Below are 72089 nucleotides of genomic sequence, written 5' to 3'. Positions count from 1 at the left end.
AATATGCCAGCAAATTTGGAAAACTCAGCAGTGGCCACGGGACTGGAAAAGGTCAGTATTGATTCCAATCCCAAAGAAAGGCAATGCAAAAGAATGCTCAAACTACTGCACAGTTGCACTCATCTCACATACTAGTAAAGTAATGCTCAAAATTCTCCAAGCCAGGCTTCAGCAATATGTGAATCATGAACTCCCAGATGTTTAAGCTGGTTTTAGAAAAGGCAGAGCTACAAGAGATCAAATTGCCAACATCTCCTGGATCATGGAAAAAGCAAGAGAGTTCCAGAAAAACATCTATTTCTGCTTTATGGACTATGCCAAAGCTTTTGACTGTGTGGATCACAATAAACTGTGGAAAATTCTGAAAGAGATGGGAATACCAGACCACCTGACCTGCCTCTTGAGAAACCTATATGCAGGTCAGGAAGCAACATTTAGAACTGGACATGGGACAACAGACTGGTTCCAAATAGGAAAAGGAGTATGTCAAAGCTGTATATTGTCACCCTGCTTATTTAACTTCTATGCAGAGTACATCATGAGAAATGCTGGGCTGGAAGAAGCACAAGCTGGAATCAAGATTGCTGGGAGAAATCTCAATAACCTCAGATATGCAGATGACACCACCCTTATGGCAGAAAGTGAAGAGGAGCTAAAAAGCCTCTTGATGAAAGTGAAAGAGGAGAGTGAAAAAGTTGGCTTGAAGCTCAACATTCAGAAAACTAAAATCATGGCATCTGGTCTCGTCACTTCATGGGAAATAGATGGGGAAACAGTGGAGACAGTGTCAGACTTTATTTTTTGGGCTCCAAAATCACTGCAGATGTTGATTGCAGCCATGAAATTAAAAGATGCTACTCCTTGGAAGGAAAGTTATGACCAACCTAGATAGCATATTTTTCACTTTCATGCATTGGAGAAGGCAATGGCAACCCAGTCCAGTGCTCTTGCCTGGAGAATCCCAGGGACTGCAGAGCTTGGTAGGCTGCCATCTATGGGTTCACACAGAGTTGGACATGACTGAAGCGACTTAGCAGATAGCATATTGAGAAACAGAGATATTACTTTGCCAACAAAGGTCCGTCTAGTCAAGGCTATGGTTTTTCCAGTGGTCATGTATGGATGTGAGAGTTGGACTGTGAAGAAAGCTGAGCACCAAAGAATTGATGGTTTTGAACTGTGGTGTTGGAGAAGACTCTTGGGAGTCCCTTGGACTGCAAGGAGATCCAACCAGTCCATCCTAAAGGAGATCAGTCCTGGGTGTTCATTGGAAGGACTGATGCTGAAGCTGAAACTCCAATACTTTGGCCACTTTATGCAAAGAGGTGACTCATTGGAAAAGACCCTGATGCTGGGAGGGATTGGGGGCAGGAGGAGAAGGGGATGATAGAGGATGAGATGGCTGGATGGCATCACTGACTTGATGGACATGAGTTTGAGTGAACTCTGGGAGTTGGTGATGGACAGGGAGGCCTGGCGTGCTGTGATTCAGGGGGTCATAAAGAGTCGGACACGAGTGCATGACTGAACTGAACTGAACCATATAATCAAAAGAATATTTTAAAATATACCATAGCTTTTATATAATTCACATCTAAACCAACAGTATAGTTGACAGCTGACTTTTTTTTTTTTGGCAATACTTTTTCTGTGAAAAAAGTAGTTCATCAATTTATTTCTTGGTATAAGCTTCTTATTCTGAAGACTACCTCACGGAATATACTCCTACAAACAACTCAAATTACAAACCACATTTGTTCAAAATGTTATCTGTCATTGTTTTACACAACTCAGGGCTCATTATGTCAGCAAATGATCTGAAAAAGGTTATTCAATTATATTACTATAATGTTTAAATTGCATAAATTCTAAAGAATTACTGTGTTATGCTATGAATTCATCAAGTTACAATAACATACTTTGATAGATTTCTTTCTGTAGGTTGATATTTTATATCATCAGCCAATTTTTTTAATATGTAAAGTTATAGTTTCATTGCAAAGAGGTACTTGAGTCAACTCCTTTGCCATAGAAAATTTCCAGATAAGTGCCATGATACAATTGTTCACTAACTTCTCAGTAATTGTATGTGGTGTTTTTTCTTAGGAAACTGAATTATAAAAAGCCTGCCAAACAGTAATGTTTATGTGTGAAATTCTGAACATCTGCTACTGTCAGCTTTTTATTTCATATTCTTTCTTTCAAAGGATTCTTGTGGGTTTAGATGTATTTCTTTATGCTGTGTATGTAAATGCCACTTAAGTTTTGATGGCTTAATTGCTTCAGTAGCTAATTCATCTGGGCAGTAACACACTCTTTTTTTTTTTTTAATCTCTTCATCACTGATTATTGGAGAGGGAAATGGCAACCCACTCCAGTGTTCTTGCCTGGAGAATCCCAGGGACGGGGGGAGCCTGGTGGGCTGCCGTCTTTGGGGTGACACAGAGTCAGACATGACTGAAGCAACTTAGCAGCAGCAGCATCACTGATTATAGCTGCAACGTAAATTTAATGTATGAGGGATAATAGTTCTGAGTATACTAGTTTGACCTCTTCTGGTCTTCATTTCTTGGCCAAAAGAAAAAAATGTCCAGTGAATCTTCTTTTGCCATGTATGAATTGGAAATTCTTCTTTATTTCTTGAAATAATTTCTGTCATTACCGTTGGATATATTTCTACTGAAATAAAAGATGTATCATTTCCTTTTTACTGGGACTCATTTATTTATTTTAGGTTTTGGCTGTGCCGGGTCTCCACTGCTGTGTGTGGACGTTAGTTGCAGTGCGTGGAGGCTGCTGTTTGTTGTGGGGTGTGAGCTTCTCACTGCAGCGGCTTCTCTTGTTGTGGAGCACAGCCTCAGTAGTTGTGGTGCACGGGCTTAGTTAGTAACACTTGGATTCGTCTGTACCCCATTCAGTGAGACAAATCCACTGATTACAGATGTGATCTCACAGAAATGACAACTTTTTTTAGAAATGACAACTTTTTGAAGTGCTTACTCTTCAATTTTTGTTCTTATGATAACCAAGCACAGACAAGCATCAGTCCTTTTATCACATTTGTGTAGCACTGATCAAACTCTAAGTTAATTTCCAGAGTTGGGTTTCATGCCCAAATCTGTCATAATATTTATAGTAATATGTTGACATCAATGCTAGTCACATCCACACCACATAGTAATGCACTATATTATGATTGCTTTCTTTTCCTCCATATGTTGGGTTTTCTAGACATAACACTTTTGTTTTATACTTCTATTTTCTTCTCCATGTACTTAGTAACAATTATGAACCATGTCCACGCAGTATTATAAAACTCTCAATATCATGAAACTCATTCTCTTCAATCAACTCTAATTTTTTTTTTTTTTTTTAATGAAATGGTGCTTTCTTACTTACTCCAATCTGAATAGGCTTTTCTGGGGTAGGTTCCTCACATTTCACCTTGGGTTATGTAAATGTCACCTCACCTCTTTCTAATAATAGTATTGGATTCTTGTTCATTAGTTTCTTGAGTCTGCCCCTCTGGGTTATTCCAACTTTTGATGTGGAGTGTTTCTCATTTGCTTCCTGGGAAAGGTGTATTGGAAGTTGAGATTAAATTATAAAATTTGTTGAGATCTTCCATGGCTGGAAACAATCTCATTCTATCTCACGTTTGACTTTTAAAAAAGTGACCAGGCTATGCATTTTAAGTAGAAATTAGATTCTCTTTAAGGGGAAAAAAAGATGTAATCTGGGACTGAGGAACTGAAAAAAAATTGAAAACATTTTTATTGACCTCTGGGTTCCAGTTCTGTTGTTGAGAAATTGATTCTATACTTTTTCTTGTTCTTTTTATTTTCCCTTTTCAGAAATTTAGGTATTTCTTTCCTCAATGTTTTAAAATTTCATGAATAAATTTGTTGTAGTTATATATTAATTATTTTTATAGGATATTGAAATTGGCCCTATAAATTTAGAAATTATTCTTCCTTGAGAAATTTCAATAAATAATGTGATAATACTTGTATTATTTTTGTATGCAACTCTTTCTAGAATTCTTATTTAGAAGTTAAGCCTATGGTATAAGTCCTCTAATTTTCTTATCTTTTCTGTTTTCTGTTGCTAATTATTTTTTTTATCTTAAGATATACCTTTCCCTTTCTCTCTAAACCCTATATTGAGCTTTTATTTTCTGCTCTCATGTATTTAATTTCCAAGAGCCTCTTTTATATTTCTAGGGTGGTCCTTTTTCCCTACCATCTTGTTATAATGTTATGGAGTCAATATCATCCTTCATCTTTCTGACTCTGTTACTGATGGTATATTTAAATTTTTTTCTTCCTACAAAGTCTCTCAAATTTTAGTTGATCTTTTTCTCTTTGTGTTTCTGATTTTTATTGTAAATGTTTTCCTCAATTCAGCAATCACTGGATATTCACTCATGTTTCAGCTTGAATAGGATCCTTTCATGCCTATTATCTTTGCTCTAACAGGACCTGACTGGTCTACCTCATTAAGAAACCCCCAATATTACTCTCATTAATTCTTTTTTAAAGGATTGGTAATGTTTCCAAAGGGAGATTTCCCCAACTTTCTGCTTGAGGGGAAAGTAAAGGGAGGTATGCATTTGGCTGCCAGCCTTTGGGATCCCAAAGGATCCTAGTAGAGGAATAAAATCGTGGTCTTTCGATATTCATTATTAAACTCTAATTTAAGTATATGCTTGCTGCTGCTGTTGCTGCTAAGTTGCTTCAGTCGTGTCTGACTCTGTGTGACCCCACCAGGCTCCACCGTCCATGGGATTCTCCAGGCAAGAACACTGGAGTGGGTTGCCATATCCTTCTCCAATGCATGAAAGTGAAAAGTGAAAGTGAAGTCGCTCAGTCATGTCCGACTCTTCGCGACCCCATGGACTGCAGCCTACCAGGCTCCTCTGTCTATGGTATTTTCCAGGCAAGAGTACTGGAGTGGGTTGCTATTGCCTTCTCTGAAGTATATGTTTACATCACAGTAAACCCAAAAAGGACTGGGGCTTACCTTAAGAGAACAAGACGAAGAGTACATTGTAAGAAATTGAAGCTGGACAGGAGTCATGCCTATTCAGTACAATTGCAGATTGTAAAAGTTTACAGATATATGTGGATGATAGTGCTTTGAATAATTGATGTCTAGATATTAGGGAGATCACAAATATCAGTAATTCTGAAATCAGAGATATCAGTTCCAGATTAATATTCCAGTCATAAGTTTAGGCAACATGAAAAAGAACCAGTTAATAAGAAGATTAGAATAAAGCCGTGATTTAATGTAGATAGAGCATGGAAGAGGGTGCAGTTCAGTTTTGGACAAAAGGTGCAAACATTAACGTGCTAGCCTGACCCCTATCAGGTTCAGCCACAGCAGAATAGAAAGTGAAATTCCCAGAGATTTTCTGTCTCCCCTATAAGCCTTCCATGTTGAGTACTGATTTGTAACCCAGAACTAAAAGTGGTTATATGAGTGAAAGGACATTTCAGGTTAAGCATCCAATTATATGAAGTACATTTTTGGCTGCTATCTATATACCACATTTCCTTGATTCTAAAACATGCTCATTTATAAAATATATTATTGATCTAATAATAGTTTTGGAGAGAAACAACTTAGGTCACATTAAATATACATACTGATCCAAAATGTACTCAATTTCAGAAATTAAATGAGAAAATTTCAACATCCTATCCTTAAGAAATAAAAAATGAAGCTTCTACTTCTCTGTACTTGCAATTCAAGAGTATCTTCAAATAGAAATTAACACATATGATTTCATCTCCTGAAATAGTACTATAAACACTGCCTCTAAGAAAAGAAAGGACTGTCAAGTCTCCCTTGTAGAGTTGGCCTATTCAAGTAAAAAGCACAGGGTCTTTTGCTTATCTAAGTCCAGGAAAAACTATAGTAGTAATTTAAAGACTTTGTTCTGAGAAACACGAACATTATTTTCTCTAAATTAAAAAAAATTAAATACATTTGTCTACTGATGATCTTAAATATTAGTGAATTTCCCCCAATTGTCTCTATAGTTATTTGGAAGTTTGATATTTCAAATATGGCACTGAATGAGGAAACATCAGAAAGACTTCTCCCAACTTCAAAAGTCTCACACAAGTTCAGCCTTGTGCACTTACCAACAATATTAGGATCACGCAGTGGGTTGGCTGGCAGATACAATTTTCAGAGCTTGAAAATATCACATAGAGCTTACAGAAAAACCAAAACTAAACTTTTGGCCAACCCAATACATAGAAAGTATTCTATAAATATTTGTGTTAGATTTGACTGTGTATCCTCAAGAAGCATTCAGGATGAGGAGATGGAAGAAAATTCCTGGAAATGATCATTCCCATCACCATTCTTGAGTCTGTCTCTTCCATTATACAGTAATTAGCATGGCCACAGTGCGATTTTTAATGATTACCTGAGAAATGTAAAGGCATTAGCCATTTGCCAAATCACGGTCTATTATGATATAAAATGTGATTTTTCTGAAATAAATCAATTCTATTGCCTTAAATAAGCTAAGACATCTACATGGGGTGTTTTGTTTTATCTTGATTTTTTCTGGAAAGGGAGAGATCATGTAATGCTAGGATACACATAAAATATTTTCCATTTTTATGCTCCACGCTTTAGGAGCTTTATCCATTAATTACACAGTAGAGTGATCAAGAGAAAATGGAAAAACTGTACCTGATAGCATGACTTGCTCGGGGTTGTTGTTCATTCTGTGGCTCTCATTGTTCAGGTCCAGAGTCACTCATTCATTAGCAGCTCATACATATCTTCAAAGGCAAAGATGGACAAGAAAGAAATGATATCACTCTCTTTATCACATTGCAATTACATTTCTTATATTCAGGCCAGCCACAAGATACAGTAATTACAAGGTAACATGTCATTTCATAACCAATTATATCTATTTTTGCATAAATCCATTGTATCTTTTTTCATTCTAAGAATTAGAACTGAAAACAATTCATTTCTTGCAGCAACCGGTGCAACTACTCAGTGGTAGACTAGAAGTTATTTCAAGGGCAGACAGATGCTGAAATAGAGAATATAGGGTCCATAGCATCAGCTCCCATAATATCTGGTACTTTTAAAAGTAATTTTTATGCCCTACTGTATTTTTTCTCATCTTAATTTTTTTTTTACTAATTTCACCATCTTTATTTTTGAACTAATTTCACCATTGAAAAATAATATCAATTATTTTTGAACTAATTTCCTCATCTTTTTCTCTTGATATTTTTATTTTCCTTTAGCAGAGATACATTAATTCAAATATAGATTTGTTTATTCAGTTACTCAGCAGGTATTTATTTCATACCTATTCTGTGTGAAACGTTGCTTTAGACACTGAAGATACCAGAGATAAGATTTCTGCCCTCATGCATTATACATTCTGGTGGGTGAAGACAGAAAGTTGTATGGCAAAACCAATACAGAATTGTAAAGTAAAATAAAAAAAAATAAATAAATTAAAAAAATATATAAAAATAAAAATAAACTGAAACATGGTCACAATCAGATAAGGAGAAATGGTAGTTCCAAGAAAGTATATGGAAAAAAGGACCTCACCTAGTCAGGGAAAGGACTGAAGAGAGTCTTTCCTAAGAAGGTGTCTGCAGTATTGTTCTCCTTCACCAGCACATACAACAGGACTGACTTGTATGCAAGACCCATGTCTTCTCATAGAACTACTAGTTTCAGAGATAAACCAGGAAAGAATAGGAGAGACTATCCTTTCGTGTATGTTCCTGGATTTATCGAAGAATTGCTGGGTTAGAGTTTTCATATTTCAAGTAGGCTGCTTTACTCATCATAACATAGGCTAACCAATGACCTTCCAATCATGCCTATATGTTTGTTCCAAGTATTTGGTGGATTATTAGAGAAATCTAAAGAGCAAACAATTGAAACATACTCTGGGAAACTTCCACTGTATATATGTAAATTTTTTAGGAGGGATCAATAAACAGGCTTGGAGTCTGCTTGGGCAAAAACATTGCTTCAACCCTCACCACAGAACTAGTCCAGTGAAGACATGATTGCCACCTTCACTAGTGATTAGAAACTTCAGGCTCTATTCCTAATCTGTCACATGAACACAGGACCCAGTGACAACCTATGACACTACTGCAGATCCAACAAATTGAATGTAGCTGCAACCTCTGCCATCAACTCCTGTCCAAAGGAGTTCTACAAACAACTAATTTTATCCCCTCACTACCTGTAAAAGTAGAATCTGGGTGAGTGCATCTGATTGTCAGAAACTTGATTACACTGCCTATGTCTTAATTGCAAGGTAAGCTAGGAAAATAGATGTCAGGCATATTAGCTTATATGATAGAAAGCAGACTACATGCTAAAAAGTGAGAATAGCTCCAAATAATGAGATTAGAGCTGTAAAACCAAAAGGAATAATGAATTTCCACTAGAATATACTCTTTTGACTCCCCAGCACTCCCTTCTTTCTAACTTTGAACTTAAAAAGTTTCCACATAGCATGATTCAACTTTCTCACACAGTGCAAAGAAAACAGTGCTCTTATCCTTCCCCAAAGGGTCAGTTCAACAACCATTCTGTGGTTGCCTCTACTCCACATTCAGCAACTCAGTAATATCATGAATGCACCCAAGAATATAATAATCTCTCAAAAATAGGCTATTTGAGTCATGCTATAAGTTTTATAACTGAAAACACACCTCACATGAAATATAAAGAATGAGAGGAAATTAAATACATGTGTATAACTTGAAGCAGAAGAAAGGCAAAACAAGTGTTTTATTCTTCATTTTCATAACTGGTCACAAAATATGATAGATCCATAATTTGGACAAAACATCTGTTTTTTTTTTTTTAAAGTAGCACCATTTCAAGGTCTGATCTCAAGAAGGATTTCCCTCTCCCACCATTTTTCAGGGCCACCACTGTGTGGGGCGTGACTACCTCCCTTTTGTCTTCCAGGGCTGGTGACAAAATGTTGTGTAGACCTATGTGTAAATGAGGTTTCAACACTTTCCCTCAGATAAATATTCAGAGAGAACTCTCGAGTCTTCAAGTGTGGATCAGATATAAATATGTTAGGGGTCGTATGTTCTTGAGTCACATAAGCCACTTGTACTTGCAACTTGCTTGTGCCTCTAGGACATACAGCGGCTTCATCTCCTAAAGACCATGGTGTCTGATAATGGAACTGTCTGAGAATTCTAACATTTAGGCATTAGAGCGGAAAATACAATTTGTCCATGTTGCCTAATGAACTGTGTTCCATAGTCAAGTTTTCATTTTCTGATGGGGCAATAGCAACAACAATAGAAAAATAAGATTAAATAAACAAACACCACCCCACAGTTGAGGGAAAAGAATATGACTGGGACATCATTCCACATTTCTAGAGATGACTGCTGTGATTTTGCATAAGACACCATAGAACAACCAGATCCACCACAGACACTGACTACCTTTGAGTCAGTTGTAATCTGAACAGCTTACTTTACTTTTGCTGCCCAGATTTTAAACCCCTTCTCATGGCTTGATTTCTACTTTTGAAGATAAAAAGGACAGATACTTGCCTTCTCAACCTCCTTTGTAGGGAGAGTATGATCATTTGGTCCAGCTACCACCAATCAGATTCATCAACCCAAGACTTTGATCTAAAATATCAGGAAGAACCAGCCAACATGTCTGTGGAAAATAGCCCCATGGAAAAAGTAATTGTTCCAAGTTCTACACAAACCCCTTTTGCTGTCTCCTGACCGACAACTAGAAACGAATTCATGGTCCAAGTATATCTCAAGAAATCACTTACATAAACAAAAGAATAGATCTCCAAGATCTCTCCACTCACAATCATAAGATTTTGATAATTTAAAATGTGTAAATACACAGAGAATCCTTGCGTGGATGAACTTTGATGTGCCAGGCCAATTTACTAGAGAATTTCCCATTATGGGAAGATGCTAAATCCATGCTTCTGGGGAAATGAAGGAATTGGAGGGTAGTTTAGTTTAGTTGTGGTTGCAGGAGTTGATCCCTAGTGGAGGCCTGGAACTACCACTTTTAAATTGCCCTGCCTTGAGCAGAGGAAGATGGTAGAATTCTACTCTCCCTCATCAATCATCCATTAGATCTGGACTGTACTCAGGGAGGATACAAGTGCTTGGATGAGATTCTCTTTAGCAGAGGGAAAGTATCTACAAGCTACCATCCGTCCCAGAAGCTGAAGTTTTGCCTCAATCCTGAAATTCTGTCCAAGCTTAACATTCACTACCATCTATAACTTCCCCCCATTGTTCTTTATCTGCTCTCAAGAGCCAATAAAGCTTGATTCTTCTTCCACATAGGCCAAGAATATTAGAATGCACATTTCTACCATTCACAAGTTTCTTAAGTTTTTCTGAGTTTATTGTTGTAATTATATACATTATATGCTGACCTGATTCTTCTTAAAGTAAGAAACATAGAATTGGATGGATAATGTGGATGTGTTCTTAGCCCATAGTGTGCAATGGGATGACTGTTATCCATATTTCTATATATTTTAACTCACTCTAAAATCACAGTACTTTTCTGAAGTTTTCACCCCACGATTGAGTGACACTAGTGGGCAGTCACTGAACACTCATGCATTTTCCCCATATATTGTCATTTTGATTTATTTCCATGTTCTATTCTTCTATACATAGTTTTATTATATCTAAGGACAAAGATACATATAATTCTAAGAGATTACAACTGGCTTCAGTTTAAAATATATAAATATTCTGAAGTTCTTGTCTTATTTTCTATGCATAGTACCTAGCTTAGAACATGGTAAGGGTTCAATTGGTGGGTTTTTTTGCATAAATACAGGGAGTTTAATATCTAACTGATATATAAATTTCTTTAGTTAAATCCAAACTCAAATAAAGACTGTGAGAGTCTTACTCATATGTAATGTGGCCTTTCTATTGTTACTCACATGCTTTGTACCAGAGACTTGATGAAATATAAGGAAGACAAAAGAGTAAGACAGTCTCATGACTCTGGCCTTATTTGTTTCAATTCCTTTGAACTTTCTGGTGTGTGAGAAAGCAGCTTTGTTAACAGACGCCCTTATGATTTTGAGGAGTGATGAGAAAATTCTAAAGCAGCTCTTCACTTTTAATTTAATTATATTGATGGAGCCTTACACTGAAAGTAACACAAGCTATCAATCAACTTTACCTACTTCTGTGCTTTGGAAAAACTCATCTCAGCTCTTTTTTTCCCCATCTTTTATCACTGTCTTCCTTTTTGTGACTAAGCTAAGATCAACTACCTTCCCAGAGAGAAGTGAGTATTCATTTCCAATTCATTTTTGGTGGCCAAATCAATTGGTTGTATTTTCCTTATGCTATAACTCACCATTCACTAAATATTTCATTCGTATTGTTTTCTTCACAGTGGAAGCATATCTGTGATCAATATCCTCTTTATGAGAGATGATTACTTTTTAGCTAAAGGGCATTACATAGAAAATCTCAAGGAAAAAGGGTAAGAAATAGGAAGGATAAGAAATAATTTGCACCCGGCCAAGTTAATGGACCAGCCAATTCCTCACACCCTAATTCAGCCTAAATATGTGTTTTAATTACACCACAGAATTTATTGATGAAAAGATCACATGTAATTACAATCCCATATAATTCAGAATCATTACAGTGTGATGCCAGGACATGGTAGGAAAGTGGCAATGGCCTTTCAAGTGGCAGCCTTGTGTTTTATAAATTGTGTGTAGTCAAAGCAATTACTTGAAACTCCTATAAACTAAAGCTACACTTTTTTATAGCACAAAAGATACCCTCATTTATAAATGACGGACCTGAGACACAGTGAAATCATATATATAGTCAAAGTTCACATAACTACCAAATCATACAGGTTTGAGCCCAGGCAGGCTGATGCCAAGTCCATGATTTACATAACATACTCTACTGTTTCTCTGAAGAAAGACTCATCTGCATACTACATATGGATGTAAGTTTCCTCTGGGCTAATTTCTCTTATTGTTAATGCAGAATGTTCTTTTTTAATATATACATTTCATCATTGAATGTTACTTTCCTACACAAATCACGATCCTTGATATTATGTCAGTTGGTGCTTTAACTTCACAGTTCAGTTCAGTGCTCAGTCATGTCTGACTCTTTGCAACCCATGGCAGCACACCAGGCTTCCCTGTCCATCACCAACTCCCAGAGCTTACTCAAACTCATGCCCATTGAGTTGGTGATGCCATCCAACCATCCCATCCCTGTCGTCCCCTTCTCCTTCCACCTGTAATCTTTCCCAGCATCAGGGTCTTTTCCAATGCATCAGTTCTTTGCATCAGGTGGCCAAAATATTGGAGTTTCAGCTTCAGCATCAGTCCTTCCAATGAACACCCAGGACTGATCTCCTTTAGGATGGACTGGTTGGATCTCCTTGCAGTCCAAGGGACTCTCAAGAGTCTTCTCCAACACCACAGTTCAAAAGCATCAATTTTTCAGCGCTCAGCTTTCTCACATCCATACATGACTACTGGAAAAACCATAGCTTTGACGAGATGAACCTTTGTTGGCAAAGTAATGTCTCTGCTTTTCAACATGCTGTCTAGGTTGTCCATAGCCATTCTTCCAAAGAGCAAGTGTCTTTTATTTTCATGGCTGCAGTCACCATCTGCAGTGATTCTGGAGCCCCCCCAAAATAAAGTCTGTCACTGTTTCCACTGTTTCCCCTTCTATTTGCCATAAAGTGTTGGGACCAGATGCCATGATCTTAGTTTTCTGAATGTTGAGTTTTAAGCCAACTTTTTCACTCTCCTCTTTCACTTTCATCAAGAAGCTCTTGAGTTCTTCTTCACTTTGGAATGATAATCTTGAAATGATACATTATTTTGGAAATTCTAGTAGGTGAGCATGTTCAAATACTCTAGCTATAATCAATAGTTTATTATTTGTCACTGATTTTATAACCTTGATGTATCATTTGATATGTCTAGACTTCAGAATTTTAGGCCTAAAAATAGGCAGGTAAGCTAAGTACAAAACTTTCACTGCTAAGTAACTGAAACTTGGTACCATGTTTTATCACCATTTTTATCACAATCATCATCTGTATCATTTATTAAGCACATCCTACATCATTTTCAAACATTATATCATTTAATCCTTACAAACCTATGAGTAGGTTTATTTTCAGTTGAAGAGACTGAAACTTAGAGAGATTAAAATAACTTTTCCCCCAATCATGTAAGGCACAAATCCCCAATCAGTCAAAAGGAGATGATGGAGCCCAGTTAGAGCTCTGCTTAACCTGACTTTGAAATCACATATGCTTCAGGACGTGACATCTCATTATATGGTAAAGACAAATAGATAAATTCTCTTGACAGCTGGATCAGTGTTTCTATCAGTCAGGATGCGTTAAGAGATAGAAATCACACAGATCATATAAACAGGGTGAACTCAAGACAAATAATTATTAACTACATAAAAGTTGTTACTTTGTAAAAGTAAAAGAGTAATGCTGGATGGAGGCTCACAAAGGAGGGGACATATGTATACCTGTGGTTGATCCATGTTGATATATGGCAGAATCCAACACAATGTTGCAATTATTCTTGAATTAAAAAAAAAAAAAAAGGAATGCAAAGAGTCAGTGATGTAGCCACTGAAGGAAGCAGCAACCACTCTTATGGGAAAGAAACAAAGAGAAAAGATTAGCATTATTAAAATGTGGAGTAGAGAGGGTAGGCAATGCAGCTGAAACTCAGAGAAAGCATTGCTTGGCTGGTATAGGTTTCTTGGAGTGAGGAACATGGAGGCTGCTTTTGAGAATGTTGGAGAAGTTTCAACCTGAATTTCATCCCTTACTGCCAAGGGGGATGTTGCAGCACTGCTGATGTGTGACATTCCTGGGAACCACAGGCAAATAGTAACTCACAGGAAACAGACAGGAAGAAGCAAGGCCCATTCCCTTCCGCCAACATTGTAGTGGCCCGACTAACCTAATAGTCAAGCCTTTACTTAGAGCCAACAAGTAATGCAGAAATATGGATTGAAGAGCCCTAGCTCCAACCTTAGAGAGCAAAAATAAATGGTGAGTTTGGAGCTGAATTACAATAACTTAATAATGAGGCCATGTTAAAATTAATAATGGATTATCATCTGCACTCCTAGGTCTTTTGCACTTTGTAATTAGCCCTTCATACTGATCAGTTTATGGGAGAAACTTTATACTTAAATTTGAGTTATCTGGGAATTTTTTAAAAAACTGCTGCTGCTGCTTCAGTCATGTCCAACTCTGTACGACCCCATAGATGGCAGCCCACCAGGCTCACCCATCCCTGGGATTCTCTAGGCAAGAATACTGGAGTGGGTTGCCATTTCCTTCTCCAATGCATGAAAGTGAAGTCGCTCAGTTGTGTCCAACTCTTGGCAACCCCATGGACTGCAGCCTACCAGACTCCGCCATCCATGGAATTTTCCAGGCAAGAGTACTGGAGTGGGTTGCCAAAAACTAAATTTTGCTTTTTCATTTCCTTCTACTTTTTATTCCTCTAATATCTTAAATACCTCCCTTCCCAACCTGACCTTCTACCACCTGGAATACCAAATTACATATAAGGAGTAGATAGTAAAATAAACATTAAAAAAGAAAAAACAGGGGAGGGGCAAGATGAAAAAAAAATTACTCTCCTACCTAGTAAATAGTTTACAGATTCACAAAACAACTTGTGTATTTGAGATAACATATTAGGTGACTTTAATTTTTACATTCTTAATGGAAGATAGAAAAATGTTTTAAACACATCTAGGGTCTGTTTTCAATACTTGTCTCCAATATATGGAGTAGACAGCAAAATAAATTATGTGTATTGTCACAATTGTATTGGTTTCATAAATATTTTATTATTAAATTCCATTTTCTCATGTAATATCCCTGTTCCTAAAATTATTTTTGCCTTTAACAATAGTACTTGGCAGGTGTACAATGCAGGATAAATAATCACTATGAAATCTTATGTTTCCTTATGAGAATTTTGCCAGTACCAAAGCATATAGATCAAATTTGTGTCATTCCTTATAACTGATGCTGGAATACAGTTCTGAAAGCAAATATAATCAATACATATTTATTAAGTTCCTATCATCATGTGCCAGGGTCTAAACACTGGGAATTTAAAATAGAATAAAGTATACAGTATCTAGATGTGGAAGAGACTAAGGAATTACGGAAAACATTATGTACAATGCAATGCCAATAGATTTTACCATCAGGATGGAATGAAAATATTTAGGAAAACATTACTTATAAATGATTCAAGAGAAGTTAAGAAAGTCTAAACTGTTATTAATCATAAAAGAATCAAGATTTCTCAAGAAGTGACACTCAGAATGGATGGCAGGCCAAATGGTTTAACATGTTCCAGCTCATTTTTCAGGTCACAGAACTTAACTAAATTAACAGATTTAATTTCATTTGATACAAAAACAGGATAGAAATACTTAAAGTCATATCAAATTAACATATAAATACAATATATGTCTATTTTTTATTCCAGCTCTTAAAGAGAAACCATAGTTTCTACTCTGTCCTCCAGGATGGAGGGAATACTCATCAGTTTCACATGCTTACTATCATTTCACCACCTCACTTATTCATGGAAAGAAGAGTCCATTTTCTGCTGAGTGGGTTTAGGCTAAAGAAATGGGTATGGATAGCCTCCACATATTCCCTTTATCTTTCTTGTAATCTGTCTGCCCAAAGAGTAACCTGTCTGGTGTGTTACCTGGAATAGACAAAACAGCATATTTCTGCCATGGCTTGGGCACCTGTAGTATTCCAGAACCATCTGAGACTGCCCCAGTTCAGTTCAGTCGTTCAGTCATGTCCAACTCTTTACGACCCCATGAATCGCAGCACACCAGGCCTCCTTGTCCACCACCAACTCCCAGAGTTCACCCAAACCCACACCCATCGAGTCGGTGATGCCATCCAGCCATCTCATCCTCTGTCATCCCCTTCTCCTCCTGCCCCCAGTCTCTCCCAGCATCAGGGTCTTTTCCAATGAGTCAACTCTTCGCATGAGGTGGCCAAAGTACTGGAGTTTCAGCTTTAGCATCAGTCCTTCCAATGAACACCCAGGACTGATCTCCTTTAGGATGGACTGATTAGATCTCCTTGCAGTCCATGGGACTCTCAAGAGTCTTCTCCAACAACACAGTTCAAAAGCATCAATTCTTCGGCGCTCAGCTTTCTTCACAGTCCAACTCTCACATCCATACATGACCACTGGAAAAACCATAGCCTTGACTAGATGGACCTTTGTTGGCAAAGTAATATCTCTGCTTTTTAATATGCTCTCTAGGTTAATCATAACTTTCCTTCCAAGCAGTAAGTGTCTTTTAATTTCATGGCTGCAATCACCATCTGTACTGATTTTGGAGCCCCCCAAAATAAAGTCTGTCACTGTTTCCACTATTTCCCCATCTATTTCCCATGAAGTGATGGGACCAGATGCCATGATCTTTGTTTTCTGAATGTTGAGCTTTAAGCTAACTTTTTCACTCTCCACTTTCACTTTTATCAAGAGGCTTTTTAGTTCCTCTCCACTTTCTGCCATAAGGTGGTGTCATTTGCATATCTGAGGTTATTGATATTTCTCCTGCCTAGGTAAGTCTAAATCTGGGACCTAAATTTAGGAAACCCATTATTTTTTTTACATCTAAGCCATATTTTTCCTTCTAGCATTCACTTTGTAATAAAATGATATTTTTAACTTTATCTGCTTCATGCATTTTCCCCAAAAGCAATGGTATTTATTCATCAAAACCCAACTCATCCTAATAACTTTTACTTTGAAGCTGAAAAGTTTTAATACTTTTATGGAAGAATAAATATATCAACTAAATATAACTAAATATGAGAAAAATAAAATAGATAAGAGAATATGAGTGCATTTCCCTATAAGATATTAAAAAACATTATAAAAAATAAACTCAGAATGGATTAAAGATTTAAATGTAAGACCAGATACTATAAAACTCTTAGAGGAGAACATAGGCAGAATACCCTTTGACATAAATAGCAGCAAGATCTTTTTGGATCAACCTCCTAGAATCATGAAAATAAAAACAAAGATAAACAAATGGGACCTAATTAAACTCAAAAACTTTTGGACAGCAAAGGAAACCATAAACAAAATGAAAAGACAACCCACAAAATGGGATAAAATATTTTCAAATGAAGCGACTGATAAAGGACTAATCTGCAAAATGTACAAACAGTTCATGCAGCTCAATATCAAAAAAAGAAAGAACCCAATTAAAACATGGGCAGAAGATCTAAACAGATATTCCTTCAAAGAACTCATATAGGCCAAAGAACACATATAGGCCAATGGGCACCTGTAAAGATGCTCAACGTTACTAATTATTACAGAAATGCAAATCAAAACTGCAATAAGGTATCACCTCACACTGGGAGGTCATCAGAATGGCCATCATCAAAAAAATCTATAAATAATAAATGCTGGAGAGGGTGTGGAGAAAAGGAAACCCTCCTACATTTTTGGTGAGAATATGAATTGGTACAACCACTCTGGAGAACAGTATGGAGGTTCCTTTAAAAAACTAAAAATAGAGCTACCATATGACCTTGCAACCCCACTCCCGAGCATATCCAGAGAAAACCATAATTCGAAAAGATACATGTACCCTAATGTTCATTGGAGCACTGTTTATAGTAGCCAAGACATAGAAGAAACCTAAATGTCCATTGACAGAAGAATGGATAAAGAAGGTGTTATACATATATACAATGGAATATTACTCAACTATAAAAAGAACAAAATAATGCCTTTTGCAGAAACATGGATGGACATTGAGATGATCATACTAAGTGAAGTAAGTCATAGAAGGACAAATATGATATCAGTTTATGTGGAATCTAAAAAACTGATACAAATTAATTTTTTAATAAAACAGAGACACACAGATTTTGAAAACAAAATTTATGGTTACTAAAGGGGAGTGGTAGGGGGAGGGATAAATTAAGAGTTCATGATTAACATACACATGCTACTATATATAAAATAGATAGCCAATAAGTATACAGAAGCTATACAGTAGCAAGGGAACTCTACTCAATATTCTCTAATATCCTTTATGGGAGAACAATCTGGAAAAGAATGGACATGTGTATATGTATAACTGAATCACTGTATGCTATACCTGAAAGTAATACAGCATTGTAAATCAACGATACTCCAATATAAAATTAAGAGTAAAAAATAATAAAATGTATTATAAAGCCTTTAGAAATGAATTGTGTTACTAGCAAGTCCTCTGACCTGATACATCATGTAGTATATTAAAAAATGTAAGATGGGGAATAACATCATATGGCCCTATGTGTAATTTTCTTCTGCTTCCGTTATCATTCCTTAGGCTACATTATTAAACTATCCATTCTGAAGCCCACATTTAATAGTCACAAAGTAAATGTGGAATATCAAAAGACTGTTTCACGTTGTCAGATATTATCCTCTTTGTTCACCATATTTTCCAATACTATTGTGAAAATACCAACTGATTTATTGTGATAGCAGGTCCCCATTCCTAGGGCCTGAACGTTTGAATTTCACTTTGTTTTAATGCTTTAATTAGGCCTCAGTACATTGGGGACTAATTGCATGTCACATAGAACAGGGTGGACTATGTTTGCAGGGTTCTTATCTTTAGAAGTTATGTATATAATTGCTCTTTGAGTCCTGAAATCCACTTCAAGAAATAGAGAATGAGCTCAAGCCTATGTAACGGATAAGGTCCAGGCACATTTACTCGCTGCAGGGCTATGTTTCAGAATAGGGATTGTTTTACAATGAATTACAGGTGATGACTAAATTGAAATGAGAAGTTGAGATACCACAATAGAATAGAAAAAAACATACCTGTAAGTTATTCAATTTTTAAGAACAGCTAAATGTAGTCAGTGAAGCATAAGGGAAGTTAAGAGACTTAAGTTCCTTAAGAGAGGAAAAGGCAATTTGCTAGTCTCTTTCTACCCTCCCCCTTACCCACTTCCTGCCTGCAATGCAGGCATGACGGTTGGCGTTCCATTGTCCCACTGGACCTTGAGAAAAGCAGTGCAGCAGAGCCGACCAGAAAGATAGGAGGGGCCTAAGATCACCAACACTGAAATTCCCACATGTATTCTGGACTCTAAGACACTGGATTCGGTGAGAGATTTCCGACATCACCATTATCGTTTCTACCATCTGTCACTAGCTGTGAAAAATTTCTACCTGACTTTAGCACCTATGAGAAAATGCATCCTAACACTCTGGAAGATAGAGAAAGCAAAATGAGTATAGAATTCTACTTAAATGGAATGGAAAAGTAAGAGGAGTTCAGTGAAATGCTAAGCTAAGATTAAAGGGTGTTCTTCATTAATCTGATTAATTTATCAACAAATCAGAGCAGTATAGAGTGATGACTACTACCATATTCCTCATTTTGGTTAAGTAACTGCAAGAGGAGGTGTTTATCTTTAGATTAAATAATTAAATACTGGCTTTGTAACTGAAGAGATAAGGAAGAATTACAGAAGGCTACACACATCCTAGGAAGAAAGCAACCAGAAAATTAATCCAAATAGCATATTTTCATCTATCCCATAATCCCCAGATAGGATACAATAACAAAGGTAGATGATTGGGGCAACTCAAAAGTAAAGATTCACAGATAGCCTTGAATCGCCAAGCATTTGGGGAAAAATTTCTTTGAAAGAAATGTACCAAATCAAACAGAAACCAACACTCAAGAAAAATATTTTATAGATAAAATAGAATTTTTAAATTAAGAAAATAAAATTAACACCGTATCTTTGAAAGAACATCAATTTTTTAAAGTAGAGATCATCGAATTTTTACATATGATTTAAAATTAACTGAACTTTCAGTAAAGTATTCTTTAATTTCTTTAAAAAATATTTATTGTTCTACCTCAAAGTTCCAGATCCTATTTCAGGGAATTCATTGTAATCAGGAACAAAACAATTTAGAGCTTCATTGTAATCTAACATTAATTCATATGGATAGAGACACAATACACAAAAGATGTCTCTGCCATTATTTTTTTTTCTTTGAATCCTACTTTAAAAAAAAAAGAGAGAGAGAGAAAAGGAAACTGAATCTTTGATGAGATTACGAAAGAGAAGCAAGCACAAAGCAAAATCTATTTTAAAAGGCTATCCAGTGCAGGAAAATTGATCTGGTTGATGGAGATGTTCAAGAGCAGACTTTGCAAGGTTTTAGGAAACACATTTGTCAAAAGTAGACCTTCCTTTCCACAAGGACAAAACCTATCATCCCAGGAGGTAAGGGTGTGGTTTTCTTCTCAGCAAGTTCTTGACCCCACTAGAAATGGGCTAAAAGTAAAGAAATATAATGCCATATCTTAGCAAGAAGCAGGCCATCAGATTGGGAGCATAAAGAGAGAAAAGTTAAGTTGAAATCGGCTCTGCAGTATATTTTCCTGGTTATATGAATACCATCTTGCTAAATCCAGTACTCTGTTCTTGATCTTCATTTACTGGACATTCAACCACATTTTACAAAGTAAACCAACCTTTCTGTGTTGAAATTCTTTCTTCCTTTGGCTCTGGTATATCAAGCATCCTTCATTTTAATCCCACTTCACGTGGAACTCCTCCTCAGCATCCTTTACTGCCTCCTTCTCTTACTCTTCCTAGTTCTTTTTTTTTTTTTTACTTTATTTTACTTTACAATACTGTATTTGTTTTGCCATACATTGACATGAATCCACCACAGGTGTACATGCGTTCCCAAACATGAACCCCCCTCCCACCTCCCTCCCCATAACATCTCTCCCGTGTTTCTAATCCACAATGCTTTTCTTTTGCATATCACCCAGGTTGGATCCCTGGGTCGGGAAGATCCCCTGGAGAAGGCAATGGCAACCCACTCCAGTACACTTGCCTGGAAAATCCCATGGACGGAGGAGCCTAGTAGGATGCACAAAGAGGTCAGACATGACTGAGCGACTTCACTTTTCCTTTCACTCCCTCCCTAAGTGATGTCATCTAGCCCTACAGTTACTACCATTTATATGCTGATAATGCTAAGATTTATCTATAGCCCCAACATCTCAAGAGAGTTTGATTAATAATGTACTTCCTGTTTAACAACTGTATTTGACTGTCCAATACTCAGTTAAAATTAAGCTTGTCTAATGTCCAAAAATGAATTCCTAATTCTGAATCTTTTTTACACTCACACCTCCTCCAGGAAAAAGACAATGAAAGGAATAAGTAAAAATAAAGGCCCCTCAGATTCATACTACTGCTCAGGACAGAAACATATTTATCATTCCTCAGACAGTCTGTCTTCCATAATTTTATCAATAAGGAAAGGTGAAAAACTGAAATAAGAATAACCAGTACAGTCATTCTGCCAAAAAATAAATGTATGCTTTAGAAAAATGATGGGAGTTTGTTTAAAGCACATAAGAGTGAACCTGAAGAAGTTCATAATGGGCCAAAGTTTGAACAATTTGATCAACAAAATAAATACTGAGAGTTTGGGGGCTTAACTCATAGATATACTGCACCTGGATATGCTAAATATAGGTAGAAGTTTGCAGAGACACATGGTTTGAATAGCTTCAAAGTATTTCCCCTAAAATATATTTCTTTACTCTGAATATTTCAGAGAAACTCAGCAGACACCATCATAATCAATTGATTGTTTAGTATCTCAAGTGATAAGAGCATTATATTGACTTAATGTACTCTTTGATAAACACACTGAAAAGGATGAAATAGTTTTCTGTGGTGTTCTAGTTAAAACAGTATAAATGCATCTCATTCCAGTCATGAGAAAACATCAGATCTAAGTTCAATTTGAGGGACATCTACAAAATAATTCTCCAAAGATTTTAAGATCATTAAAAAAGGGAAGATTGAGGAACTACTAAGATTGGAGGCTATTAAGGAGAAATAAAAACTCTGTGCAACATCACACATCTGCTAGAACAGTCAAAATGTGTAACGTTAATAACACCAAATGCAGTCAAGGACGTGGTGCAACAAGGATTCTCATTCACTGATGGTGGGGATACAAAATAGTACAGACACTTTGGAAGACAGTGTAGTGATTTCTTGCAAAATAACAAACTTTTATTATATGATCCAGCAATCTTACTCCTTGGTATTCACTCAAATGAACTGAAAACTTATGTCAACATAAAAACCTGCATGTGAAGGTTTATAACCACTGATTCATAGCTGCCAAAACATGGACGTAACCAAGATATCCTTCAATAGGTGAATGGATTCATAAATTGTTGTATATCTAGATGATGGAATGTGGTTCGACACTAAAAAGAACTGCCAAACTATGGAGAGATATGGAAGAAACGTAAATACATATTACTGACTGAAAGAAGCCAATTTGACAATGTTACATCATTTATGATTCCAATAGTAAGATATTATTGAAAAGGCAAAGTTATGGAGATAGCAAAAAGATTAGTGGTTGCCAGCAGTGTAGTCGGGAGGAGAGATGAACAGGTAGAGCCTAGAGGATTTTATAGCAAGGAAGCTATTCTGTACAATACATGTCACTACACATTTGCCCAATTTTCATAGAATGTAGAACACCAAGAGTAAGCCCTAATGTAAACTATGGACTTTAGGTGATAATGATGTGTCCCTGTAGGCTCATAGATTATAACCAATGTGCACTCTGATGTGGATCTGTATAATGGGGAAGGCTGTGCATGCGTGGGGATAGGGGATATAGGGTAACTCTCTGTCCTCTCAACATAATTTTGCTGTGAATCTACCACTGATTTTAAAACTAAAATTTATTAATAGTTTTTTTTTTTAAAAAAACACAGTATGTTAGGTTCCTGGAACAGAAAAAAGACATTAATGGAGAAACTGGTAAAATTTGAAAGTGAAAGTGAAGTCACTCAGTTGTGTCCAACTCTTTGCAACCCCATGGACTGTAGCCTACCAGGTTACATGGGATTTTCCAGGCAAGAGTACTGGAGTGTGTTGCCATTTCCTTCTCCAGGGCATCTTCCTGACTCAGGGATCGAACCCAGGTCTCCTGCATTGTAGGCAGACGCTTTTACTGTCTGAGCCACCAGGAAGTCTTAATTAATGTTAATTTCCAAGTTTGACAATATTACATTGTGTAAGATATGAACATTAGTGGATGCTGGATGCTCAGTAAATAATTTTCTGTGCAATGTTTGAAGCTTTTCTGTAAGTTAAAAAAATTTTTTTTTTTTTTACTTTATTTTACTTTACAATACTATATTGGTTTTGCCATATATCAACATGAATCCGCCATGGGTGTACACGTGTTCCCAATCCTGAACCCCCCTCCCACCTCTCAAATTAGTTCAAAATGAAAGCCCCACCCCGCCACTCCTCAGCCCCAAGGAGAACAATTTGTATAGTCTGTGAAGAACTGAAATCTATTTTTTTTAAATATTAAATTTCCCTGGGTCTTATTTTAAGGATAAAATTATCTGATGAAGGAGTTAAAATTTTCTATATATGATATCTTTATTTTCTGACCTCTTAGAGAGATTATATTTTTCATCTCATGGTGGAGGATAAAACAGAAACCTGACCAGAGCTTAATTCCTTCTAGGTGGAGAATGGACCAGAGTTCAAACAGGAACCTTAGGTCTTCCTGTAATTTCAACCCTCTGGGAATGTTCTACTGTGCTTTCCTAATACCATTAACCTCCGCAGGAGCTGTATGTCATTTGAGCCCAGGCTTCCCAGAGACACCACAGCCAGAAACATTCCTATGCTCAGCCTAGCTGGTCTTCTGATTGGCAACAGAGTGGAGCCTTTTCTCTAGTAGGTATGAAGCCCACTCTGGTGTCTGAGGCTTCAATAAAGAGTGCACACAATCCTCTAGCTCCTGATTTCATTCTAAAGAAAATAAAAAATAAGAGAGTGGATTTTTTGTTTGTACTTGAAATGACGAGAGGAATTGGAATTCCCAAATGCCACTGTTCTTCAGTCCAAACATACTGTAACCAGCCTCTCTTCCAAAGAAAGGACTCCAATGTGGAGGAGAAAGAATTTTTGTGCATCTAAATTCAATAGTGAAAATGGGTTGAATAATATTACCTTAGGGAACATCTGTTGACAACTATTTTATCCATTCATTTTTTCCTGAAAAGTAAATCTTAGATTGACAGTTATTTTCTATATATTTTTATACCAATATGTGGAGTTTTTGAAAATATTAGATACAAAAAAATATTAGTTCCCAAAGAGAGATCAAAAGAAAATCTATCTCTCTGTGTGTATGTGTATGTATATATATATATATATATATATATTTTTTTTTTAATTCAAGACCAATCAGTTCAATAGTTCTTAAAATTACAGAGGGTATTAATGCCATGGGAGAATATAAAATTATCTACAAATTGTGTATAGAACAATAAAGCGAGTTGACTCAGAATAAGTGTTCTGCTGAAACAGTGCTAAACTGAGATGTCATTTATCCATGAAATCAAAGCAAACAGTGAACAGACTCACCATGATTCAAAGATATAAATACCCCTAATTCAGCTTTTTCAAATTCTTTTCTCAGTGTTCTCTTCTGGAATATATACAAGAAAATCTTTTTTTCTTTTATTAAATCCTCACCCATGCTAGATGATGAGAGCAGAAAGCAGACACCAGAGTAAGAGGCAGTTTTCACTATTTGCCTGCTAGCTGGCGAAGAACTTCCCTTCAAGATCTATGTAATTGCATTTGCCACTAAATTAGGTGTCACAGGGTTTTTCATGTATAAACAGTGTAAGTTGAAACAGTGTTCAGGGGTAAAATTTAGACCTATCAATTTGAAGATTCCTTCTTGAAGAAGTGATCCAATCTATACTTTTGCATTTAGTAAAACACTATTTGAAGTGGAAATCAATTCCTAAGTTAATTTAAACCTAAAGCTGTTTGAGTGCCCAGAAGTCTCAGAGCTCCTTAAGAATTTTGTTACAAGATTCCATTAGGGACAAAAATATATTTATGAAACACAAAGGTTACATTTGAATTTATATATATAATTTATAAAGTATACTCTGCACATAATAGTGATGTGAATAAAATCTCACCATGCTTTTCTATTAATTTCAAGTCAGTCAGCCATTTGATTAAAGAAATGGAATGTTAATAAATTACTGAAAGCAGCTAGAATGGTTGTCAGCCTCACTATTTCTAATTTCAGCCAATTTTTTTTCCCCCAAATATAAACCCAATTTTTAAAAACACATACAAAGAAATACATAAGTGGCAACCGAAGGTCATTTTGGGAGTGTTCCTTCACCCCTAACCTCCTCGAAAAGAAAGTTTAAATAAGCTTTAGGGAAATTTTATGAACTCCAAGGAGATAAAGTATAATTCTTCAGGAAGAACCTATCCTTGAAACTAGAAAGCATCCAATTTCTCCCTCTCCCTCTCCACTTAAGAATTATTCATTTTTAATTCTGTTTGCATTTCTAATTGGTGGGTTCCCCAATGGTACAAATACAGATTCTTCATCTTCCCAGTTCCTACTGAGGAGCCTGACAATATTCTTTATTCTCTGGGGCCCAATTTCATATTCCTAGGGAGCAGATCCAATTTTCCTGCATTGGTTCAATTCCTTAACAAAGATTCTGAGAGGTATGTTGGATCACAAAGGGCTCATTTCCTGAAAATATACAGGAGGGGAAAACATTATCTAACTCAAATTCATTATAAAACAACAAAAGCAAAATTGCAGAGCAATGTCTTTAATATAAATGCCAAAACAAAGTGCTGATAAATTAAGTCCAGCAATGTATAAAAAATAATATATCCAAGTGCAGTCTATTACAGGAATGCAAAGTTATTTTAACATTTAAAATCAATCAGTACAATTTGCTACATTAACAGAATAAAGAAGAAAACTATATAATCACCTCAATAAAATTGGGGGAAAAAGCATTTGGCAAAATTTAATATCCACTGATTATTTTCTTTAAAAGTCTCAGAAAATTAGTATTACATCCACAATATGATAAAGAGTATCTGTGAAAAGCATATTGCTAATATAACACTTAATGGCAAAATATTGATCATTTTCCCTCTACAGTAGAGAATGGAGCATGGATATCTGATCTTACTTCTTTCAGGTTTATAGCCCCATCTATGCAAGTAAGTAAAAAAATAAAATAAAAATGATAAATATTGGAAATAAATAAATAAAACTACTGTGATCTTGTGATGGATAATTTTATGTATCAGTTTCGCTGGGCCACATATTTAGTCAAATATTATCTGGGATATTTCTGTGAAGGTGTTTCTTTAGGCAGGGGGGTGAGAATGACATTTTAACATTTTTAAATTAATTTTTAAATTGGAGTATAATTGCTTTACAATGTTGGGTTAGTTTCTGCTGTACAACATAGTGAATCAGCTATGCACATACATCTTCTCCCTCTTGAGCCCCCCTCCCTCCCCCCATCCCACCCCTCCGGGTCCTCACAGAGCACTGAGTTGAGCTCCCTGTGCTATACAGCAGCTTCCCACTATCTGTCTGTTAATATTTATATACGGTAGCATATGTATGTCTATGCTACTCTCTCAGTTTGTCCCTCTCTCTCCTTCCCCTCCTGTGTTCAAAAGTCCATTCTCTATGATTGCGTCTTTATTCCTTCCTTGCAGACAGATTCATCAGCACCACTTTTCTAGATTCCATAGATATCATATTCCATTCCAATAGATATCATATTAATATATGATATTTATTTTTCTCTTTCTGACATGCTTCACCCTGTATGACAGACTCTGGGTCCATCCACATCACTACAATTGAGTGAATTTTGTTCTTTTTTTATGGCAGAGTAATATTCCATTGTATAGGAGATTACCATTTAAATTGGGGGACTTTGATAAAGTATATTGTCCTTTGTAATGTGGGTAGGCCTTCTTCAATCAGGGGAAGGCCATAAGAGAACAAAGACTGACCTTTCAGGAGCAGGAAAGAATTCTGCCAGCAGACTGATTTTGAACTTGAACTGCAACTCTTCCTGAGTCTCTGGCTTACTAGCCTACCTCATCTGATTTTGAACTTGCCAAGCCTTCATAATCATATGAGACAATTCCTTAAAACAAACCTCTCTATATACACAAACACATAACTTGTTGGGTTTTTCCCCCTCTGGAGAATTTTGACCACTATAGGTATTTACACAAGGGAAATGAAAATCAATGTCTACAAAGAGACTGCACAAAAGCATTTATTGCAGCTTTATTAAAAATATTCCCTAACTGGAAACAATCTATAACTCCATTAAACTGGAAATAATCCATAACTCACTCAGCTATAAGAATGGATAAACTGTGGTGTAGCTATGCAATGCAATACTGCTCAGCAATAAACAGGAACTAACTACAGATATCTGATACTACATTGTTGAATTCTTCAAAAATATGTTGAACAACAACAACAACAAAACAGATACAAAAGAAAATTCTGCAGGTCCTATTTCATGACATTCAAAAACAACAGTCATTGAAATGAATACAGTGGTTGTCTATGGGGCAGGGAGGGGGTATACTTGATTGGTGGGAGGAACAAGGATATTTAGAAATGCAAATATTTGGTGATGGAAATATTCTGTATCTTCACTGGGAAATATTTAAGATTTGTGCATTTCACAAGATGAATCTTCACCTCATTTAAGTAAACAGATGTAAGAAAATAACACGGATGTGTGTTAGTCGCTCAGTCATGTCTGACTCCTTGCGACCCCACAGACTGTAGCTTGCCAGACCTCTCTGTCCATGAACTTCTCCAGGCAAGAATATTGAAGTGGATTGCCATTCCTCCAGACGAACTTCCATTCCTCCATTCTCCAGAGGAACTTCCCCACCCAGGGATCGAACCCTGCATCGCAGACAGGTTCTTTACCATTTGAGCTACAGGGAAGTCCTAAATGACATGGGAGTGAGGTGTAATTTTAAGTAATGCAATCCCATCAGGGAAGACCTCATTAAGAAAGAGACTTTTCCCATTAGCTATCTATTTTACACACACATGGTAGTATATGTATGTCAATCCTAATCTCCAAATTAATCCCACCCTCCCCTTCTCACACTGTGCCCACATGTCTGTTCTCTACCTCTACCGTCTCTATTCCTGATGATCTAGATGGATGGGAAGGAGGTAGGTGGGAGGGCGATCTCAGAGGGAGGGGATATATGTATACATATAGCTGACTTACTTTGTTGCACGGCTGAAACTAACACAACATTGTAAGGCAATTATACTTCAATTGAAAAAAAAAAAATGTGACTCTTGACAAGGACTTAACAGGGAAGAACTAACTGGTGAGCCAGGAGGCTTTTTGGGGAAAGTGTTCTGGTAGAGAGAGCAAGAACAAATATCCCAAGGCAGGAACATGCCTGGCATGTGGGAAGGACAAGAGTGCTGTGGGTGTGGAGTAGCTAGTGCACAGGTCAGACAGTGTATTTTTTTAGAACTCTGCCTTGTATTCTGTTTCCAAACTTCCCTGGTGTCTCAGAGGGTAAAGCATCTGCCTGCAATGCAGAAGACCTGGGTTCGATCCTTGGGTTGGGAAGCTCCCCTGGAGAAGGAAATGGCAACCCACTTCTCTTGCCTGGAAAAGCCCCTGGATGGAGGAGCCTGGTAGGCTACAGTCCACGGGGTTGCAGAGTCGGACACGACTATGCAACTTTACTTTCACTTCACTTGTATTCTGAGTTTCATGGGGCTCTCCTGCAGCATATTAATAGAGAACTCACATTATTGCACTTAATATTATAAAACATTGCTTTAAAAAATCCCTTTTCATTAAAAAAATTATTTTACTTTGGCATGTATAAAATTAAATGACACAATGTAAAATTGGTTATAATTTAAATGCTGAGCTCTGTCAAGTCCAAACTCCATTAAAATAGCATTCAGGTATTCAGTAAGTATTAAGATGGAACAGTTAAAAATATAACTGTAATTCTGGACTCAGAGAATGAACTTATATTCGCCAGGGGGAATGAATAGGGGGAAGTTAGGAAGTTAGGGAGTTTCAGATCAACATGTACACACTGCTATATTTTAAACATAACCAACAAGGACATATTATATAGCACTCAGTGTTATATGGCAGCTTGAATGGGAGGCGAGTTTGGGGGGAGAATGGATCCATGTCTGTGTATGGCTGAATCTATTTGCTGTCCACTTGAAACTAAGATGACATTGTTAATTGACTATACTCCAGTATAGAATTTTTTGTAAAAATTATATATATATATAACCAAAATTCTGCAGTTTCATCACCCTTATCAATATTTCCCAAAAATATCACGTAAAAAAGAGAATAATCTTATCCTAAAACCCTTACTATCCAAATGATACACAGCATAGAAACTTATTTTCTAAATACAAAATCCTAAGTAACACAAAAGAGACTTGCATCTGTGCATTTGTCTTCCATACACAGATTGAGTGTTCAAACAAAATACAAAGCAAAGGAAAGTTTGACTTTGTAATATTATGTATGTAGTAGGTATAATAGGTCTTCCTTATATAATGGGTTTTTTTTCCAGAAATATTCAAAAAACATGTAAATAAATTTTATTCTTTTGGTAAAATTAAGCTTGAAAATAGTCCTAGATTTGAGGGGTTTTTTGTTTAAAGTTTTTTTAATGTTTTAATTTTTTAATTAAAGATTTTTTAAATCTGCTGTGCTAAGCTAAATAATAATGGCCACAGTTAGATATCCACATCCTAATCTCTGAACCTGTGAATATTAGCTTATATGGCAAAGGCACTTTACAGGTGTCACTGAGTTAATGATCTTGAGATGGGGAGATTATGGTGGAGTTTCAAGGGGATGCAGGAAGGAGATTAGAGAAGATAGGCCATGCAATGGTAGAAGCTGAATGAGACTTGCAGAGTCTATCCTGCTGTGCTGAAAGATGGAAGAATGGGCCAGAGCCAAGAAATACAGGGAAAGCCGTACTGGAAGCTGGAAAAGGGAGTGAAAAAGGTCCTCTTCACAGATCCTCTAGAAGGAACCATCTTTGCTGACACCTTGACTTTAGCCCGAGGAAATGGATTTCAGATGTCTGATCTTCAGAACTATAAGAGAATAAATTTGTCTCATTTAAAGCCAATAAATTTGTGGTAATTTGTTTTAGCAACAAGAGGAAACTAATATATTCACATTGTAAAATAGAAGTCTAAAGTTTCCTTTCTTATAATGCATTAAAAGTGCTATCAAAGTAAAATTGCACCCGAGACGTTAAACAGGTAAGGACAATTCAATGACAAAACAGACAATTCAAGACTATTACAATAGTAGTCAAGACTATTGTAATAAGGGACAAATAAAAGTCAACCCCACTGAAAAAAAAGTTAGGAGAGTTGGTAAGCACTGGGCTGAGCTAGTGGAAAAGTACTAGGGGAAGTTGGCCAATGTGATTGGGACTTCTGTGTTTGCTAATTGGCTTTTATTCAAGTTAATTTTCTACCCTCCCATAGGTAGTGAGAAATAGCAACTGTCTCTTGATGGCATTGCAAAAACATGGTCCTCAGATCCATTAGACATTCATTCCTGGGTCATAATCCTGGCAAGAGACTGGAGGAAGATTTAAATATGAAAGGGGCAAAGAAAGATAAGCTGTTTGTTTTTTTTTTTTTTTTGTAAGGTAAGGATTCTCAGAAGAGGGATGTCGGTGACCTTAGTAACCTCCAATCAAGACAATCACTTTTTGTCTAAAGTGTAGTCAAATTGAGGGGAACATTAAAGCCATCTTGGTCTATGTCTACTAAAACACCAAGCCAGATAGTTATCATCATAGAATATGTCATATATATAAATCATATTTGTTATTCCTTACATTAAAAATATGGAAGTTTTAAAGTAATGAAAATGAAAGTCGCTCAGTTGTGTCCACTCTTTGCGACTCCATGGACTATAACAGTCCATGGAATTCTCTAGGCCAGAATACTGGAATGGGTAGCCTTTCCTTTCTCCAGGGGATCTTCCCAACCCAGGGATCGAACCCAAGTCTCCTGCATTGCAGGCGGATTCTTTACCAGCTAAGCCACAAGGGAAGCCCTTTAAAGTCATAGTAATAAATTAATTCTTGCCCATTAACACAAAAAATATTTTAAAGAAATAAATCGAATGTGTCACCTTATAGTCTTAAAACATACACAGGGATTATTTCTAATGGAGTGTATTTTTTGTTTAGACTATTAGAAAGCAGAAATATTTCATAATTTTGGACTTATTTTATGCATATGTGCCTTCTTAAAATAGAGGAGACTCAGGAATGAGAAATATGTGAAATTGCTATGTACAGTTAGGAAATAAAAAAAGAAAACCTAAGCAAAAAATTGCTAGAAGAATATTGATGATTTTTAAATAATAATCCTTAAGTGTGCATGTTAATTATCACAATATTTGTTGAATAAATATTTTGTCCCAGACCAGAGGGAAATATAAGTATTGAGAAAAAGTATATGCCCTTAAATACATATGCAAACATATATATGAAAATAAGGAAATTGCTGGGCAGTCTGGTGAGTGACTTTGAGAGATAAGAGTGAAACAATTATGGGGATATAAAAGGTAGAGTATCTAGCTCTGCCTCAAGGAGTGAGATAACATTTCACCAAGGAAGGAACAGGTGAAGTGATTCTTGAAGAAGAGTAAGGACGCACAAGGTGGGAAAGGGTTAGAAAGCCTTTTCAGAGGAAATAGTATGTGAAGAATTTTAAGATAGAATTAAAGGGCATCATTTATCAAAATTATGGAGAGTTTACTTTTAGGAATAAGGAAGACCTTATTAACAAATAATAAAGTCAGCTGAAGTAGTAGCAATAGCAGTGATAGTGAGATAAGTAACAACATAAATATTAACAGAATAATACTAGAATAGGCACAATAAAAGTACCAACCTCTTGTTGAGTACTTATATAAGACATTCTAAGTGATTTCCATGCTTGACCACATTTAATTATCAAACGTATGAAGATCTTATGTCTATTTTATTGATGAGGTAACTGAGGTTTAGAGAAAATAGAGGATAGTTTTAAAGACTGAAAGAACTTATTTGTCATAAGAAATTTGAAAACTAATCTCTAGAAACATGAAGCAAATCAGAGACAAGTATTGTCAATTTTGTTATTTTACTGTTATTAATAGAGGAGTGCTTGGGTCAGTTCTGTCTTTTTATAATATAGTTTTGTGACAGTATAGGAAATGAGGCTGAAGGTTGGCAATAGAAAGAAACTTGAGATACTCTTGAAGTAGCTAGTTTAATTAGACCTAATTAATAGTTTCACTAAAGCTTAATGCTTATAAGATTCTCTTGCATGAGTTTCATGTATAATTTATCTTTGGAATCTCAGAACTCAACCCAGAATCAGGCAATGACCTTCAGTACCTGTTTTGATGAGTCTAGCAGAACTGAATAATGGACTGGAACATAAAATATTCAGAGACAAATGGAAAATGCAACATAATATAAATTATCATTGAAAGCCTGCTAGGTGGCTAGTGCTTATGTTTTTAAATTTTTTTAATCATCAGAAAATATTATTACAACAATTTCAGAGGTTAAAACAATGAAGCTTCAGAAATATTCACTGAGGAGAAGAATCATCCAATAAATACACAGCCTATAGGTTTATTTTGGATGGTCCTGGCCACCTGGGAGCTTCACAAGATAATGGCAAGATTTTAAGAGAATGAGCAAAGAAGTAAAAAGGGGTATTCTAGACTTAGCATGATGCCACTTCTACCAGACTGTATCGGTCAAAGAAATCAACAAATCAACCCAGTTCATAGGCTGATAGTATACCTCTTTTTAAAATTTATTTTTAATTGGAGGCTAATTGCTTTACAATATTGTGCTGGTTTCTGCCATGCATCCACACGATAGAGTCTACCTCTTGATGTTAAAATCTGCAGTCACATTGGAAAGGGTTTAAATAGAGGGAGAGTTGAAGATTTGGGGACATTTTTGCAATCAACCTACCAAAATGAGGGAGACTTAAAATTCCCCTTTCCACCTTAAAACTCTACAAGTCCACACTAAGCAGAAATAGAGGTTAGAATTTCTGAGGCTGACTTTACATGTGAGGCAAAATTGGTCTAAAAATAACAGTTGATTTGAACTGGCTTGAAATATAGCCTCCTCGATATAGGATCCCAAGTACATCTGTGAGTGGCACCCTATAAGAAGATAAGCTCTCTTAAGGGACCTCTATACTGATAACTGGAAATTTTTGCAATGATAAAGAAATAAATCTGCCTAGCTTTTTCTGCTCTTTATAAGTAAGTTACTTACCAAAATGTAGTAAATAAAAATAACTCTCTGGAACTAGCTTCCTCTGGCTTTGAATATCTGCTAAAACTTTCCCCCTTGGTGTGTTCATAACCCAAGACCAAATCTCATGAAACTATGTCCTATTTACTTTTCATTCATTCATTCACCTATTCACCAACACCTGGTTAGTAAGATTCAGCAGTGGGAAATTACCCTAGCTTTATGTCATCTAAATGACAAGAAAGACATTTATGGACCAGGCTAAGTCACTACTGAGATGGCACATACACCCCATAACCTGGTACTCAACTTCCATATTAACTACGGTTGTCTGTTTACTGGAGATATGGTGAAGGCAGTCATTCTGACAGTGCAGGGAGGAGGACAGTCAGAATGAAGAAGTGTTTTTCAGGAATGGTTTGGTCAGAATTTTATAGGCAGAAGATAACAATCCGTCAGAGAGGTGCTGTAATGAGTGTCAAAGTCTGTTTAAAGTGGATATTGGATACACCAAGCATCCAGCAAAGGCCAGAGGGGACACTGACAAGAAGAGAAAGAGTTATTCTTCAAAAGAAGGCAGGATGCTTTTTAAAAGAAGAGATGAAGAAAGTAAGAAAGGATGGATCTGCGGATGGTTTTATGAAAAAAGAGAGGGTACCTGAAAGACGCCTCTAAGCTCAGCAGTCTAAGTAGTGAGCTCCTTTTCTGATAAGTGTGATTTGGGAAGAGAGTAGGACTTTTAGCACCTTCCTCGGTGGCTCAGAAGTAAAGAATCTGCCTGCCAATCAGGAGATGCGGGAGATGTTGATTCGATCCTTGGGTTGGGAAAATCCCTGGGAGAAGGAAATGGCAACCCACTCCAGTATTTCTGCCTAGGAAATTGAATGGACGGAGGAACCTGGTGGGCTATAGTCTTTGGGGTCGGACACGACTGAGCACACACACATGAAAATTTCGAAATGGATTTGTTTCGACGAAAAAAAAAAAAAAAGAAAAAAAGCAAAGGGACCAGGGGGCAGTTGAATCTGATCAGTGTGTCTCATAGTAGATCTAGAGCATTTATTACTCAGATGGCTCACCAAGGGTGCTAAGCAGTGTCCCAAAACAAGGGGTCAAAATGAACAGTCTTAGATAAGTGCTTCAAAGTTTTCTATTTAAGTAAAATTACCCAAAGCATTCTAAGTGTGTTATCACTTAATGTTGCATAAAAGTATCCTGATACTTTACAACATAAGTGTTTTATGGACTTTTTCATTAGTTATCTTTTTCTCAGCTTGCCTGAAGGTTCCAGTGTGCAAATAACTCTTGGTTAGTTCTTTGAATGTACATTAAGTCTTTGAGGTTTAATGCTCTAGGGTGACATTCAGTTTCTAAGAGTAGTAATTTACTAAATAGTAGGGTGGGATGCTACCTCCTTTATCCCAGAAAGTGAACTGGAACAAAGACTTAAGAGACTTGTCCATATTCAAAACGCTTATTATAGAGCTGAGGCAGTGGAGCTGGTGAACGTAGAACAAGAGTACTACATAAAAAAGAAAAGTGAGTTTCCCTTTGGTAGTATATTATTTCCAATTGGCTAATAAAAAGGAAAATGGCATATAAAAAGCTTGCAATTTTGCTAATTAGATCAGCATGATCTCTGCAGTCTTCTAGAAAAGTGTTCAATACTTTGGGCTATTTAAATTCATTTAGCCCTTTTAGAAAGGAACTAAATGAAGAGCATACTTTCAGTGGTAGATATAGCTTTCTTTTTATTTAGGACAAAAGATTTCTCTCATACTTATCAAACATCTTGTCTTCATGTAACAGGGACTTATTTTGCATCAGTTCAGGCTGTCCTGTCTGCCAAAATGATCCATGTTCAATGACTTTTAAGATGACTTGAACAACTCAATTCAATTGTGCTCCCCAACCCAAGCTTTTATAAAAGCAGGGAAATTGTTTTAATATTCTGAAAGGCATCCATTAAGATGACTCCATTTAAAACACTAAATGGCTTAATGGCATTTTCAGTGCTACATAAAATATTCTAACCATGAAAAAAAAAATTCAGCTAACTGCTAATATGTAGGAACTCATTAACTTCAAAAGATATGCCCAGCATATAGAAGTCTAGTGTAGCAGCTAAGGAATTTAGGAGTAGTTAGTAGATTATATATATATATTAATATACATATAAAATTTACATGAACATAAATAGGACATATTTAGTATTCTAAGTGCATAATTGAAAAGTAACTTTATCACCATAAAGATAGTATATAAATCAGATCTGAACTGTGTAAAGTTGTAACATAGATGTAACATAAAACCCTTGTACAAACATTTCTAAGAAAACAATTCAGTTAAACTGATAGAGGCATTGTATTAAACATACAGTAGTCAGATTTGTAGGAGTGTGTTGTTGAGTAAGGGGTAATTTCTGTGAGGCATATTACAGCTAGGTGTAGCTTTGGAGGTGTAGGTTCTACAGATGTTATTTTCTATCAATCCTCCAAAGAGGTTAAAACTAGGGAACTGAAATAAGAGAAAGTAAGTTTTGGGAAGATCCCCTGGAACGGGGAATGGCAACCCACTCTAGAATTCCATGGACAGAGGAGCCTGATGGGCTACAGTCCAGGGCATTGCAAAGAGTCTGACATGACTGAGTGACTAACACACACACATGCACGCACCTGAAATGAGGCTTCCCAACGTGCTAAGGGTAAAGAATCTGCCTGCCAGGGCAGAAGATGTAAGAGATGCACATTTGATCCCTGGGTTGGGAAGATCCCCTGGAATAGGAAATATGGTCCTACTCCAGTATTCCTTCCTGGAAAATTCCATGGACAGAGGAGCCTGGTGAGCTAAGATCCATGGGATCACAGAGTTGGACACAGCTTATCATCTGATCACACATAACCACCTAAAACACAGACTTTCTCATTTTAAACCTTTCCAGAAAGAAAATATTTCCCAATATACTTATTTACTTTGAAGGATAAATAATGTTAGCTGTTTATTTCTCCCAAAGATAGTTTCTTTTACCTCAAACAATACTAATAACCAATTTTGTTCAAAGGGTAGAACTAAAGAAAAGAAACCCTCGATCTAGCCTTGAGTAGAATAAGTACATCAGACTACCAAAATGCATACTTTCATTTTCAGCTCACCAAAATGATATATATTCAGTTTATACTTTCAGTACATTTGAAAGTAGATGCTCAGAAATCCATGTGAAAAAATTATATAGATTTTCATTTGTCATTCAGTGTAGAGAAAAAGGCAATTATCACAGCTTTGGGAAGGAAAGTACTACTAGTGTTGATAGTCCTGTGCTAGTTTCATATAAACCAAAAAGAAACTCATTTCAACAGATAATCTTTGAAAACTGATATGTGGAAATTTCAGCTTGTAGATTTACAGTTTTATTCATACTGCTATATCTTATATCAAGCCAAAAGGAGAAAAATTTTTAATGGAGATAATTTTCATTTTCCTAAACCTGCAAGACCAAATATGCCAATTGTAAAATGAGTCAACCAAAAGGGGAAGCAGCAGCAAAGTGTTAGGGTCAATACTGAAAACAAAGTCTCTAAGTGGGGAGGAAGTTGTTTTTAGCATTGAAGTCTGAGTATAGTTTGGGAAAAAGTACTAAATGGAGTTTTCTTTTATTTTTTCACACAAACTAAATGTTTTCTTCCCCTCCTCCTGGACTTATAGTCAATGTGGAAAAGTAATGCTATGGCAACAGTAAGTTTATATTCAATCAGATATGCCATCAAGGTCTCAAAACACATTGCTGAAAATGAAAAAAACTGAGATAGTGGAAACAAATGTCTAAAATTGGAATTGGTCTCCAATCATATCAGTTACAAATTGAAACCATATTGAATATAGTTTTCAAAATTTTAGCCCTTCTACATTGTAGTTCAATTCATATACTGACCATTTAATCCTAATAGTCAATGATATTATAGTAACAACTCTGAGTCAGCCACAATTACAGAATTGCGTTTTGGCTGAGACATTAAACATACAAATACTAAAAAGAAATATTTCTCATCTGCTGCAAAAATGTTGGCAGGGAGTGGCTGTTTTCTTTATAGGAAGTGCCATATCTCAGTATCCATATTGAGATATCTTTTATCTAGGGCAATGATCAAAGAATATGTTTTTACAAAATGAAAATATCAGAAAATTGAATCAATGTCAATACTGTTTGTGCTTTTGTATTATAGTTTTGCAAAATGGCACCGCTAGAGAAAACTGGATGATGAGTTCAGGGATCTCTCTGTATTCTACAACTAATGTCAACGTCAATTAAAAATGTGAGTTTTCTCCCACATGAAATTCGCACACTCTACCTTTTACTACAGTGTATTGGAGAAAATGCTGACAAGGTAGAAAGTACAGAGCTAAGTAAAAAGAAAAAAAGTCTGAGTGTCTAGAGGAAAAAACTACTACATGGATGTTTTAAAATATAGCATGTTAATAGAAAATTTAATGTAGAGTAAAGACAACAGAATGAGAAACACTTCCATTGAAAACACAGATTATTGTTGCATCCAAGAAGTGGACCACCTTGCACCAGCGTCAGTGGCAGGTGGGGAGTGGAGGTGAGCAAGAACTGAGGTCCATCAGGAGGAGAGAAGGGGGAACTTGAACAAGAACCTGTAGTGTAGGCTCTGGGATACAACACTGTCTCTGGTTGTCTGGTACTGGCCTTGGAGTGATTAGCAAGAGAGTTGGATAGTGGTCCAGTGAGAGTACAATAAGGAAGTGGTTGGTGTGTATGTGGGGGCCTCTGGATTGCTTGGTTTGTATTTGAAAAGCACACCTCCAAGAGAAGAATTCCTCCTAAGGGAGTAGGAGTAAGGGAGTGGTCTGGGGTGGTGGTGATGGATGGGGAGGCCTGGGGTGCTGCGATTCATGGGGTTGCAAAGAGTCGGACACGACTGAGCGACTGAACTGAACTGAACTGAACTGGGGTGGTGATAAGGAATGTAAGAGGCCAAGGCAAAGTGATTGGTACTGGGTTGGCCAGAACAAGGAATGTCCAGCAATTGCCTGTATGGCACATGTTAAAACAGATTTACAGAAGTTTGAAACATGGTTAATGCAGTGTCAAAGGTGAAAGGCATAAGCTTTCCCAAAAGTATGCGTGATACAGGCAGTCAGCAAGTGCCAAACACATTAAGAGGGAGGCAGTCTCATTTAAAATGAATTAGTTATTTCTGTATTTCAAGTGGGGATTTAGAGCATCTGCAGAGGCAAAAATGAAGTACTTTTATGAAGAGTTACATAACACTTGGCTGAATGCACTTATTGACATGAATTTGTTCAGGTAATTGGTTTTGTGCATTAATTATATGTGGTACATTTCCACCACATCACTTACAAATGAGAACACTCATTTAAATATCTGATTTACAGAAAACATATATAAAATCATGTTTGGAGATTTTAATGACCCTAAAATAATTATTAACACAAATATTAAATGTGGTGAGTATAGAATGCACAGTGAGGCAGAAGCCTGAGCTACATAACACATCAGCATCCTTAGACACATATGCTTCATTCCTTTGGGAGCTGCTTATCAATCTTTTGGCAGCACTCATTTTTTCATACATTCCCCGAGCTTGCTCAGAGTTCCAGTGCACAAGCTGATTGCCATCTGCTCCTGCACCCACACAAAATTTCATTAGCGTTAGAGCTTGTTCCTTTCCCTAGGCTTGGCCCAAGAAAAATTCACACTTGTTCTTGGGTAATTGGGAGAAAAATCCCCTCAGCCTCATGCAATCATATACAGTTTCTCCTCCTAAAGCCTCTAGGCCATCCTGGGTTTACCAGATGGACGTTTTTGGATTTCATGACCTATTCTTCAGCTGAGGCCAATGCATGATTCAGACCTATGAAATGGTAGTGGGACAAAAGAGTGTTAATTCTTTGACAGTTGCTAAGTTTTCATGTTTTACCCCAGAGTACTCTCCTGGTCTTTTGATTTTTGTTTGTTTGAGTAAGTTATATGGCCTTAAAGTCAAATCATGACTGTCCCATTAACTAATTTTTGCTTATCTCAGAGAAAGTTGCAAGGTGCTAATCCAAGTCTGTGTGGAAGGCATAGAAACATCAATAACTGTACATTACAGAATTTTTGTGAAGACTAAAGAATGAAAAATAGGCAAGTCACTGAACATATAACAACACTGACACATATTAAGCACTCAGAATTTAGTTACAATGGCTGTGATTAAACAATCTATAGATACTTTACACATTGTGCTTGGTTATTTTGCTTCTATTTCAATATTACCCTGACACGAATGATTAAAAAAATACAAAGAAGGAAGCAGATAATCCTAAAAGGCCAGCATGGAAAAAAGAAAACATGATATATTTAAGATTTCTCCTTTCTAGAACAACATAAAGAAAGAAAACAAATCCAGAGAAGCTGAAAATAATTGCTATTCCCTCAGGTATTTCAGTATTCTCAGAATTTTTTTCTTTTTTTCTTTTTTTTTTTTAGCAAAAAGGAACATTTCTACTAGAATCCACTGCACACCCTTAGCACAATTGCACATATGATACATAACTTTCTCTTTCCACAGTTAGAATAGTTATTTCAGTGAAACATTTGGTCTTTTTACACAATTCTGATGTGATGTGTAAATGGCTTTGTGTATACTGATAACAAAATACTTCATTGTATGATATTAAAGGAAAATTATAAGATGCAGAACTATGTAGAGAACCTGACCCCTTATGAATGAATATTTTCTTTTAAAATTGCTATACATAGGAAAATGCCCTTAAAGAAACACTGAAAAATGACACAATGGATTCCTTTGGAAAAGAGATTTGCAGTGCAGAGAATTGAAGCTCCCATAGTACAGGTATATGTACATATGTGTTTGTGGGTTTGTGGAAACTGAGAAAAAAGCAATATACAGAGACAGTACACTGATATGGCAAGACAACTCACAACCCAAATTAATTCAAAGGGAATCCAGAATACAGAGTCAAGGGGACTAATAGGAAATTTAACCTTCAAGGAATGTGCAAAAATCTTTCTGAGGCCTCTGGCCTTCCGCATGGCAATAAAGAAGTGGGAGAGTATTTGAAGGGAATTTTATCTATATCTCTGGAGAAAAGAAAAACCACATGGTAGTTATCCACACTACACCCATTTAACTGTGTGTTGTATGTTCTGTAATTATATAAATTCATACCCATATATTTATGTCTTTCTGCCTGTAACCTTTAACTGCAGTATCCCTATTGACATCGGTAAAAACAGACTCATTATCCTTTTCTCATAGGCTTCCATGTCCTGAAATATTCTTTTTTTATGAAATGTTATTAAATCCTGTCTTTCTCTTAGATCCAGCTTAAGCCTTAATAACTGTCTAACCTTGAGTATAAGCGAACAATTCTCTTCCGCTCTCTAAGCCTCAGAACTTTTTCTCTTTAAAATAAAGGGACTGAATTTGACACCTCTTAGTTCTAAAATTCCATGAGCTTATGTAAGTCCTAACCTCAGTCTCATAAATTTATCTCTCTTATTCATGCCCAATATATAAAATTGTATTTCACTTTCTCTAGAAAATTTAGAAATGTTGAGATTAAGCTCCATACAAACTTGCCTAATTGGAAAATAATATGAAAAAGAAAAACATTTATAGCATCTTTTGCTAAATCAAAACATCACTTCCTTATTGTTTACTACATGGTTGAAATGTCCCTTAATAATTGTAGTCAATACACACACAATTTGATAGCAGTAGCAGATACAATCCTTTCAAAGTAATTTTGGAAGGATTTCTAAAAATAAAAAACTTTAAATGCCAGATCAAAAAAGTCCAAAGGTACTTGTACTAACATCCAATGTTAGATTATACATGCACGTGTTCAGTACCATGTGATCATAAGTACCATATACTCATATGTACTGTATGCTCACATGTACACACATGCTCACATGTACCATATGCTCATTTGTGCCATATTAGATATTTCAATTTATATCTGCTATAAATTTCTTCCACTGGCATTTCTTTCTATTTGTAAGTCTAGATAAGAAATACCTCTACATTTAAGCATCAGAAAATTCAATCATGATTATGTTACAAAATTATAAGTTAATATTGATTTTCTCAATAGTAGTAATTGAGCAGAAGGGGTAGCAATATCTTTTTAATTCACTCTGTAAGTCTTTTATTATTGGGAAACATTTCCTGAAATGAATATTAGAACCTATCAATTCTTTTGGGCTGATTTCAAATATCCACAGTAGAATTGCTTTTATTGCTTGAGAGAAAATTACCATACCCAAGATTACAGAAGATACAAAACTTGGTAATGTGAAAGAAAAGCCAATGAATTTTTCAGGGTTACTGCTCAACTTCAAGATAGCAGTGAGTGATGTCAATCAAATATTATATAAATTTACACTCAAATTTTTTAAATTTAGAGCATCTCATTGGTAAAGAATACTAGAAAAAACGTATTCATGCACATAAAATAACCACCTTCATGCAAAATACGTAAATGAACAAAAAATAAACTCCAGGCTGCATGTTTCTGAATATTTAAAACTCCATTAAATGTGGCCAATGTTTGTTAGAAGACATCAAAAATGAGAAAATAGAAGAGATAGGGAGAGCTTGGTAAAAGAGTATAAACTTCAGCTCTGTGATGAATAAGGTCTGGAAATCTAATGTAAAACATAGTATTTATAGTTGATAACACTGTATTTATAATTAAAATTTGCTAAGCAAGTACAATTTTAAAAAGCAAGTATGTAGGATGCGTGTGTGAGTGTTCAGTCATGTTTGACTCTTTAGGACGCCATGGGCTGTAGCCCACCAAACTCCTGTCTCCACAGGATTCACCAGGCACGAATGCTGAAGTGGGTTGCCATTTCCTCCTCCAGAGGATCTTCCTGACCCAGAGATCGAACCTGCATCTCCCGCATTGGCAGGTGGATTCTTTACCACTGAGCCACCTGGGAAACCATGTAAGATGATGAATGTATTAGTTAACTAGATGAGGGGATGATTCCATAACGTATATGTGAACCACCCTGATGTACTAAATATCTTATAAATTATATGTCAGTTATACCTTCATAAACCTTAAAGTTTTGGAAAAGTCAAAAGAAAAGTATCAGGCACTAGGATATTTTATTTAGAAATGTGTCACTCTTACATATTACATTGAACCTTCTTCATATATTAAAATGTATTTTGAATAAATTTATAACACAAAAATCACTAAACTGAATTATCAGTGTAATAAAATAATATATGTCTATTTTTAAAAAGATGGAGTTGGACTTCCCTGGTAGTCCAGTGGTTAAGAATCCACCTGCCAATGCAGGGGACACTGGTTCATTCTCTAGTTCAGAAGATTCCACATGCCACAGGGCAACTAAGCTTGTGAGCCACAGCTACTGAGTCCACACACCTAGAGCCCAAGCTCTGCAACAAGAGAAGCCACCACCAGAAGAAGCCCAAGTACCAAAATGAAGAGCAACCTCCATTCACTGCAACTAGGAAAAACCTGTGTGCATCATTGATGATATTTAGATAAAAAGGAGATGGTGTCAAACAACTACAATGAAAAACCTGCACACCACAACTAGAAAGTAGACCCTGCTCACCACAACTAAAGAAATCTGGCATGGAGCAACAAAGACCCAGTATATATTTTTGAAGAAGAAGGTGTCTTGAAGAAGAACTGACCTTGAGAGATTTACATGTATATGAATTATGGAAACCCAGCAAGATTATAAAGTTCCTTCTTAAATATTCTATTTGGGACATTACAGCATATTTCAGTGTGAAAAATGTACTTCAATCAGTGTGAATTTGGGATAATTAAAAGAGATCAGAAATTTTTTTTTGTAGTCACTTTTACTTTTCTATTTTTTTACATTTTTAAAATATAAATTTATTTATTTTAATTGGAAGCTAATTACTTTACAATATTGTATTGGTTTTGCCATACATTGACATGAATCTGCCACAGGTATACACGTGTTCCCCATCCTGAACCCTCCTCCCTCCTCCCTCCTGAACCATCCCTCTGGGTCATCCCAGTGCACCAGCCCCAAGCATCCAGTATCATGCATCGAACCTGGACTGGCGATTCGTTTCATATATGATAGTATACAGGTTTCAATGTCATGCTCCCAAATCATCCCACTCTCTCCCTCTCCCACAGAGTCCAAAAGACTGCTCTATACATCTGTGTCTCTTTTGCTGTCTCGCATACAGGGTTATCATTACCATCTTTCTAAATTCCATATATATGCGTTAGTAGAAATTTTTTTTTAAAAAAAGGAAAGCAAAGGAACTAAACACAGATCTACTCATTATTTCAGTGGTACCTTATGACTGCAACTATAAAGTATTGTAGATAAACCTCTTATTTTAAAAAGCAATAAAATGGAGAGGATTCTGTGAAGAAGGTAGAGTAGGAGGCACTAGGAATCTGGTTTCCCACCTAGACAACAATTACCCTGACAAAAACTTTTGATGTAACTTTCTGATGGAACTCTGGAGTCTATTGAAGGCTTGTAGCTACCAGGGGGAAGACCTGGATGGTAAATTGAAATTACTTTTAGTCAATCAAATTCAGCTTATAACATAGTAGCAGCTCCCCATCCTCCATCTCCAGACCCAGAGCATGCTGCAATACACACATTCTAGGAGCAGCTTGATACAGCTTGTGTCAGCCAAGGTGGGCAAAAAGGAACCTGAGCTCCAAATATCAAAGATCATGTTGTTTCATTTTGTTTATGGCTTCCAACCCACAGAATGTGAGAAAATATTTGCAAATTATGCGAATGACAAGGGATTAATCTCTAAAATTTATAAAAAAGTTCATGCAGCTCAATCTATTAACAAAATAAAACCCAGAAATAAACCAATCAAAAAATTGGCAGAAGACCTAAAAAAAAAGAGACATTTCCCTAAACATATACAGATTGTCAAAAAGCACATGAAAAGGTGCTCAACACCACTAATTATTAGAGAAATGCAAATCAAAACGATATTGAAACATCACCTCACACCAGCCAGAATGACATCACCAAAAAGTGGACAAATAATAAATGCTGGAGAGGGTATGGAGAAAAAGGGACCCTCCGACATTACTGGTGGGAGTGTGAATTGGTACAATCACTATGGAGGACAGTATGGAGATTCCTTTAAAACCTGAAATAGATCTACCATATGATCCAGCTTTCCCACTCCTGGGCATATATCCAGAGAAGACCATGAGAAAACATGATACTAATGAGTTTATTTACAAAATGTAAACAGACTCACAGACTTAGAAAATAAACTTATGGTTACCAAAGAGGAAGCATTCAGGGCAGGGATGGATAAAATGGGAATTTGGGGTTGACATATACATACTACTATAATGTATTTAAAATTGATAATCAGCAAAGACCTATTGTTTAGCATAGGGAACTCCACTCAATATTGTAATAAATGGGAAAAGAGGGAAAAGATATGAAAAATATAAAAGATCTGTGTTGTAATCAGTGATTTTTGCTTCTGATCTTAGAAGTTCAGAAAAAAAACTGGAAGTCATTACTCTTGTAACTCCCTGGCCATTTCACTCTGGTTGAAATGACTTCCAGGAGTTTTAAAGGGCTAGTGCCTATTTTTCCTCAATTTTTATCTTTTTTTCTTCTCTCTGAAGGTAGACTTTAAAGACTGCTGTTGCACTGGACAGCAATCACATTTATAAAGATATTAGAAAGTGATTCCATATGCCCAGAAAAGAGCACAGAACCCAGAAAAGGCTTGAGAAATTTATCCCTTAGGCGGATCCTTGGCACAGAGATTGCCTACAGTTAAAAACAACAAATAACAGAAAACCCTGATGATGAGGTAGAATCTGATTTCTAAAGTTATCACACTAGTAAATGTTAATATTTAAGTTTCAGTGAGGAGGGCATGGCAACCCACTCCAGTCTTCTTGTCTGGAGAATCCCATGGACAGAGAAGCCTGGCAGGCCGTGGTCCACAGGGTCTCACAGAGTCAGACACAGCTGAGGCAACTTAGCACACATGCATGCTAGGTTAGGAAAAAATCGAAGGATAATACTTCAGTACCTGTGGAGGTTTTTGCTTTTGTTTTATGTGGTAGGCATATTTAGTTCCATGTACTACTTTTCCTGGTCCTTCTTCCTGCAAATACTAACCAATTCTGAGAAGAACTGGTTATACTGAAAAGTTATTTACTTCAGGCAAATTGTCCAACAAGCAAAATAGACAATGATTTTTACGCTGATATGCCTTTACACTTCATTGGTTAGGTGGGAATCTATTAATTCCAATAAGATGATATGGGCTAAAAACGTAATATGAAACTGCCATTTGCTTTATCTTAATATGTAGATCCATAGGTACACTCAGCTGATAGGCTTGGTAGGTGTATATTTTCCTCCATACACATTCATAAGATATTTTTGTGCTATTAATGTCCTCTGTTTTTCATCTGACTCTTTCAAAATTCAATTTGGTATTCAACCCAATGTGATTTGGATTTTCCACTCATGTACACATGTAACCCCCTATGCTTCACTCTATCACATATGGCATTACATAAAATAGAATTATTAAGTTACTTGTCTCTAATATTAGATACTTCTTAAGAATGAAGAGTGTGTAATTTTTAATTTAAACTCTCAAAACACAGTATGGTGCTTGCAAAATAAAACAGTAGTTGCTTAATAAATATTTGATGAAAAAATAAATGGTTTCCCAGAATGATGGTTGGTTCCACTAATGAAGTGAAATATGTAGCCTTAGTCCTACTAAATTATAAATGTAAGCCCTCAAAATCTCAACTGAATATCTGAAGTAAATCCAGAAACTTATTATTCATTTTAAACATACATATAACATCATTCAACAATTCTGTTAAGTCAATACATGCTAGATAAAATTGATAATTTTTGGCATTAGAAGTATGAGTACCATATAGACCCTATCCTTAGAGGTCTTAAAGATTAGTAGGAGAAAAAAACAACATTAAAATAACATGTAGGAAATATGCTAGAGCCTGCATGTTGTGGAGTTTTGTAAAAGGAAGGAGTGCTATCAGTACACTTTGGGAGGTGACTACATTAGAATGAATCCAAGAAAACTTCATGGAGAAGATATTGTTTGAACTAGATGTACAAATACAAGGTAGAAGGGTACTTAAGGAATGTGGATAAGACCATCTATTCCAAGGAAGCAAACAATGAAAAAACTAAATTTTATTATAGCTGACATGGTGGATTCAAGGGGTCAAAGGGAGAAATTGAAGATGAAGAGGAGAGCAGAGTCAAATAGAATCTTGTTTGCGAAGGTAGAAATGTGAATATACTTTAGGAAATAATTCAAACCATTAAAGATATTTAATCATAGAACTAATGATTGAGAGAGACTCCTTTAAAAAAAGAGAAAAGATTATAAAATGAACAGATATTAATTAAAAGATTACATCAATAGTTTAGATCAGTTCAGTTCAGTCGCTCAGTCCTGTCTGAATCTTTGTGACCCCATGAATCGCAGCACGCCAGGCCTCCCTGTCCATCACTAACTTCCAGAGTTTACCCAAACTCATGTCCATAGAGTCGGTGATGCCATCCAGCCATCTCATCCTCTGTCGTCCCCTTTTCCTCCTGCCCCCAATCCCTCCCAGCATCAAGGCCTTTTCCAATGAGTCACCTCTTCGCATGAGGTGGCCAAAGTATTAGAGTTTCAGCTTCAGCATTAGTCCTTCCAATGAACACCCAGGACTGATCTCCTTTAGGATGGACTGGTTGGATCTCCTGGCAGTCCAAGGGACTCTCAAGAGTCTTCTCCAACACCACAGTGCAAAAGCATCAAATCTTTGTTACTCAGCTTTCTTCACAGTCCAACTCTCACATACGTACTTTACCACTGGAAACACCATAGCCTTGACTAGACGGACCTTTGTTGACAAAGTAATATCTCTGCTTTTGAATATGCTACCTAGTTTGGTCATAACTTTCCTTCTGATGAGTAAGTGTCTTTTAATTTCATGGCTGCAGTCACCATTTGCAGTGATTTTGGAGCCCCCCAAAATAAAGTCTGACACTGTTTCCACTGTTTCCTCATCTATTGGCCATGAAGTGATGGGACTGGATGCCATGATCTTCGTTTTCTGAATGTTGAGCTTTAAGCCAACTTTTTCACTCTTCTCTTTCACTTTCATCAAGAGGCTTTTTAGTTCCTCTTCACTTTCTGCCATCAGGGTGGTGTCATCTGCATATCTGAGGTTATTGATATTTCTCACAGCCATCTTGATTCCAGCTTGTGCTTCTTCCAGCCCAGCATTTCTCATGATGTACTCTGCATAGAAGTTAAATAAGCAGGGTGACAATATACAGCCTTGACATACTCCTTTTCCTATTTGAAACAAGTCTGTTGTTCCCTGTCCAGTTCTAAGTGTTGCTTCCTGACCTGCATATAGGTTTCTCAAGAGGCAGGTCAGGTGGTCTGGTATTCCCATCTCTTTCAGAATTTTCCACATTTTATTGTGATCCACACAGTCAAAAGCTTGGCATAGTCAATAAAGCAGAAATAGATGTTTTTCTGGAACTCTCTTGCTTTTTCCATGATCCAGCAGTGGATGTTGGCAATTTGATCTCTTGTAGCTCTGCCTTTTCTAAAACCAGTTTGAACATCAGGAAGTTCACGATTCATGTATTGCCTAAGCCTGGCTTGGAGAATTTTGAGCATTACTTTACTACATGTGAGATGAGTGCAATTGTGTGCTAGTTTGAGCTTCTTTGGCATTGCCTTTCTTTGGAATTGGAATGAAAACTGACCTTTTCCAGTCCTGTGGCCACTGCTGAGTTTTCCAAATTTGCTGACATATTGAGTGCAGCACTTTCACAGCATCATCTTTCAGGATTTGAAACACTCAACTGGAATCCCATCACCTGCACTAGCTTTGTTCATAGTGATGCTTTCTAAGGCCCACTTGACTTCACATTCCAAGATGTTTGGCTCTAGATTAGTGATCACATCATCATGATTATCTGGGTCATGAAGATCTTTTTTGTACAGTTCTGCTGTGTATTCACACCACCTCTTCTTAATATCGTCTGCTTCTGTTACGTCCATATCATTTCTGTCATTTATCGAACCCATCTTTGCATGAAATGTTCCCTTGGTATCTCTAATTTTCTTGAAGAGATCTCTAGTCTTTCCCATTCTGTTGTTTTCTTCTCTTTCTTTGCATTGATCATTGAGGAAGGCTTTTTTATCTCTCCTTGCTATTCTTTGGAACTCTGCATTCAGATGCTCATATCTTTCCTTTTTTCCTTTGCTTTTTGCTTCTCTTCTTTTCACAGCTATTTATAAGGCCTCCCCAGACAGCCATTTTGCTTTTTTGCATTTCTTTTCCATGGGGATGGTCTTGATCCCTGTCTCCTGTACAATGTCACGAACCTCAGTCCATAGTCCATCAGGCACTCTATCTATCAGATCTAGTCCCTCAAACCTGTTTCTCACTTTCACTGTATAATCATAAGGGGTTTGATTTAGGTCATACCTGAATGGTCTAGTGGTTTTTCCTACTTTTTTCAATTTAAGTCTGAATTTGGCAATAAGGATCTGAGCTACAGTCAGCTCCCAGTCTTGTTTTTGCTGACTGTATAGAGCTTCTTCCTCTTTGGCTGCAAAGAATATAATCGGTCTGCTTTTGGTGTTGACCATCTGGTGATGTCCATGTGTAAAGTCTTGTCTTGTGTTGTTGGAAGAGGGTGTTTGCTATGACCAGTGTGTTCTCTTGGCAAAACTCTATTAGCCTTTACCTTGCTTCATTCTTTACTCCAAGGCCAAATTTGCCTGTTACTCTAGATGTCTCTTGACTTCCTACTTTTGTATTCCAGTCCCCTATAATGAAAAGGACATCTTTTTGGGTGTTAGTTCTAAAAGTTCTTGTAGGTCTTCATAGAACTATTCAACTTCAGCTTCTTCAGCTTTACTGCTGGGGCATAGACTTGGATTACTGTGATATTGAATAGTTTGCCTTGGAAATGAACAGAGATCATTCTGTCATTTTTGAGATTGCATCCAAGTACTGCATTTTGGACTCTTTTGTTGACCATCATGGCTACTCCATTTCTTCTGAGGGATTCCTGCCCGCAGTAGTAGATATAATGGTCATCTGAGTTAAATTCACCCATTCCAGTCCATTTTAGTTCGCTGACTCCTACAGTGTCAACGTTCACTCTTGCCATCCTGTTTGACCACTTCCAATTTGCCTTGATTCATGGACATAACATTGCAGGTTCCTATGCAATATTGTTTTTTATAACATTGGACCTTGCTTCTATCACCAGTCACATCCACAACTGGGTATTGTTTTTGCTTTGGCTCCATCCCTTCATTCTTTCTGGTATTATTTCTCCACTGATCTCCAGTAGCATTTGGGGCACTTACCAACCTGGGGAGTTCCTCTTTCAGTATCCTATCATTTTGCCTTTTCATACTGTTCATGGGGTTCTCAAGGCAAGAATACTGAAGTGGTTTGCCATTCCCTTCTCCAGTGGACCACATTCTGTCAGACCTTTCCACCATGACCTGTCCATCTTGGGTGGCCCCACAGAGCATGGTTTAGTTTCATTGAGTTAGACAAGGCTGTGGTCCATGTGATCAGATTGGCTGTTTTTCTGTGATTATGGTTTCAGTGTGTCTGTCCTCTGATGCCCTCTCACAACACCTACTGTCTTACTTGGGTTTCTCTTACCTTGGACGTGATAGACTTTATTTAAGGACCATGACAGGATCTTTGGGAAGAGAAAGATTAAAAGTGTTCAATTAACAGAACATGAATACCAAATATAGGTATGAGAATAAGGGAATAAATAATGTAGTATTAAATTTAAAAAGTTAACTTGGATGGCTGGGTGAATAGTGGGATCATTAACTGAAATAGGAAATAATAAGAGAAAAGATAGTAACAGTTTATTCTAGTACAGGGGTGAGGTAAGTGAAAAGTTTGGTTGGTGGTATAAATCTTTAGATTCCTGGTAGAATAGGAATAACTTTCTATAAACTCTGGGATAAACATATCTGTTACTGGAGAGATATTCAAGATAAAGATACATACTTTGGATTTAACTATATAGTAAATATATATATATATATATATATATATATAAATTAAAGCTTTGGATGCTAACCAACATGACCATATGGTTTGTTCTGGGTAACTCTGGTATAAATTGTAATACTTCACCCTTTCACATTCAAAAGAGTCATAAATTGAATAATAAATTGTAGTCTAACTCTAAGGTATACCTCACTAGAATTTTAGAAAAAAGAATAAGACCTTGAATGGTTATAGAGGCTTTAACAAGCTGTTCTAAGACAATTTGAGAGCTAATTAATATTTGTAAATGGAATAAATTTTCAAATAAACCATAATGTCTGTTTCAATAGTGTGATTTACTTAAAGCAATGCATATATTGTGATTTCTGCTTCTGACCAAGACTAAATAACTGGCACTGCATGGTCTCTGCCTCTAAAGCAACTATAAATGGGAAAAAAAAATAGTTGAGTCAACTTTTTCAAAAAGCAGGCAGGCTATGACTGTCATTCTTAAGAAAAAGATAATATAAAGGATGAACTTCATGATCACCCAAGATCACTCTGGTATCTTTGCTAATAGCACTTTTTTCTAGAGAGCAGAGAGTAGAAGCCAAAGTGAAGCAGTGGTCTCACTGAGCTAAGAAGGTAGATATCAGAGTTCCAAGCAACTTCAGAAACTGCAATGTGTGGGGGGTTGTAACTGAGAACTGGAAACTTCTCACTGGGGCAGGGTAGGAGTTATTTTAGCATTTTGTGGATGAGGGTTAACAAGGAGTTCTTCTTGGCCAAGGGCTGATTTGCACATCCTAGAACCAGCCTTCTTGAGGCTTAGAAGGAGTCTATTACGGGTCTGAAACCTACCACTAGAATTCACTAGTGAGAGACAACTTGATTTCCAGCCCAGCCAGGGCTGAGACCTAAGTGCCAAGAACATTCAGTTGAGACCTTAAAAAGGCCAAGTCTTAAGAGTAGGGATCATGCTGTATGGTGATGGATCATTGTTGTTTAGTTGCTAAGACATCCTACACTTTTGGGAACCTTATGGACTGTAGCCTGCCAAGAGGTTCCTCTGTCCATGGGATTTTCCAAGCAAGAATACTGGAGGGGGTTGCCATTTCCTTCTTCAGGTGATCCTCCTAACCCAAGGATCAGATATATGTTTCCTCTTGTGGCAGGCATATTCTTCACCACTGAGCCACCAGGGAAACCCTAAGGTGAGGGATACACTCTAAGAAATTCAAAACAAAAATACACCTACTTTAACAAAGAACAGGCTAACAAAGATTCGTCTAGTCTAAGCTACGGTTTCTGCTGTATGGATTTGAGAGTTGGATCATAAAGAAAGCTGAGTGCTAAAGAATTAATACTTTTGAACTGTGGTGCTGGAGTAGACTTGTGAGAGTCCCTTGGACTGCAAGGAGATCAAACTCCTGAATATTCCTTGGAAGGACTGAAGCTGAAGCTGAAACTCCAATGCTTTGGCCACCTGATACAAAGAACCAACTCATTGGAAAAGACCCTGATGCTGGAAAAGATTGAGGGCAGGAAGAGAAGGGGGCAACAGATGATGAGATGGTTGGATGGCAGCATTGATTCAATGGACATGAGCTTGAGCAAACTCTGGGAGCCAGTGAAGGACAGTTAAGTCTGGCATGTTGCAGTCCATGGGGTTGCAAAGAGTTGGACAGGACCGAGGAACTGAAAAAAACAACAAAAGATAAAACTAAACATAGCAAGAACAAGATGATCTGTCAATAAATTAACTACCTGCCAGAATATAATTCAATATTACTTACAGAATAACCTAATCCAGACTCCCTACAATGGACTATACAATGTCCAGTGTACACTCAGATGCTAGACATGAAAAGAAGTGGGAAAATGGGACTCACATTCAAGAAAAATGTGGTCAGTGGAACTGGACTTCAGGATGACCCAAATATTAGAACTGAGCATTAAAGATCCTAAAGATTTAGCCTCTTTGGACATTGTAATTTTCAGTGCCATCTGGATATGGGTGCTTAACACTAAGATAATGGTAATTAATTAAATGTACTTACTGAGTTTGCAATATGTCAAGTATTATGCAAAGATTTATAAATGCTATGCATTATCTCAGTGAATCCTTGTAAAACCCCTTATATGCTAGGCAAAATTTGCCCTTTATTACAAGGAGAAAAATCTGAAGTTTACAGAAGTTAGAAGAAGCATCTAATTCTGTTTTATAAGTTATTAGGCACCTAACATGTAAGTATTCACACTTTTGAGGTAAAATTATATATCTGACAAAGAACATTCCAGACAGGTATATGATGCTATGCAAAATCCATCATTAGAAATGTTGATGGTTGAATAAATTCATTAATTCATTAAATGACACCAAGTCTGTCTCTGTATGAAAATAAATTTCTGAAGTAGAAGAATCACTCAAATACTGAAGCAAGTTGCTTACATCATGAGCCATACAACTGTCATAAGCAGAGATTAGACAAGATCATTATGTTTACTGAAAGTAAAAGAAAATATGGTTGTGAGGGCAATGAAATGCATGATAGTGCTAATTAACACTGGAAATAAATGTAATTTATTATTATTAAAATGTTTTAAACCTCACTATTCAAAAACATCAATTCTTGGGTGAAAAAATGCCAGAGAACAAAAGAAATAAATTCCTGTGGATCAAAAGATAAAGACTAGATCAGACCTACAAATACTTAGCTGTCCAAAGTATCTTTAGTAAGGAGAAAGTTATTAACACATATGATGAAAATATGAATATTTCCTCATCCACTTTTCCTTTGTGAAGTTCCTAGAATGAGTTATCTCCCATGTGTGTTAGTCGCTTAATTGTGTCCAACTCTGCGACACCATGGACTGTAGCCCACCAGGCTCCTCTGCCCTTGTAATTCTCCAGGCAAGAATACTGGAGTGGGTTGCCATTTCCTACTCCAAGTTATTTCCTATAACCTTTGGGAAATAAGCTGACTTGGCAGCCACTGACTTAGGACAAGTTTTTGAATTTATCTTTTCTAGTGGGCAGAAGTGGTCATGTCTATAGGATTAAGTTCATAAGTTTAAAAATACACCAGGGGGACACCCCTGGTATTCCAGTGGCTAAGACTCCATGTTTGCAATACATGGGACCAAGGTTCAAACCCTGGTTGAGGAATTATTTCCTACATGCCACAATTAAGAGTTCAAAGGCCACAACTAAAGATCCTGTGTGCCACCACTAAGACACCACACAAATAAATAAATACTTTAAAAATACACAGGGATGTGTTCAAACTCTCATATTTCTGCTCTTGATGTACTGATTTCCAAAGACTTCAGTGGTAACAGAACACAGAAAGAAGGTGAGCTGAGTGGGCAGGTAGACAAAGAAGAACAATCTGAACCACGATTCTTCCCACCTCCCAGATTTTACACCTTCACTTTTCATATGACCCTACTTCTTTTGAGGGAAGCTTTTAAAGCACTATTTCAAGTGTATTTTCTGCCCAAAGTTTTTTTTTTTTTTTTTTGTCCAGATAGATAATTTTCTTGTCATAAGAACACAATTATCTCTAAACCCAACTATTCTAACAGTTAACTAATGGAATACTTGCTATTTGTAAAATAGGGTGCTAAGTGCTTTCATACATTACCCAATAAAGTGCTTATAATCCTGTGTCATTTAAGGATAAGGAGCCTTGGAGAGGTTATATTAGTTACCCTGGGACTCAAGCTAGTGAGTGGTGTGACAAAATTAAAATCTTCAGTTTAAATCCAAACCCCATGTTTCTGATAGTTACTCCTTTCAACCATGTCTTTTTCTTACAGAAGTGAATATGTAACATTAAGATCTATGAGCATACATTTCTTTTAACATATAAAAATAGCTAAATGCCTTTTGATTAAGGTTTGTCAAATAATATGTTATTTGAATAAGTAATATTTTATAACTTTCGATGTTTGATGTGGAAAAAATAAAATATTCAGTAGTCATTATTATTTTTTACAATCGAAGTGGTATTGCTTTACTTTCATAGATCCTCCTCAAGCAGATACTATTTTCAGCCAACACTCTCAAGCTGTATTTAAAAATAAAACATTTTTCAATGCAGCACTATTGGAGGCCAGTTGACTGATGATTGAAAATGCCCGGAGGCAAATAAATAATCTAAAACCATTATGAAAATAATCTATGACTCCAGCAATATGCATATCTGAAATAAGATAAAAGCAACAAGATTTCTTCCCCTTGCATTTTTCCTTCCAAGATATCATGTTTTAGGCTTTCCTGAGGCATATTGTCATGAATTTTTTAATCATTCTGTAACTTGCTATTATCTTTTTAAAAATAACTGCAAATATGAAGTGAATTAAATAATTGCTCAATTGTGTTTTAAATGGTTAAGGAGAACAATTATTATATTATTAAAATATCATTAAAATACCAAAATAGGTAGTAAATTTGGGGCTAATTTAGCAACATAAAAATGAGAGCAGCATTTTAAAGATGTATTTTAGATTCATTTCATTTCTACTTAACTTAAATAATTATTTTCTTTCCAGTTCTTCACACAGTAAAATTTGACTCCATATTTATATGATCATCTTCTGAGTATTTCCTGAAATTGGATTTCTGGATCAAAAAGTGAAATATTTTAGTATAAGATGGCATTTTCTATCATTTATCATCAGTGCAGAATCTGGCAATACCTTTCAATTACCTTCTCAATAAAATTTTTTTCTCAATGTCTTAATATACTTCTGTAGGACTTTGTCTAAAAAGGATGAGAAATATAGGAGTTCCTTAAAAAACTAAAAATAGAACTATCATATGATCCAGCAATCCCACTCCTGGGCATATACCCAGATAAAACCATAATTCAAAAAGATATGTGCACCTCAATGTTCTCTGCAGTACTATTTACCATATCCAAAACAGGGAAGCAACTATGTCCATTGGCAGAGGAATGGATAAAAACGATGTGGTACTGCATACAATGGAACATTACCCAGTCATAAAAAGAATGAAATAATGCCATTCACAGCAACATGGATGAATCTGAAAGATTATTATACTAAGCGAAGTAAGTCAGACAGAGAAAGATGAATACCATATATCACTCATATGTGGAATCTACAAAGAACTGATACAGATTAACTTATTTATGAAACAGAGACTGGCAGACTTTGAAAATAAACTTATGGTTACCAAAGGGGAAAGGAGGGGGAGGGGGAGAGATCAGTTAGGATTTGGGGATTAACATATATACACTCCTATATATAAAAGAACCTACTGTAAAGCACAGGGAGCTCAACTCATTAATCTATAATAAGCTACATGGGAAAAGAATCTGAAAAAGAATAGATACGTGTATATGTATAACTGAATCACTTTGGTGTACACCTGGAACTACCACACACTGTAAATCAACTATACTCCAATATAAAATAAAAATTAAATTAAAAAAAAAGATGAATGCATTCCAAAATCACTTAAAAAAAAATAAAAAGGACAGAAAGGGTAACTCTTGGAGCACTTAATCACTCTTAGATCTTTTCACATAACAAATATAAAAAATGAAGTGAAAGTCAAATGGGAAACCATAATGAGGGAGTCAACAAAACATGACTGGTATGCTTCGCTGAAACTGTAGTTTTTGGTTGACTGGGCAGAACCATTTTACTGGCAGGGATTACTGCTAGTTACCTACATAAAGCTTGATAAAAGGAGTACAACTCGATCGATAGGTGTTGCTCCCAATACACATCCCATGGTGCATCCAGTCCCCTCAGGGTGCCACAACAAAATACCATACTGGGTGGCTTAAACAAAATAACTACTTTTACACAGGCCTGGAGGCTGGAAAGTCCAGAATCAAGTCTGGCAACATTAAGTTTTTGGTAATGTAAGTTCTCTCTTCCTGGATGGCAAATGGATTTTTGCTGCTGCTGCTGCTGTGTGTTTTTTTGTTTTGTTTTTTTTTTTGGATTCACATGGCTTTTTCTTAGCTCCTGCACTTAGAGAGTAAGCTCTCTAGTGTCCCTTCTAATGAGGGAACTATTGCACCATGATGGCTCCACTCTCATGATCTCATCTAACACAAATTGTTAATACCTCCCCTAAACCCCGTATGCAAACATCATATTGAGGAATAGGGTTTCAACATATAAATTTGAGGGGATACAACATTCAATCCCTAACAAGGACTCCCTGAAATTTCAAAGCAGATACTGTGCTGATGACAGAGATTATGTGTTACAAACTCCAGTAGTTCCGGTGCCATGGAAACCAGAGATACCAATGCAAATGCGTGGGGCGGGGTGGGGGGAGCGACAGAAAAACCTGAAGTCTACCACCTTTGGCAACTCTCACATTGATTTTTTTTCAGTAAAAGGAATCAGCAGGAATACTAAGTTAATAAATTAGATTAATAAAGTATTAGACAATCCTGCTTGTCTTTTGAAACACATATGCTTCAAACCAGAAACTGTGCATGCATGCTCAGTGGTCTCCTACTCTTTGCAACCCCATGGACTATAGCCTGCTAGGCACCACTGTTCATGGAATTTTCCAGCCAAGAATACTGGAGCAGGTTGCCGTTTCCTAACCCAGGGTATCTTCCTGACCCAGGGATCCAATCTGAGTCTCCCGTATCTCCTCTATTGGCAGGCGGTCTTTACCATTAAGCCACATGGGAAGCCCTCAAGTCACAAACTAGTGTTCACCTATTATCTTCTCGTTTTATTTTTAAAAGAGTCTTTTCTTTATTATTAACCATAATATCACTATAAAAATGCACCTAATCAGGGCCCAGTCTTCCTCCTGGTATCCCTTCTCTACACATCAGCAGGAGACCACTGCAGCCGCTCAGCCTGGGGCCCATCTATCTTTTACCTTAACACCAATGCTGCTAACTCCCAGCCACTAAGTATTGGGAGCATAAATCTTTCATTTTAGCAAGTTTTGAGTGACTGTTCTGACACCTGCTTATAAACTGGCAGTTGAAAACTCCAATAAAATATTTCTCTTATAGTAGAAAAATATCAAAATTCATTATTTATGTGTTTGTTTATTATGCCAAAGTAATATTTATGCTATGTGAAAATCCACTTTGAACACTCACCTTGCCATAAATGTAAAAACTTTAATTTTGTATGCTTTTATACTAGAAAAGAATATTACATGTGGAAATATTACACCTGCATCATAATATAAAGGCACCGACGTAACAATTAGCATGCACTGACAAGATGAATTATCAGCAAAATCCAATTCCTATTTAGAAACATTTTCTATATTTATCAAAGACATTTTTAAAAGCATTTTTTAAATATATATTTTTAAAAGCAATTTTAGGTTTGCAATAAAATTAAAGTTTTCATTAAAACTTTTTTCATTTAAAATTAGGGTTTAGAAAATAGTAAAGCCAAAGGCTAGGATGCAAAGTATTCTTTGCAATCTGAAAATTTCAATAAAAGACCTTATTATTCAATAGGTTGAATACTTAAGATACTTGACATCAATATAATATTGTAGACAGATATTTTAATTTAAGAAAAGAAGCATGATTTCTGTTTCATAAATAAACATGAGTGAGATAAACATGTTTACTAGCGTGGCTCTAGTGGTAAAGAATCCACCTGCCAATGCAGGAGACTCAGGAGACCCCTGGGTTGGGAAGATCTTGTGGAGCAGGAGATGACAACCTGCAGGAGAATTCTAAGGACAGAGGAGACTGGTGGGCTATAGTCCATGGGGTTGCAAAGACTTGGACATGACTGAGTGCATATGCACACACAATGTCAAAACAGGAAGGTTCCTCATACTATTTTCAACATGTGTACACCTCAATAGATCATCTTCATTATCTAAAATATTCATGCTTTGATAATTGACAACTTTTCTTAGATGCACACTAGGTATTAGAAATGACTATTTTAAGTCTTTGGCTCTTACTTCTTCTTGTGAATTTCTCTGGTAATTCCAAATCTGACACTGGGAAAAGAAGATATTTTAAAGATGATGCTAAAGAGCCAATGCTAAGCATAATCTTCAAAAAATTTATGGATGCCTGACTCATATTGTTGTGAATGTACTTGTCACTTCACCAGTTTATCAGTAAATTTCTCTTTGAGTAACAAAAAAATTGAGACAGTTGTCACATAAGAATAAGTGAGTTACTGATATATATATATATATATATATATAGGGTTATAAATTATAGTATAGGAAATCAAGTTAGAAAAATATAACATTTCTCTATTTTCTATAAATTCTTTATTTTGGTAATCTCCAGGTCAGTGGAAAATTCAACCAGTTTCTTTTATAAAGCACACCCACACTCATACCCACTAAGTCTTGTCAAGATTCTAGAATTTCGAAGAATACCAAGTCATTGAGAAAGAACCATTTTTTTCTTAGTCATCCATGCACACATATCACCAGGGTACAACAGAGAAATACTGGTCCAAATTTTATTGGTGCCTTTTAGAATCCAGCAGCTCAAAAATAAGCTGTAAATCCTGGGGTCTTCTACAAGATTGAGAAGTCTAATGTTCATGGAACCAACTCTCTAAATATACCATAAAACAGCCCTCTTTCAAGCTGAGCTGAGTATGTTTCCTGGGGAAGCGGTACAGTTACCACTGTTCAGGATACCACAAATCCCTTTTCCCTACCCTGGAGAAATCCTTTAAAGTGGAAGAAGTACTTTTCTTTTTCAAATCCTATTCTTCTCAAGAAGTTTAAGTTTGGGGCAAGAAAGTCAGTAGATTTTCAAAACTGCTTTCAGCCCAATCAAATACTTTCCTTAAAGTAATACAGCATAAAACCTATTCTCTTGGGTTGGGAAAAATAGACAGGAAAATGCAGAACAAAATTAACATCTAAAATGAAAATCAATGATGTGTTCAAAATATTTTCATTTAGACTTTAAACATCAACTGCATGACCAATATCATTAGTCATTTGCTGGAGTCCAGCTCCAGCAGCCAGGGATTCAACCTGAAGACGTGAACGGTGTTGGCGAATGAGACAGCCTCTCAGTTTTCTATGGACTGCCTGTTCATTTCAAGTTTAAGATTCTCTTTTATACTTTTACAAAAACATTAGGCCAGTGGTTTGACATTTTCAGTTCCCCCTCTCCCAGATTTATTATCTCCATAAATCATTGTTGCTCTTCAAACAGAGTTCCTGCTTCAGTGATTCTCTCGGAGTCAGCTTTACCATCTATTATCTACCTCTTCTAATGTGTCCTATAGTTAACTTGTGATTACATTGTAACTCATGCTTCATTCCTCAGTTTACTACTTATCTTCCTAAGTCCTGTTTGCCCCTAACATCCTAAGCTCCCTATCTCTTAAAGAGGCTTCTAGCTATAATGTCTCTAAAAATTCCTAACTTCTATAAGCTATAGTAAAATATGCTAATTTTACATCATTCCTTAAATCTTTAACTTCTAACTATTTTAATTATTTCTAAGCCCTAAATTCAGTAAACTCCTTTGCCATAAACATTCTCCTCACAAATAGGCTTCAGATATCAATTCCTCCCCTGGCCTCAAGCTACGGCCTATGTGCTCATCCTGGGACACTCTTTTGTAAAAGTCCTTGAACATATGTCAATGATTAACTTTATGAATTATTTTCTGAGCATAGCTGCAGAAGGCTTTGTGCCTTCTCATGCTCCTCTCAAGAACAATAAGCACCTTAATATTCTTTTTCTGTCAACTCAGCTGAGGAAAGGAAAGGACAAGTCAGAATTACAAGGCCTCACTCCTTCATCCCAGGGCCGTGCCTGCGGAATGAGGAGAGGGGTCTGGAGCCGTGCCTCCATTTTGTCAGTAATGCCTAATGTGGCTCCCCGACAGTCATTTTTGTTGGTGGCGTTAGTTAGTTGCTAAGTTGTGTCCAACTCTTTTGAGACCCCATGGACTGTGGCCCACCAGCCTTTATTGTCCATGGGATTTCCCAGGCAGGAATACTTCAGTGGGTTGCCATCTCCTTCTCCAAGGAATCTTCTCAAACCAGAAATTGAACCTGCATCTTCTGCACTGGCAGGCAGATTCTTTACCATTGAGTCATCCTTGGAAGCCCATCATTATAGTCGTTAGGGAAGCTCAAATTAAAACAACAATGACATAGCACTGCATACCCATTAGAATGACTTATATTAAGGAAAAGAATAAACTGATAATACCAAGAGCTGACCAGGATTCAGAGCAACTGGAGTTCTCATGTACTACTGGTAGAACTAGAAATACAAATAGTAGAGCGACTTTGAAAAATGGTTTGGAATTTTCTTATAAAGTTAAGTATATCCTTACCAATGACTCAGCACCCTCAGTCCTGAATATTTACACAGGCGAAATGAAAACCTATGTTTACACACACCTGTAGACAAATATTTATGATGGGTTTATTCATAATTACAAAAGACTGGAAACTACTCAGATGCCCTTCAATCTGTGACTCAATAAACAAACTAGAAATCCATATAATGGAAAACTCCTACTGAAATAAAAAGGAATGAAATACTGATATAGGCAACACCATAGATTGGCCTCAAAAAATTACATTTAATGAAAGAAGGTAGACTAGATGACCAATGACAGGTGAATGGATAAAGAAGATGTGGTACATATATACAATGGAATATTAATCAGCTATAAAAAGAAACAAAATTGGGTCATTTATAGTGATGTGGCTAAACCTAGAGTTTGTCATACATAGTGAAGGCAGGCAGAAAAAGGAAAACAAATATCCTATATTAATGCATATATATGGAATCTAGAAAACTGGTACTGATAAACATACTTGCAGGGCAGAAATAGAGATACAGATGTAGAGAATGGACTTGTGCGTGTGGAGGGGATGAGGAGGGTGGGATGAGCTGAGAGTAGCACTGACATATATACACCACTCTGTGTAAAATAGCTAGCTAGTGGGAAGCTGCCGGATAGAACAGGAAGCAGTTTGGTGCTCTATGATGATCAGAGGGGTGGGACGGTGGAGGAAGAAAGGGGTATATGTATACATGATTCATGTTGTTGTAAAGCAGAAACTAACGCAACATTGTGAAGCAATTATACTATTTTTAAAAAAAAGACTCAAAGTGCTACATACATTATAATTCTATTCACATGACATTCTAGACAAGACAAAACTATAAGTACACAAAAAAGATCAGTGACTGAAAGAGATACTGGGAATGGGGGGGGGGTGCTAACTACAAAGGGATAAGGAGGAATTGGGAAAGTGAGGAGATTGTTCTTGATAGTGCTGTGGCTGCACTGTGTATAAAAAGGACAAATTTCCTTACATGTAAATTCAATCACTAGAATGGAGAAATTTGTAATTTTGAAAATGTATCATGAGAAAATATTAGAGGGGCTTACAGTTGGTTTCAGAAAAGTTCTACGTAAATGATAACTTGAGCCCATCATCCTCAAAAGTTAGGGCAAACTTACAAAACATCACTAAATATTTACAGTCAAGAAAGATGGCACTGGCCTTAAGATATGTTAATAAATGATCATTTATTTGTTGTTGTTCAGTCACTCAACTGTGTATGACTCTATGCAACCCCATGCACTGCAGTATACTAGGCTTCCGCCTCCTGGAGCTTGCTCAGACTCATCTCCAGTGAGTCAGTGATGCCATCCAGTCACCTCACCCTCTGTCGTTCCCTTCTTATGCTGCCTTCAATCTTTCCCAGCTCAGGGTCCTTTCTAATGAGTCAGTTCTTCGCATCAGGTGGCCAAAGAATTGGAGTTTCAGCTTCAGCATCAGTCCTTACAATGAATACTCAGGATTGATTTCCTTTAGGATGGACTGGTTGGATCTCCTTGCAGTCCAAGGGACTCCCAAGAGTCTTCTCCAATACCACAGTTCAAAAGTATCAGTTTTTCGGTGCTCAGCCTTTTGTATGGTCCAACTCTCACATCTAACATGACTACTGGAAAAACTATAACTTTGACCTCATGGACCTTTGTCTGCAAAGTGGTGTCTCTGCTTTTTAATACACTGTCTAGGTTAGTCATAGCTTTTCTTCTAAGGAGCAAGCGTCTTTTAATTTCATGGCTGCAATCAACATCTGCAGTGATTCTGGAGCCCAAGAAAATAAAGTCTGTCAGTGTTTCCATTGTTTCCCCATCTATTTGCCATGAAGTGATGGGACCAGATGCCATGATCTTCGTTTTCTGAATGTTGAGTTTTAAGCCAATTTGTTCACTCTCCTCTTTCAACTTCATCAAGAGGCCCTTCAGTTTGTCTTTACTTTCTGCCATAAGGTTGGTGTCATTTGCATATCTGAGGTTATTGATCTCTCTCCTGGCATTCTTGATTCCAATCTGTGCTTCATCCAGCCCGGCATTTTGTATGATGTACTCTGCAGGTAAGTTAAATAAGCAGAGTGACAATATACAGCTTTGATGTACACCTTTTCCAATTTTAAACTCATCTGTTGTTCATGTCTGGTTCTAACTGTTGCTTCTTGATCTGTATAAAGGTCCCATCTTCCCTTAATAAATGAGATACTGTTTTTATATACAAAACTAATAATTTCTGAGAAATTTATCTCATATTTTACTTTCAAAGTGAATGAATTATTTAGATACCTTAGGAAATTTGGAATCAAAAGGTAAGAAATTTAAAATAGACTCAATCACAATAGGTGCAAAATGAAAGTCAATTTTTTATCTAAAATCTTTCATATTTCCTTTTACTATGTATTTCTTTAACCTTGTAAATTGATTTTATAACATTTTTATGTGCCTTTCTTGGATTTTTTGAATTGCCTTTAATAGAACATATACATAATTATAATTATATATGCACATACAGTAGTCTGTATTGTGATATGCTGTTTTGGTGCTCTTGACAGACTGGAACCTGGAGACAGGAGTCGATGAAAAGAAGGCAAAGAAAAGAAGGATGAGGGGGACCCAAGTCTCTAGTGGAATAAGGGTGCTTTAATCATGACGGTGTGTGCTTATATATTGTTATACAAGGAAGCTTTAGGCAGAACAATAAAGTTAAGTAAAAACCCAAAGTCAAATGCATAACAACAGTAACTAAGGGAATAATAATCGTCATGGGGACATGACAACAGTAACTAGGGGAATAACAATGGTCACAGGGCCAGAAGACAGTCCATGTATTGGAAATAGGAACTTGACTAAGTAGTTTTACAGAAAAGTAAAAGGGTACTGAAAGGAATCCATGTATGCATTCTGTCTCATGACCTCAGTCCTGAGAACTGCGTGCAGCTCTGCTTGTTCCTGTTTTCCAGAAACTGATAAGGAACAGAAGGCCCTTGAGAAACAGAAAACAACATATAGGATTCCTTAAAATTAAACGTTCCCTGACAATATGCTCCTTTTCTTATAGCAATAGGTTATTAATATATTTCCAAGTTTCCTATAAAATTATTTGTAATTATTGAAGACTTTAGTTGACTACAATATAGTTTATTATCTCAATTCTTTCTTGTTGGATATACAGTCATCTTTTTTCTCTATTATAATGCTGAAATCTTTATACTTATTTGTCAAATTCAGTTGAATATTATTATAGATATGATATTAAAAGACTCTTCAGAAAGACAACAAAAGGCAATAAGAACTGCAGAAGAGTTGCATCCACACTGTGGTTCAAAAGTTAAGAGTATAGTTGCGGTAGACTAGAATGGATTTTAATAATACTTACGTTCTAAACCACACCTGGGTCACTGTCTAAGGTCTAAGTGTCAAAGATATTAATTTTCCAATAGTAATCTTTCAATGCTGAAAACAATTTTTAAATAAACACAGGAAATTAAAATATTTTAAATAATTTAGCTAAGATCAAAATAATTAGAAAATTAAAGAGGCGATTCACATAGTCATTAAGTTATGACACTATGATAATCCCATTGTAATTTGAGTCAATTAGTTTATCAAGTACATCATGAGACAAATTATGTCCTGAGTATAAGTAAAATTAAAAATCAATTGAGATATGATTTACCTATAAAATTAGTATACTCTTTAAATAATCCTATAAATGTTTTGTTTTATATTTCTAAATGCCCCTTTTCATAAATTATATTTTATTATTACTTTACTAGCAGAAAAAAATTTTCCCTCCATTTACACCTTTTATGGACTCAGTGACACATCCTTTAAGTTTTTACTAGCTCTTTCGTCCTGCATAGTCTTTCAAAAGCAACTACAAATGATTAAGTCAATTCATGGTGGTGTGCCTCCTATGATTATCTTGTCTTTTAAATTTGCATATGCTTAAATATTCCAACTATTATTTAACCTATTTCTCACAATAGATAGTTGGCAAGGCTTTTATTATATTTTAATTACACAGATTTTTCTTCATGTTCTTGTGCAAAGAAGATATAAAAAGAATCCTTCTTTTTAATATTGTCATTATGTTCATGAACCTCCCTACTTGGAAGCCAGGCTATTTCTCCTTTTTATAGAGTACAATTTTGAATGTTTTTACTTATTATCGTCTATTTTATTTTGTTCTCTTCATCTTTCGACAGGGCTTCCCAGGTGGCAGTAGTGATAAAGAATCTGCCTGCAGTGCTGGAGAGCTGGGTTTGATCCCTGGTTTGGGAAGATCCCTGGTTTGGGAAGTGGGAATGGCAACCCACTCCAGTATGCTTGCCTGGGGAATCCCATGGGCAGAGAAGCTTGGTGGGCTACAGTCATGGGGTGGCACAGAGTCAGACATGACTGAGTGACTAGTGCACACATCTTCTGACAGTAAACATTTATAGGTATACAAATATTTTGTCCTCTTTAGATTTCTCACATTCATGTGGTCATGGGAACCACCAATTCTTCTCAAATAATTTCACCAATAATTTAAACATCAATTGCCCCTTGAAAATCAATCTTCTATCAAAAATGTACAAAGCACATGTTTCTCTGGACTGTCCACTTAAGCATAAATTAAATCATGTGATCAGTGACCTAGAGGATATCACAAAAAGTCTGCAGAATGTTTTAGACTGAGGAAAATGTTCCCCCAAATTGCTAAGGAAGACAATCAGGGAATTAAAGGATGAATGACTCGTCAACCAAGAAACAGCGAGTAGACTGGAAACTTTCTGTTGGGAGTGGCATCAGGAGAACACAGAGCAAGAGTGTATTTCGTGAAATAATTTCATGTTATGTCCTACCTAAAACTGATATTGGTACAGCTTTCTACAAAACAATTCTCATTTACCATCAACATTCAGAAAACTAAGATCATGGCATCTGGTCCCATCACTTCATGGCAAATAGATGGGGGAAACAATGGAAACACTGACACACTTTATTTTCTTGGGCTCCAAAATCACTGCAGATGGTGACTTCAGCCATGAAATCAAAAGACCCTTGCTCCTTGTAAGAAAAGCTATGACCAACCTAGGCAGCATATTAAAAAGCAGAGACATTACTTTGCCAACAAAGGTCCGTCTAGTCAAAGCTATAGTTTTTCCAGTAGTCATGTATGGATGTGAGAGTTGGCCATAAAGAAAGCTGGGCACTGAAGAATTGATCCTTTTGAACTGTGGTGTTGGAGAAGACTCTTGAGTGTCCCTTGGACTCAAGGAGATCCAACCATTTCCATCCTAAAGGAAATCAGTTCTGAATATTCATTGTAAGGACTGATGCTGAAGCTGAAACTCCAGTACTTTGGCGACCTGATGCGAAGAACTGACTCATTGGAAAAGAGCCTGATGCTGGGAAGGATTGGGGGCAGGAGAAGAAGGGGATGACAAGGATGAGATGGTTGGATGGCATCACTGACAAGATGGACATGAGTTTGAGTAGACTCTGGGAGTTGATGATGGACAGGGAAGCCTGGCGTGCCGCAGTCCATGGGGTCACAAAGAGGTGGACATGACTGAGGGACTGAACTGAACTGAACCATCATTGAATAATAATCCATCAAAAGATGTAAGAAGCAGCAATCAGACCAAAAGACTTAATCATTAAACTATTTCTACTCTAATTGTGAAATTCCTGGAAAGGAAAGGACAACAAAGTTCAGAAAGGAAAAACTGAGCTATTAAGAAAGTGATTTGGGGCTTCCTGGAGAGACTCAACACTTTAGATTATTTATTTGCCTTAAGTGTCATAATCCACTGAAATCTATAGCTCTGTAGTTAACAGCCTTTTGTATTCACCCTATTCTATATATAGCAATGCCCAACACCTGTTAGGTTCTTCATGAATAGAGGTAAAATCATCTAAATTCTCACAAAGTAATAAGGAGAACAGAACCTTTTCCATAAAAGCAATAGTTGAAGGAAGTTAGATAATCTTCCTTTCTTAAAGGCAATTTGCATATAATATAACAAACCAAGGGGTAAAATTTATCATATTCACAGTCCCAGCCAATATGCAGAGTGTTTATACTATGGGGCAAGTACAGCCAGACCCACCAGAGAATTCTGTCACCTATACAGTTTCCTCATCATAAAGTAGAAAAATAAGTATGTATGACCATGTAATCTTATGGTGAGTATTAATGGGGTGATTTCTGTAGTCTATGCTCTTAAGTATTCAATAAAAGTTAGTATTTGTAAGCATATCAAAGATGTTAAGTTAATCCATTAATGTTTACGAAAGTTGCTCTTATTTTCTCAGACTTGATTTTATATAAATCTCATTAACCCCAAAAGCATGAATTAAGTCATATGTACTTTAGAGTCTGTTTTAAGCAATTCAGAGAAGTCTCTAGCATAAGCTCATAGAAGAGTCACTCAGTCATGTCTGACTCTGTGTAGCCTGCTTGGCTCCTCTGTCCATGGAATTCTCCAGGCCAGAGTACTAGAGTGGGTAGCCACTCCCTTCTCAAGATCTTAAACCACAGGAATCGAACTCAAGTCTCCTGCATTGCAGGTGTATTCATTACCAGCTGAGCTACCAGGGAAGCCCAAACAGCTAAGGCTAGATGCTAAATCTACATTAACAGATTCATTAGCTGCCTTTTCTGTATTCCACTTTACATTATACCTTGTTAACCTAGTCAAGGCTTTGTTTATAGATCTTAGGCATTTATTTTCATTTGTTTGTTTTTCTTTGCTTCCTGGTGTTCTTTCTTAAGCTAGAAACCTTAAAAAGTATGTTTCACATTTGTTCACACATGAAATATTTAGGACAGATAATAAGGTATTGGTGAGATATAATGGAAAAAACCTTTCTCTCCTGAGACAATCAAGATGGAATTTCAGAAGGTCTTCAGAGAAGTTTGTTCATAGGATAGAAAACTTCATTGCATCCCAGCTAACTTAATATCCTAATCTTCCAAATCCAAATATATTTTATGACAACAGCTAAAATGATGTAGAAATGATAGCTCACATTATTAAAGGATGTTTTTAAAAGTACTAAAGGAGTTTTCATCTTAAATTTCAATAGACATTCTAAATGATGTTCATACCAGACCACCTTACCTGGCTCCTGAGAAATCTGTATGGAGGTTAAGAAGCAACAGTTAGAACTGGATATGGAACAATGAACTGGTTCCAAACTGGGAAAGAAGTACAACAAGGCTGTATAACTGTCACCCTGTTTATTTAAATTATATGCAGAGTACATCATGCAAAATGCCAGACTGGATGAAACACAAGCTGGAATCAAGATTGCCAGGAGAAATATCAATAACTTCAGATATACAGATGACACCATACTTATGGCAGAAAGCTTAGAGGAACTGAAGAGCCTCTTGATGAAAGTGAATGAGGAGAGTGAAAAAGTTGGCTTAAAACTCAACATTCAAAAATTAAGATCATGGCATCTGATCCCATCACTTCATGGCAAATAGATGGGGAAACAATGGAAACAGTGACAGACTTTATATTCATGGGCTCTAAAATCACTGCAGATGGTGATTGCAGCCGTGAAATTAGAAGATGCTTGCCCCTTAAAAGAAAAGCTATGACCAACCTGCTGCTAAGTCGCTTCAGTTGTGTTCAACCCTGTGCAACCCCATAGACAGCAGCCCACCAAGGTCCCCCATCCCTGGGATTCTCCAGGCAAGAATACTGGAGTGGGTTGCCATTTCCTTATCCAATGCATGAAAGTGAAAAAGTCAAAGTAAAGTCACTCAGTCATGTCTGACTCTTAGCAACCCCATGGACTGTAGCCTACCAGGCTCCTCCATCCATGGGATTTTCCAGGCAAGAGTACTGGAGTGAGGTGCCATTGCCTTCTCCCATGACCAACCTAGACAGCATATTAAAAAGCAGAGACATTACTTTGCCAACAAAGTTCCGTCTAGTCAAAGCAATGGTTTTTTCAGTAGTCATGTATGGATGTGAGAGTTGGGCTCTAAAGAAAGCTGAGCACTGAAGAATTGATGCTTTTGAACTGTGGTATTGGAGAACTCTTGAGTGTCCCTTGGCCTGCGAGGAGATCCAACCAGTCAGTCCTAAAGGAAATCAGTTAAATATTGATTGGAAGGACTGATGCTGAAGCTGAAGCTCCAATGCTTTCGCCACCTGATGTGAGGAACTGACTGATTGGAAAAGACCCTGATGCTGGGAAAGATTGAAGGCAGGAAGAGAAGGGGATGACAGAGGATCAGATGGTTGGATGGCATCACCGACTCAATGGACATGAGTTTGAGAAAGCTCCAGGAGTTGGTGATGGACAGGGAAGCCTGGCGTGCTGCAGTCCATGGGGTCTCAAAGAGTCAGACATGACTGAGTGGCGGAACTTACTGAATCATGCTCATTATTTCCATATTAAATGCACATATGTGTGGTCAAAACTACCTTGTTCTTATTCATATTTTTCTTGATATTCAACAGAGCCTACAGTTTGGGCAATTCCTAGTGTAGTAAGAATACACGTATCTATGGATATCCCGTTAGAAAACAATACTTTACTAGAGAAATAACCTATAGAAAAGCAATCTTTCTGGACATATTTAATTCAAATATAAAAAATGCAGATTTTAATCCCCCAAATAATTATCTCAGTACATAGGTACATAGACTATTAAGAGTTCAGAACATGTCTCAATAAAGTTAATTACATAAACTTACATTTTGACTAAAAGTATAAAATAATTAAAGCTGATTTGGGCAGCTAACACTTAGCTGAATTCTATAGTGATTGATTATTCAGCTCCTTTTACTGACTTTCTCTCATGTAATCTTCTTTGTGTTTTAAGTATTACATATCCAAGTATCCTTGAATACTTGGGCACCAATTTCTTTTAACCAGCTAAAGATGTTAATGGCTGAAAACACATAAAACCCAATGTATCACAGACCATTTTTTGTTTTGACAAAGACTTGTTAGTATTTTCGGCTTATTTGCAGTGTCTCCACCCTAATGGGAGAGTCTTCCCTGGTGGCTCAGATGGTAAAGCATCTGCCTGCAATGCGGGAGACCTGGGTTCGATCCCTGGGTTGGGAAGATCTCCTGGAGAAGGAAATGGCAACCCATTCCAATACTCTTGCCTGGAAAATTCCACGGACGGAGGAGCCTGGTAGGCTACATTCCATGGGGTCGCAAAGAGTTGGACATGACTGAGTGACTTCACTTCACCCTAATAGGAATGTATATGAAAAACTGAAAATATTTAATTTCTAGTGTATATCTAGAGCTACGGCCCTGAACCCCATAGAAGAGCATTCTTCCAGGAGCAGTAATTTATCTGATTGCTGAAGTCAAATTTCGTGCCTAAATGAGAAGTGACTTGATATTCCTCCCCTCATCTCATGAGCATAACTTCTTGCTAATTGTAACAGTCTTAGTGAAAAGATTGTGTGTTCATCTTCTTCTTTAATCTTTATTTAAAAGCAAATCATGAAGTGCACTGCTAATTTCTAACCAAACCATTCTCATTTCATCTCTTTATAGTATGGTTGAGAATGCCTCAGGTTTTTTAAATATCAGATCAGTAGTGAACAGAATATTAGCTTATGTATGTTTAATTAGCCCCAAGTGTTTGAAAAGAAAGATGAAGTCCAATAAATATATAATGGCTTATTTAAAACCATATAAGAAACTACATACTATGATTAACTCTTCATTATGAACTAATTATTATTGTTAATACCACTACTACTCTATTATTGATTCCTATTAAATAATATGGCTTCCCTGGTGGCTCAGATGGTAAAAGAATCTGCCTGCAATGTGGGAGACCCAGGTTTGATCCCTGGGTTGGAAGATACTCTGGAGAGGAAATGGCAACCCACTCCAGTATTCTTGCCTGGGAATTCCATGGACAGAGGAGCCTGGATATGGTTATAACCCACCAAACCAAGCCCTTTCCAATGATGAGGTATAAAGTTGGCAAATCCTCAGGAATTCATTATTGTTTTTTACCATAGAGGAATTCGTAAATAGATTAGGTCTTTGTTATTTTTGTGTTGTCACAAACTTTATTCAGGTTGTTAAATTGGTAGAGTCAAAAAAGCATTAAGCCTGGAAGTTATTTTCTGCACAAGGTCCCTCTGTAAACATGCCCCTTACTATTTCTACTCTATAATTTCATCTGCAAAATAGAGACAGTTGTTCCAGTCTAGCTCTGAGTTCCCTAAATGCTTCAACCATCTATATTCCTAGGAAATGAAACAGGGACCACCATTTCTGATGTAGTTTATTTCTTTCATTTTTTCTATTTCCATATTTACATTTTCTTCTTCATCTTTTTGCAGAACATTTACTCCCAAGTGTATTAGGGCTACATCAAAAAAATGAAAAATTCATGCCCTCACATTTCTTATAGAAAGTTGAATAAATCTGGTGCACTATGATACATATAAGAAACTTTTAGAACAAAAATGTAGCTATTTCATTTTGGAATGAGGAAGTACACAAAGAATTACTTGATTGATAGGTAAAGATGCAAAAAGCATCTATATTTATACATACATATTTATCCTTCATTTAAAATCATATAATTTTTATTTTATTAACTCAAATCTTGTTTGCATTATTGAAAAGAAACCCATGGCCAGAATTAATTACTCATCTATTCATCTGTCACCATTTAATTGTGCCAGATCCTTTAATATGTGCTGCTAATTAAACATTGAGAAAAGCAGGTATTCTTTTCATCTTCATGGAATATACTGTAGAACTGATGAACAGTCAAAATCAAATAATCAGACAAGTAAATGTGCAATTAAAAATTGTGATGAGACTCAAAGACAGGGAGTACTATAAACACATGAACAGGGATATGACTAGCATAGAGGAACATGAGAAAATACAATGGTTTTGTTTTTATCTCAGAGCAATGAAAATAATTCAAAAGTCAGAAATAGAGGGGTGATATGCTTTGAGTTTTGTTTCAAAGAATATACTCTGTGGTATAGAAAAATGGTAGCAGGCAATCAGAGTGTATGTATTGTGAGTTATGAGAGAAGTCCAGGTAAAGAATAATGGTAACCAAGATCAAGGAGACAGATTAACATAAAAAAATAAGAAAACATGAGAATGACTTTTATAAGGGGCTGTGAAAAGGATTTTTTATAAAAATGATAGGTTTTGATACAGTGTTCAAGATAAAATAAACAATATGTTATCACAGAAATAACCAAGTAA

Source organism: Oryx dammah, unplaced genomic scaffold (assembly GCF_014754425.2).
Source record: "Oryx dammah isolate SB20612 unplaced genomic scaffold, SCBI_Odam_1.1 HiC_scaffold_6, whole genome shotgun sequence".
NCBI classification, from domain to species: domain Eukaryota; kingdom Metazoa; phylum Chordata; class Mammalia; order Artiodactyla; family Bovidae; genus Oryx; species Oryx dammah.
Note: the sequence above shows the minus strand (reverse complement) of the source record.